At 37.3% G+C, this 72,089-nt stretch overlaps 1 long non-coding RNA gene across 1 annotated transcript; it reads right to left on the bottom strand.

Moving 5' to 3' along the window:
* Positions 1 to 25,733: 25,733 nt before the first annotated feature.
* On the bottom strand, positions 25,734 to 58,175 carry LOC139677694 (uncharacterized). The gene is made up of 3 exons (XR_011698906.1): positions 58,118 to 58,175; positions 33,674 to 33,718; positions 25,734 to 25,801 (listed from the first exon to the last, which is right to left on the bottom strand). It is a non-coding gene; the product is annotated as an uncharacterized lncRNA (long non-coding RNA).
* Between the last annotated feature and the right edge of the window lie 13,914 nt (positions 58,176 to 72,089).

Raw genomic sequence — 72,089 nt, forward strand, 5'->3', positions numbered from 1 at the left:
CTTCTTCAGAAACCCTTTTCTGGGAGTCCTACAAATTTTTAAGAAAATTCAGCTGTTTCTTCTTTTTTCTTCTTTTGTTTTGAAAAATAAGAATTCAATTTGCAGAAAAAGTATAAAAAATGTGCCATAAATTTACCATAAAGGCTCAAACAGGAGTGCCACGTAGATATTGAAAAGCTTGCTTTTAAAAATTTTTTTTCCAATGCAGTCTCGTGACTCTTGGAGTGCTGACTCACGATTTTTGCATGCTTGACATCAGCAATACCACAACTGAGAGAAAATCTTTGTGAAGGATTCCTTTCTAGTCCTTTTGAGACAAAGGGATCCTCCAGGAAAAGACACAGAGAAACAACTGGTTCTTATTCATTATAGTTCTCAGTTAAAAACAAGCTCAAAATCCAGCTTTAAAGCAAACAATCTAAAATATCTGCCAAACCATTCCTGCTTTTTTCTGTTGCCATAAAGACTCAAAAAAGATATTGGCACACTTTTTTCTTTTCTTTGGTAGGATTATAAAATCATATAATATATGAAAATTCTAATATAATTTAACATTTTTTAATGAACAGCAAAAAGCAAAAAGTCTGGCACTAGGGACAGACAATAAGTTTTTTATTAATAATCATACACTATTTTTAACTATACTGTGTATTTTTTTAGCCATAAAAAGGCAACAATTTTATGATGACATTCTGCTTAATTAAAAGATGTTTTCCTTTACTAGAAATAAAGTATTCTGAGATAAACATGGAAATGTCATTGAAAAAAAATTAGAGCCCTTTTGCTGTTAAATGAGAATTCTGACCCATGAGTTCATGCACTTTCATTGCAGTGTGCTGGTTGATCCATGACCTCAAGCTTCTACTTGTGAAAAACAATTATAAATATTCCCTAGCCCTAATAATACAGAGGGTAATTAGTGGCTATCATTAACACTATTGATATCAGTAATAGAGAGAATATTACACTGAGAGGAAAAATTTGATTCTGGAACTGGCTGGTTTGTCAGACAAACCCAGACTCCTTTACTGAGCAAAACTTCCTAATAATTTCATAGTTTTTCCACATTAAGACTTGAGGTTAAACTGCTTGTGGGCTTGATAAAAATGGTAAGGATGTGCCTGTATTAGAACAAGTATTTTGGCATCAACTCCTTCAGAGGCAAATCAGGTCAAAGGATGATTTAAAAAACTGTCATTGTCATATGGCATTAATTTGATAGCTCATTTCAACTGACAGCTGGATTTCCTGTTTCTCTTCATTCACCAGATTTTCAAATTAATTTTGCAAAGCTGAAAACAAATAAAATTAGACTGAAAAGCAAAACTATTCCAGCAAAGATGCACGTTATCCTGCTAAATTCACACTCTGAGTCTGGATCTGTATTGTGCTATGAATTAATGAATCACAATCAGCAGAATTATCACTTATAGAGGGGTGGTCAGCACAGAATATATGAAACCTCCAGCAACACAGATCACTCATTTTTTTCTGCTCATTTTCTCTACATGGACATGAACAATTATATTATCACTACCTCTAAATACTTCTAATATTTCCAACATCCTTAAATGCCTCCCTGACATCCGATCCCGTCAGATCTCGGAAGCTCAGCAGGGTCAGCCCCAAATTAGTACTTGGATGGGAGACCTCCTGGGAAATGCCGGGTGCTGTAGGTTCTAGTCCTGAGGACTTCACTGGCACTGTCCAAGCTCGCTCGGCTGTGGCAGATGAACCTCAGGACTTAAATGGTGGGGCCAGTTCTGCGCACGCTGAGCCTCACCTAAAATCCACTGCGCAGGCTGGAAGGGCACACCGACGTGCGGACAGCCCTTCCCAAATCTTCGTTCGGGAAGTTTGGCCATACATACATACATATACATACATACATACTATTATAAAATAAGTTATTTTATCTGTGCTGCACCAGTTCTTTAGCTTATTACAAAACTCATGCTGGGTTTCTCTAAACATCCTTAAGCACATTAATTTAAGTCTGCCAGAGCATCACTAACTAACTACTCCTTTATAATAGTATCCCATATTTATAGTAACTCTTTGTAACCCCTGATTTATGCAGAAACTCTTTTTTTTCTCTCTCTGTTAAATACAGCTTTTATAAATTATACCACATTTTCATTTTATCTCAGTGGAGATATATTCAATGGAAAATATTCCAATATTTTTTTGCTCTCATTTGGACAGGTGTAATTAGGACACCACAAGCTTAAAATATATTAACACTAAGTAAAGGGCTTCCCCTTACACACACACACGTACCCAGTGATGCTGTGCTACTTGAATAGGATGGGGGAAAAAAATGTTGTATAGAGCATTTTAACACTGCTAATGTGGCTCAACTTGCCTACATGAGATCTTCTCTTTTGGGACTGCTCTTCCCCGGAATCAAAATGCTATTGCAAAATCTCAAGCCATCAGCCCTTCTCTTCTTCCTACCCGCTCGCCCCCCCGCACCCCAAACCAAACAAACCAAAACAACAACAACACAAAGAAAAAAACAAAACAAAAAAACCACTGAACATCAAACAAACAAAAAAAAATCAACCCCCAAAAAACTTTAAAGTATTCAGCTCAGCCTCTACTTTCACTTTATATAGCATTACTCAATTAATGTACAAAATCTCAAAGGAAGAGGAATTATTTCAGTATATGTATCACTTGGTTAAAAAATTCAAGGACAATCTACAAGTTTAGCGTAATTTCTGGAAAGGATTCTATGTCTGAAGTCAGGATAAACCTGGTATTAAAAATAAATTTGTAATGTGAGTTCTTGGCTACAAAGATTGTTGTTGTAGATACCAGGGTGGTGTGGACTGAAAGGACTGTTTGTTGACTGTTTCTCTCTGACACAGTATATGAATCCCATTCTGAGGTGGTCTGCTGGTTGCCTGCAGTGCAGAAGAAAATACTGTTTCCCTTTTGATGTGTAATTTGGCTTCTGTTTTTTGCTTTGCTTTTCTTAGAGCACTGACAACTGAACATGACTGGAGCTGCTCGAGGATGCCAGACTGATATGCTGTTGCTCTTACTCTACCAGAGTACTCAGCTGGTGTGACTTCCTCAGATTAAATCAAGCTTCAGATGTGAGGCCAATGAAGCATTTTCTCCAAATCAGATTGGTACAAGCCATTAGAATTTTTGTTTGTTTGTTTGATTTATCTAAAACCGTTTGAGAATTTTGACACCATGCCCTCTCCCCCCCCCCCCCCCCAGCCTATAAGTGAGTGAGTCCAAAAGCAAAATATTTATGAAATGACCTTTTGTTTAAAAAGATTAAGCAAAAAAGTTCTCTTTCTATCCCCTACAATCAGAGCTATTTATGTTACTGTGCTTTAAAATATTTAAAATACAATAAAATATAAAAATTCTGTGCAACATTTTAAGGAATGTGACATGGCCAATTAATGAATTATGTTATCAGAGCTGCCAAACTATCAAGATAAGTTTCAAAAAATCCTGTATTTATAACACTAAGTTTCTAAGCAAGTATCAACTGAATAAATGTCTCTGTAGCAGTGCATGTCTATATAATTAAATATAAGTCACTCAGTGACTGAACACAGTGTCCTTCAACTTGTTATTTATGGCTACATCTGTTTAGCCAGCACCTGTCTGGACAAAAGTCCCCAATGTTGCTGAAAAATGTCCAAACTTGAACTGTCTTTCATTGGAGAAAGCAACAGCAAATGCACAGACTGGTACAAATGTAACTGTGTTGGCAAGTTGTAAAAGGGCAAGAAAATAGAAACTACCAGAACGTGTTTTCCATAGGAACATATTATGTGTATCGACAACCTAAGGGGAATGCAATGACAACACACAGAGAAGATGCTCTTGCACAGTCTATCATTTCATTATTGACACTGTATGCTGAAATCCAGTCCCTTGGAGGGAGAATTGAAACATTTCCAACATGAGTTTTTTAGTTATGTTTTAGTGCACAGGTGTTTGTGTTACCCATAGAAAACACAAATACACAGGATTTTCTTGGCACGTATTTTACCACACTGCAACAACTTACTGTAGTTAGCTGACAATTAAGCTAAGTATATGCATCCTCTCATTATCATATAACTTACAGTACCATCTACTCGGGAGAACAGATTTAAATGTGTTTATCCTGTAGTTAGCCAGTGGTTTGTTTTCTGTAATACAGAATATTCTATTCACAGATAAGGATCATAAGCTGTGTTGAACTTCTTACTTTGGTTCTGGCCACATCATGTATCACTGAAACTACTGGGACTCAGCATAAGTTTAAATGGACAAATCCTGGCCCATCTACACTAGCACTCTTTTACCAGGGATTTAGGAACCAGCCACTACCAAGAGACTCCTGGAATGAATTCAGCTAAAAAATACTTCAGTCTTGCATGATAAATAAACAGCTTGACAACAAACTGGCATTTTACAAATGATTCTCTCATGTTCTCAAGAAATGGATGAAACAGTTGTGATGAAATGTCAATAGAAATATTGACAGATCAGAGGTAAGAGTGAATAGGCAAGAAATGATATTCACGTTGACCCACACGAATTCTTCAGAAATTCTGCTATCCCTTTCATCTATCATTAGGGGGACTAAAAGAAAGATTTTATTAATTAATAAAATGTAATCTGGGAGATTAAGGAAAAAAGATATTTTCATGTATCTAAAACATAGATAATGATTTAAAAGTTTGGGAAAGCAGCATCTGCATAGGAAATTTTTGTAAATTGGTCCCCACTTTCTGCACAGATAAATCCTTAGATTAGAAAAAAAGCTAAGTCAGCATAAAGATGGTCTAAAACCTCATCTGTCAAAATCTGATGTTGATCTCTTGCACTGATTTAGATTTCTGGTTTCATTAAAATGTTAATATATACAAGAATTAGGATTACTGGGCCCACAGGAGGCCCTCTGGTCCCTACTCTGCTGCTGCTGAATGTTCCCTTCCAGCACCTTTCCAACAGTAATTCTGCAATAGCAAGCAATATCCTTTTTTCACACAGGCAGCCCTTTGGACAAGACTCCCCACAACTGAAAAAGACAGTATACTACTTGTGCTCAAAGAACTTTTAATGAATTTCTCATTGCTACATTTTGGTGGTGGTGAGGAGGCTACAAAACCTACTGTGGTTAAAAATGTACCCTGGTCTACAGTGTGGGACCATTTGCTTTTGGTCAGCTGGACTGGAATAAGTGAAAACAACTGAAATTACAGTCCCTGTGTCCTACTTGGTGCCTTTTGAACATTGTGCTGCAATGACAAACTAGTGAAGCTCCTGAGCTCATCAAATCTGGTGTCACCAGCTTTTCATGCAGGAACAAGAGAAAACTCATCATGACTTGTTTTCCCCACAGAAGATTACATGATGCTTCCCATCCAACACACACTTTAATTTACATTCATACCTCTTTTTATATTTTAAGTAATGAACAAAAGAAGTTGGAACTAGTAACGCTGAACACACTAATCTGAGTTTGGATTTTGTGTTGATTTCTTAGAACAAATGTAGTGATTAGCAAGAATATTTTAGGAACTTGCCTTGGTGAGACCTGACAGCCAGGCTACCTGTTTGGCAGCTGTTCTGGAACAGACTTGACTGAATGTTTTAACAGACTATGTTAAAATCATCTTGAACCTGCTTAAGATATTTATCTGAGAAGACTTGATTTGGTCAGGGACTTTTGCTTTCCCATCACAAGGCCACCAATTAGTACAAAGTAACTACATCTGGATCATTTCAGTCTAGCTCAGGTGGCAAGTTGCTGTAGGTAGAACAGTGTCTGCAAAGCTCCAGCAGACAGTACTTCATGTAACTTTCATGACTGCATTTACTTTTAATTGATCCTGCAGTACTATGCCCCTTATGGAGTGTTTTAAATCAATGTCAACCGTAAAGGGGGTACTAAACTGTACAAGATCCTTTTTTGGTTGCAGTTAAAGATAACTTATTTATGAGGACATGAATAAAACTTAAGTGTGTGAATGTAAATATGTCCAAAACTTTCAGAACTCTTTTCTTTTGTAGATTGGAGAATGTCAGGCATCAAAGCATGGATTTTTTCCTTTTTCCATCATAAAAGATTCAACAGGGCTCTTTGAATGTTTTCCCTCCCCTTATGTTTTGCTCCATCCCTTTATTAGCTGGATATGACACTGGAAGTTCTGTTATGCAATGAGAAAATCAAAGCAAGTAGAGAGACTCTTCCAAAATTTGCAGTGCTCTGGCATCCACCCAAAACTTTCATGTTACTGAAACATGCCCTTGACTAGCTCAGCCATGTGTGATTCTCCTCAGAACAAGCAGGTCTTCTCACTCCATATGTCCCAGTGTGGACATTATTAGGAGTTCCTGCAAACAGTTGCTTCAGAAGAGGAATTCCTTAGTACTTTCATTTAAAAATGGTTTTAATCCACTTGCATGGTACAGTAAGAATGACAGCTTGGGGTGTGACTGCATAACTGTGTCAACCAAATCCCTTTATTTTGGGATAGCCCTCTCAAAAATCTTTCACAGCCTGAAGTACCTCCCAAGTAAAACCCTAAACAGGAAGTTTGTTCTTATTACGGAAGAGAGGAAGCAAATGGTCCAAAATTCTGACCAAACCTGCCATGATTACTGTATTTGGGTAGTTACATGACACTAATTTCTCGAGAAAGGGAAGAGAACACATGGAGGAATTAGAGGAGTTGTGCTATTTAGTTTCTAAGAACAAGAATCTCATACTGCTCAAGTATTGCTGACAAAACTGATGAATGCACTGTGGTGAAGTGCAGAATGAGAATGTCATTCAGTCTTTATATATTACATTTTTCCTTTCAGATCCTCATAGAAATTGGGAGAGAGTGAGTCAGTATAGGAGACATCCGAAATCTCATCAAAATCAGTATGAAAGAAATTAAAGATGGTGAACTACCTATAAAGACTGTTAGTGCTCACGAGTTATTGAAGGTAAAAGATCACAGCAAAATAGAAATTAAAGGAATAAACAAAGAGAGCTCATTACCTTACTTAATTTTCCCTTTTATGGATTAGGTTTTATACTTTTAGAAGTTTAGTTGTTTTTTTTTCCCAGTCAAAGCATAATTTTTATGACTCACATAGAACCAGAATTTTTATTCTGTAGAAAACTTTGGAATTCCACACACTAAATATTTGACTTATCATTCCACTGGCATGGAGCAATTTCCTTCTGAGAATGTGTCAGAGAATAAACAGCTCAGAACGAACACGTTCCTCAAATCTGAGTTTAACGTGAATGCTGTGGAAGATGTTGAATTGCCCCTGCTCAGAATCCAAAGTCAACTGCAATGTCTTTACAATCTCCAGCCTGTATTTGACAGTGGAGCTCCATTTGCTTGGAGTTTATTCTACACCTGTTTGAAGGGTAAATCCACTGAACAGGCAGCCTATGAAGGAAAGTCAATATAACTGCAGTGCTTGTCTGGCTATGCGAGGGGTGATGCAAAGGGGCCCTGCTGAGCTTACAGCAGCAACAGAGCCAAAAAATCCTACTGTGTTTGCAAAAATAACTAGTTTATTTTTAAGCCAGAGGTGGCTCTTTTATATCCTGACTTAAAATATAATATATCTTTATAAGTTTGTTGTTGTTTGTTTTTTTTTTCTTTTGACAACAGTAAAAGTTTTTGCAAACTATTCAGAAGAACGATACCGGGTTTGGCCCCATCCCAGCAAAGCACATGTTTAACCTTCTGCATGTCACTAGTTTGTGAAATCAATGGGACTGCTTGCAGCCTGAGAGGAAATCATGTGCTTCAATGCTCCACCACAATAAGACCTTTACAATTGTTTTCTTCTGTACAGATAATTCTAGGAACCCTCACAGAGCCTCCATGACTTTCACATATGATGAAGAATCTCTTCTATAGGTAGGAGGAAACTTTGCTAAACATCTCTTTTTATAGCCTCATGCCCCATTGCTTTGTTAACTTGATACCAGAATGTAAACCTTGTTGGAGACATAGCTTAGGTAGAAGAGAGGGAGTTAAATGCATGTACAGAACGGGAGGCCTTTCCTGGCAAACAAAGAAAGGAAAACAGACATATATAATAAAGTAATTGTAGATATGCACATTATATGTGCCACAAATAAAAGTCTCATTTAGCTCTGATGCTGAAAACAGTTTGGTTTAGTTTTTTGGTTTGGTTCCTCCCCTCTTCCCCGCAAAGAGCAAAAGATGTGTATTTTTGCAAGACTGTCTTTAAAGAAACTGTTTGGGGGTACAGAATTTAATTCATGAAAGTTGCATTAAACAACTTTTATTTGCTCTGCAAACCAGAAGCATACACTTCAGAGATCCAGTACTGCTGAAGCCTTGGAGCAAGGTGCAGCCTTGTTTGCATGAGGATGGGCCATTAACAGTGTGACTGGGACAATGCAAGTGTCCCAAATTACTGTAAACACTTTTGGAACACTAGGAACTATACTACTAAGGTTGGTAGTTTTACAAAGTCATTATGCCTATTGCATCTGGGAGAAAAATATTGAAATTTGGTTAGACTCAATCTTAAAAGCACAGAGTTGTAAGGAACTTTTGAACAAGAAATAAAAATTAAATTGGCAATTGTTTTTCCTAAACATTTTTTCTGATTGCCCAGGCACCGTCTAGTAAGTGGCATGATTTTAGTAAGCAAAATTAGCCCTCCTCTTCTGAATACCAATCCCTTTTTTTTTTTATGCAACAAAAAGACTTGGCTCACCTACTTATTGCCTGCTGAAGGACCCTCTCTTACAAACTCTCAGTGTCTGATGAAACCTATGATGTGCATTTAAGGTGAGAAACTACCTTCACCTTGGGTGAAAAAGCACTCTCTGCTTTACCTCAGCATGCTGAAGTGGTTTATGAGCTAATGCTTGTGCTGTCAGACTGAAAAAGAAAACTTAACATCCTCCCACTCCCTCTAAAAAAGCCCCAAAGCAAACATACATGCGCACACGCGTATACAGCAAAACATCACGAAGCTCTGCAGTAAAAAAAGTGGGGAGATTTGAGCTGAGCATTGGCTGAATTTGTAGCTACGATCCCGCCTTTTTTCAGTCGCACCTGCAGCCACACACAGGCTCCTGCACTGCTCCTGCCAAGCTGAGGGCAGTACTCGCCGCAGGTGAAAGCCCTGACTCCTTCTTACCTACAATGTCCTTATGCAGGTGGCAAAGTGGCAAATCTTTAACAATGCCGAGTTTAATTAATTTACCCCAATCTGGTGGGCAGGACTGCTGCTCCCTTAGCGTGGTATAAACACCTCTGGTCCCCTGTATCTGCAGTTGGGAAGCACATTACTGTGCTGCCAGGGTGAGGGAAAATTCCGGAGCGGAATGTTGCCTGGATATGCTGATGAAAATGAAGGCAGTGCTTAGGGTGTTTGATTTATTGGCTTCACTCTGCACCCTTTCTCGGGCAACAGCACTGAAGGTTTATCCACCCTAACTTCTTCATCTACGGAACTTTTTTTAAAGTGGAGAGATGCCTTGAATTCAGTATCAGAGGTAAAAACCTAATTCCTAGCACCCACACCTGCCTCTGAGTTCAGTGATGTATTTCAGCCCTGCACATCTGACATGCAGTAAAATATCAACATCTTACAGTACCAGATACTAATTAAAAAAATAAATGTGTTAGATGTCAGGCCTCAAGAAAGCAAACTTAACATTCTGACAGCAGCTGGAGAGTGATAGCCATAATCAAGCATTGTCCCTGCTTAGATCCGTGCCAAACTACCTCGCTTACTTCCAGCTAATTCTCCATCAGAGACGATCTTTCTTTACGATTCCAAAGAAACATGTTGTCAGTTCCCACCTGCTGGCATTGCTAGAAATAAAACCACAGTTGATCGGATGCAATAGGTCAGCAGAATAGTGCATTGAACTGTTGTTTGCGCTTCCAAGCTGTGTTACAGGGGATTCACTAACATTTATTAACCCTTTCTCAAACCATGCCTTTTGTTCCGCTTTTATAAAACAGGAAGGTTTCAAGGATGAAAACACATCCTTTTAGGAATTTCAAAGCAAGCAAAATTTGGGCTTGCTGCCAGGCTAAAAGTTCGATATCATTTGAAAAACAAAATATATTAGAGAAGAAAGAAAATGCAGATGTCAGCCTAGTGACACAGAGTAATCTATTTGCTCAGTGCTTGTATTTCCCTACCAATTTTGTATTTTTCAAAAAGGACAATAAAAGAATTGTGCTCACTGCTAATTAATGACAAGCTGGTAAAAGCATCTATCCATTGTTCCATTTATTTCTTCATTTCCAGCAGTTAACAGCCCTGTTCTGAAATGAATCAATGTCGTTTACACAATGCTGTCACCCCTATTGTTTCTTTATCATCCTTGCATTTTCATAAATCGGAGGTGTTAATCCCTTAATGGCTTTTCTCAGAGCTCTAAAATGTATGCAAAATGGTAATCCATCCCCTAAACAATTCGCATTTAGGCAGGCACCCTCTTAAATATGTTTACTATTAAAATGAATCCTTTGTTTGGATCTAACCCTATCTGTTTGTTTTCTAAACACTGAATCATAGCAGGTATGCAGAGTCTCATTTTAAGTAGGGACTATCAAGTAACCCCATCCTTTCAGAAGCCTAGTGATTTTTCTCTAGATATGAAAGACCTTTTTTTTAAAGAGTCATATTATGTACATATGAAATTGAGTATATGCCTGTCAGGTCTGAAGCAAAAATCAAGGGCTTGATGCAAAGATTACTAATTTAAGAAAAAGACACAGTGCCCTTGGCGATCTTGGGTGTTTGGGCCTGAGTAAGCAACTCTATATGCCCTCTCAGAGACTGGAAAGGAAAACCATGACATTTATCCAGCATAGTTTAGAAGCAGCAGACTGTCCTTGCAGATAGATTTAATACCTTGGTATTCAGGAGTGCAGTAGAGCTTGTGGTTAAATCTTTGTATGCTTGGGATAGTAAAGTTTGTGGGCTGCACCTTACTGTCTATGCAGAGATCTGCACAGGCACCTGGACAGCTGATCTGCTTACAGCCATTTGCAGTTTACATCAACTTAAACATTCTTTCTCTCAAACATATTTTATAAGCTTTTAAAACTAAATTCTACACAGCTTAATGGTTTCGTCCCTCTTAAATAATATTTTTTTCCGTTAGGTTTTAAAAAAGTCACTATCAATGCTAATACTTCACATGCGCTTTCCTGAGCATGATTAAAAGTAATTTAAGGGTTTCATTTCTTTACTGTTATATGCCCTTGGGTCAGCACCAAAATGAACAGCATCAAAACAACTTTCTAGGAATTACATACAGGCAACTACAGGATAATTTCCAGAATCAAAATGCAACTCTGTGAAAGCAAGATTCCAAACATATTCTGATCTGAGGAAGGTACAGTTTGATGAGATATTATGCTGGTATAAACATCAAGATGGAAATAAAAAAAACTAAAATCTTAAAACTCTAATGTCTGATAAACAGGCAGACAAGTATTTCAATAACTTAGAGAGAAGAGAGAATTGGTGGTAACAGAAGTAGCAGTCTGAATAAAAAAAATACAAATAAAACAATCCTTAAAACATCGCTTGTGTATTTCTGTTTAATTCACTTTTGTTTCAAGTTGCAGAATCTGTATTGCTTAGAAGTGACACTGAAGTTCTCCAACAATGTATAATTGTGTGATCTGTGCTGCTTAAAGGATGGATCCTTGGAGTACTGACACAGAAAGAGAAGATCAAGGCTTGGCAGTGACCGTAACATGTTGCTACACAGCAGGCAAACAGTGGAGTCGAGCAGCTGCACCAAGGCGGGTTGTGCTGCCTTTTTCCTTTATGCTCTTGTTTTGACTTGTGTTAATCACCCATTGTTCTAGGTGGGAGAGCTAAATTAAAGGACAGGGCGATCGAATAGAGCTCCCATTCAACTAGAGGAAGCAGGTCACTGAAAATTCCGCTGCACAACGAGGTGATAAGCAGGAATTAGAAACATACCTGGTGTACCATTTAGAAGTAGGGACAACAGCCTAACTGTAAGCAAGGCTAAATAAAAATTCTAGTCTTCCCAAATGTTCAACATCTTTTAGCAGTAAACAGCGGAGACCTATGGAACTCTCCTTTTGTCATGAACTTAATAGCACAAATTTTCAGGGGTAGAAGTGTAGCCTAGTGGGAAAATGAAAAAAAGATAAATGGGAACAAATGGAATGTAAGAAATCACTGCGAATATTTTTTGTTCATTGCTTTGGGATAATATTCAGCATGTCATGTCATAAATACTTTTAAGCATGGAGAGAAATTTAACTCTGTAGAACTTTCAGTGTAACACGTGGGATGCTGGGATCTTTTCTAATGTGGCATATCACTGAGAATCATTCTCTTGGCTATGCTTAGGTGCATTTCCTGTCATGTTCCACAAATATTATAAGAATGACCATTCTCATAAAATTTCAAACAAAATTTCCTTGGTCATGGAGGTTTTGCACAGACTGCAAGTGAATCTGAAAGCATCACATACCATGATCCATAAAGCTCTTAAGGGTTTGTCAAGCATTCTTCACTGTCTTTTCCTGAACTCTGTGGCATCTGGAGATAGCAGCACATGCTTGTCTTCTGGACAGGTGGGTGGTATTTTGGTTCACAAACTATTGAGTTAAAGCAGTGGTTACACCTTTCATGTAATCTTATTACAACTTCTGCACTCTGGTGGCTTCTCTCAGGCTTTTTATTTGATATATGTACCAAGAGATCCCTCTGTGGCATGTGGAGTGCACCTTTCCTGGCTAGAGCAGCACAGATTGAAGAATAAAGGGTTGGTATCATACCTATGTGTGAGTTAATCACTCGATGTGGTGATATCAAAGTGCATTTTGGAATATTCACAAGATGTGATCAGCAGTTCTCCAAAGAGCAACAATGCAATTGGTCCAGGATGCAAATAAATGGGAAGTGTCACTCTCCAGTATATGTAGAAATGACATTTGGGCAGAAACCCATCCTCTTCCTGTGGCATAATGCAATTTTTGAGGCTTTCAGGCTCTTACACTGCCCTGCCCTCTGTTTGGGATATGCTGTCCTGTGTTTGTGGTGCATGTGAGGGGTGGTCATTTTTGATCAAACCAATTACTAACAAACTGCATGTGAATTAATGAAAAGAGAAAGAGAGACAGATTGGAGTTGGTTTCTACTGATTTCATTTGAAATATATTTATTTTATAAAAATGGATAATATGGCTTTAACTGTGTCCCTTTTTCAGTCCATTGAGCATAACCATCAAACATAACATAAAAAATCAGGATTTCCTATGACCTGACTTTAAATATGATGGAATTCTCTCTACAACAAAGCAAATAGTCACCTTTCTCTGACTCTATTGACTGTTCTAAGTCATAGATGGGAAGCAAAATAATTGAACAGGAATTGTCATTTGCGAGAAGAGTCCTCAAGTATTTAGCAATATATATTTTTCAAAGGTATCACCTGAAAAATTTGTCCTATAATAAGCTTGAAATGTGAGGTCTGGCAAAGTATTCAGAGTCTGGATTTTTTAAGCCTAATTCTATTGCAAATGTAACTACTCTGATTGTTTTGATTTAATCAAAACTGGCTGTTAAATCTCTAATTCTGAAGTCTTTTCAATCTTTGCTCAAAGTGACACATATGTACTCTGTGACTGCGCATTGTGAAGTTAACAACTTGTTATTTGGCCTATCAGTTGTTGAATATTCAGCCCCTTGTTGGAATTGTTCTTAATGTAAAACTACTTTTGCCTTTATCATTCCTGTCTCTCAATTCATCCTTAGAGATCATAGTTTTTCCAGCAAACAATTAAGAGAAATGCAGAGATATTATATTTTTAACTTCTGAGGCTGAAGGTTTCCAGACTCTCTTTGTAGTTGAAGGAGGAAAAGAATAAGGAGGAGGAAGAATAAAGTATATATTTTGTCTTCTAGTGATAAACCAATACAGAAATATACCTGTTTTTACAGATTTAGTCAACAGCTTAATACAGAAATCAGATTGTCATGTATAATTTTAAGATAACCACAGGAGTTACCAATCACATTTTTATGTGACTGCATGATATTCTTTGAAGGCTGAAAGATTAATGAAATCCCACATATATTAGTTCCTATGATTTTTTTTTTGTTGTTTTTCTAGAGACATGGAAGTTCATGGTGTCTTTAGACCTCAGCATAATCAGGAGAAATAATTTTAGTTGGTGAACACTGTTCAACTCATTGAGGAAAAAAACCCATTTAAACAAGCCAATTAAGGCTTATATTTAAAAGAATCTTCAAGAAATGAACATTAAAATTTCATAATAAGCATTAAGATTTTCAAGTAAGGCTATCAATTACAAAATCAGACCAATGTAATTCAGGCTATCCTACCAGTTTTTCAGAAATAATTGCCAACCTTCACATATGTCACATCTAGCCATCTACATGCATATTTAGTGGCCAGAGTGAATTGGGAGTGTGTCAGCTGATTATTTCTGTAATCAAACACCCCTTTGATTAAACGAAGCATTGCTTGAATATCATTGAACGAAATTAAACAAAGAGTATTTTTTTTTCTAGCTACCATCACTGTTGGGAACATTTAAAAAAATTTTTGTTCGTATGTGTGTTTTTTTTAATCATTGAAAACAGCTGTCATGCCTGGAGAAGTCAACATTTTACATCATATGTGTAATGAAAAATACTTTTGCTCTTTGCCTAACAAATCCTTAACCTCTCACTGATATTAGCTACAGTATTCAGCCACAGTTTGCTTACAATAAGTTTTGTATCCTACCAAGTAAACTGGAAAAATAATATTCTTGGCCAAATGATGCAGCATTTTTTGCATCTGGTCCAAATCTTATTGAAATCAGTAGAGACTCCTACAGACTTCAGTAGGCTTTGGATGAAGCTCTAGGTGGACATTAGCCTTAGGGACACATTATTTTGATGTTATTTTGTGACCTGCTGCTACCTATCCAATAGGCTTGTTTGCTCCATCAATGCACCTTCTGGTCTGGGCTGGTCTATGACTTCAATGAAGGGATCATGTCTACTCTTAGTTAGCTTTGATTAACATCATTAACCTATCATACACTGAAGCGACTTGCAGAGCAAATTTGTAAGCCAATTTCAGCAAGCCACATAAAGCAAAGAACAGCTTGGATTGTCAGATAAACATACCCAGAGGTGCAGTTAGGATGCTGAAGTTATTAGGTGAATGATAGGAAGCCAAAAAATCAGTGAGCCACTTGAGCAGAGAGTATAAACATAAATATCCAAAAGCATGCCACAGTGCATGCGTATTTTATGTTGATGTGCTAATACATTATCTACTAAGGGTTTATTTAAACCATTTTTGTATTCTCTGCAATTCATTTATCTGCATAAAGAAGAGCTACTAACAGGACAGTGCCTATGAACAAGCAACCCTGTATGTTTTCCACTGCTGTTTATAATTCTTCATGCTCATATCTACAATTCATGAGCAAATTGGCTCGTGAATGTTTCCATAAAGGTTGAACAAAGTATGGTGCTGTTAACACTCGCACTGTCATGCACAGAATCAAAATGTGCCCACTCTCATTCTATTCATCACAGCTCAAAGACATTTTGGCAATGATATTATCCAAATATTATTAAAACTTTGAACCCTGTCCCCATAAATTATAGCAAAATGGCTTCAGAGCCATTAGGCAAGGAGGATGTATGGGCTCCAGTTGCTTTGGAGTAATTATGTGCTTAAAAGGAAGCGTGGCTAAGCATTCTACCAGTAAAAAGAGAAAAGCTATGATCATTTGTTACTGCTTCAGTGCTGTACACAGTATTGCTCACACAGGTCAAGCCAACCTTACAGCAGGACAATTATCTGCCTAGAGAGACCAAACATCTGTTATTAAGTACGCAGAGGCACCACTGCAGCATGCTAGAAATCTTGTCCACTTCATTGGTTTGGCTTACGGTAATGTACTTCAAACACTTGGCTAACTCTGTACAACATCTCCCCTTTCTTATTGTTGCTGCAACAGTTCAGCTTTGAAATATGCAGTACCTTCACTCCCCCATTACTTCCTTTAATATGCACACAGCTGTTAAAGATGAGGGTGTAACTTTAGATGACTCGCTCTTGCTCTTCTCTTTTCTCCCTCCTCTCTCTCTCTCCTTGTCTTATTCTCTTCTTCAAAATGCATTTTGAACATTCTTGTACATTTGTAGGTTACCCACTGAGAGTCACTGTGGAGATTTAAGAGTGGTGCAAAAGTGCAGAGACACAGAGTTTTTACATTATAAAAAAAAATGTTATTGATTTCAAACATTCCCTAAGCCTGCCCAAGAGGTGGAGGGTGCCCTTTCCCACAATGGTTATGAAATACGTGTTTAAAACAAACAACAGCACAAGGAACAGACACCACTTGCCTGCACTTATTGATAACTGGGCAGAAGGATCCTCTCCTGCCAGGCTGATTATTCACCTGCAGTGAGGAGATTCTGAACTGTACACAATTTACTCCACTTTTTAAAAGCTCTGATGTTAAAATACTACTATTTTCCTCCCTCAGATAGAAATTGCAGATGTAACTGACACATTTGCTTTCACAGGGCATAGCAAGAAATGCAAAAGAGAGTAATGAATGGGTGGCAGAGATGTCAGGGTTAGAAATTAGATCTATCTCACCTGTCTTGGGTTTTTCTAAGCAACCTATCACAGTGCAATAATCAAAACTCTGGAGATGTTAGATGGGAGAACTACAGAAATCAACGATCCTAGAAATATATTTCTCTACAGGCTCTGAGGAAAAATATACTTCTGTATTTGCTCTATGCACACTCTACTACAGTAATAGGAGCTGATACAACTGGCAGATTTATCCCATCCTGAGATTCTATCAGCACAGGCTTCTCTTAAAAGAAACCCAGATTTTCTTATGTTAAAAGCAGATGAGAATGATAGGCTGGGATGAAAAACACAGGTTCACAGTGCTGCATGCATAGGTAAAAAGGTTTGTTTTATTTTGTTTGTTTGTTTTTTTGTTTGTTTTGTTTTGTTTTTTGTTTTGTTTTGTTTTGTTTTTTTAAAGAGCTAAAAACTGCCCTGTGAAAGATGGCATTATTGTGTAATCACCAGATTATTTTGCCCCTTAGGAGAAAAAAGACTTCCAAGGAAAAGGCATACCTCATCACTATGATGCTTAGCTCACTTCAGCCATTCCCACCTACATTACGCTCCCTTTTCAATATCCGTGCCTGGGAATAAAAGACCAGTGTGCCTCCTGTCTGAACTTTATATTCACTCATGCCTAACCTTGAAGGATTTACAGAATCAATTCAAAACACACCTATAAAAGAAAGTTAGCTTTTTTTTTTAATTTAAAATTTGTTCATTCTAAAGCCAAGTTCACAAACTCCTTGTACATGCCCTTCCTCTCATAGTTAGAGCAGAATTTAACCCTTTATATGAGAGGAGGTATTTGAGGCAAATCTGAAAATGGGTGCACTAGCTAAGAGATTTGTTTCTTTGTCCTAAGATGACATTCTTGGAAAGAACTGTAATTTAATATGTACCTTCCTTTGAATCCCATTGACTCTTATCAGTTACAAGCCTCATAACATTTTTGGTAGGTTCACAGCAACGGTCTGAATGGCAGAAAGTGATCCTTTTGAATAGGCTTTTTCAGAAGGTGTTTCAAAAAGTTCATGTAGCCTTCCTAGAATTTCTTTGTGCAAAGGACTATATTTCTCAGGTATCCAGAATTGGGATAGTTTATAAATACATTTGATTTAACTGGGCCATAATTCATTAATACCTGGGAATCATGAAAATTATCTTAGTAGAAGGAAAGAACAGACATACTCTGAGATGTGAGGCTTTGAAAAGCATGAATGGAAATGGTGTGAAAATGGCTAACCTTTGGAGAAGGCAAACATTCCCCATTAAGGAAAGAGGTTAGTACATGAAAATGACCACATTACAACTGTAACAAGCTATTAGTTTTTCTGTAAGTGTAAAGAGGAAAATCACAGGAGTGTGCATGTGCAAAAGAGATTTACTGATGTGGTGGTAAAATTATTAATATGTAAAATTGAGAGGTCTGGCTAAGCAGTAATATTTACAGAAATGTCCCTTTTGACTAAAACCTAACAGTCTGTGACTGCTTCCAGCTTCAGAGCCAGGATAATAGTCCAAGAGCTACTTCCACAGGCTTCCCCAAGAGCTGTGTCTCCTGAAGTACGAGAGAAATCACTGATAGCATTTCAGGGTAGAGCTCAGAGTTTATACAGCACTAGTTCATCAAAGAACCTCCTTCTCCTGACTGCCTTACCCAATATCTACCCCAACCTTTTCCATGCTCCCAAACTGCTCTGACAGGCTAGTGGAACTTGCCTTATCCCATGCCTTAATAGTTTTTAACTCCATTTCCATATTTCATTTAAATACTCATTGCCCAAGAGATACAGAGCTACTGAAATAGATTTCAAGCAAGGTTTTCTTTATTTGAACAAGTCTCAAGAAAAAGATGAGAAACCCAACAAAAAAAAAAAACAGGTTAAAAAGGAGAAGCGTGGGAATGAGCTTGTCAAAGAGGGTTTTTGATCTGTCTCACAAAATATTTGACTATGTGAGGAGACAAGTACAAGTAGATGAAATTTTCCATATAAGAAAACTCCTCCACAGTCTAGTTTCAAAACAAAGAAGTACACACATTAATGTCAACCATTCTGTGCCAACTGATTAATTTTTGTAATCTTGTTTTAGGTTTCCTCTTCAATTGTCAGTTGTAGTTTCTTAAGAAATCTGCATGCAGCTGCATTTTTAAGCACTCTCTCTACTCAAATGAACTAATCTCTTACATTGTACTTGTCAAAAAACTCCTTTCAATATTCCTTTTCCCCAGGAAGGCATAATTTATGGCAAAGCACATTTTCTCAAGACCTTTCCTTATCAAGAGGACATGTGTGAAACTGTGGGCATCACTTTGGACTATCTTTTGCCCTCTCTAACACAAAACACTTTAGTCTGTGTTACTTAAGCATTTCTTTATGCAGGTGGATGGTAAAACCATCCTTCAACCTGAACAAAAATATTACTTCATGAAGCTATGATTACACTTCCAAATAGGTGAGAAGAACAGATATTTTTTCAAACTCATTTTGGAACTTGCTTATGCTGATATGACAAACTTACTGCTTCCTGAGGACAGCTGCCTGGTACTGGTCAGAAGGTAGAGCCAGTTTCAGACTCCAATTTAGAAACCAAGTGCCTCCTATGAGATAAAAATACTCCAGTTATCAAGTCAGTTTCAAAGTTTTCCTGAGAAATTTGAATATTCTTTTTTTCCTGTGGTAGCTGCTTTCTCTCACTACTGCCTGTGGTGGAGTTGGAAAATAACCTAAACAGTTAACATGCAATGAAAATTCAGTAGCCTACAGGGAAAAATCTTTCAGTCCATTTTTGAGAAGACAAACATCCAACCAAAACATTAACAGTTTCAGTGAGCAATAATCACCCTGGTTAGCAATCTAAGCAGGGATTGTACAGACACGGTGATGAAGCTAAAATCGAATATTAGTATGGCCTTTCTAAGTTTAATTGGTAGATTGTACCAGGAAAAGTGCCCTGTCTAGACAGTCTCAGGTTTGTAAATAAAGGGAAGACCCCATTCCCTAACTATTTATCCAGTTCTTTTATGTGTTCACCTGAAGACACAGACACACACATTGAAGTTCATTCCAAGTTTTAAGCAGTATATTCCTTTTAAAAAAATATATTGGACGCTCTGATGCAAAATTCTGGAGAGTTTTTGTTGGGCCTTTCAGTATTTCTTGTAGTGTTTATATAAAAGTGCTTCTACCACTAAATTATTTGCAAATGTTCCTCTTTTGGGGTGGGACTTGGAGCCAAATTATAATAAGTAAGAGCAGATTGACCCAGATTAAAAGATACAATTAGTCTGTCTGATTAGTAAACCTCAAAAGTACTACTTACAGTAAGTTATTGTTTTTATGACAAAAGAAGACATTCTGGCAGAACAATAAGTCAGTGCCATGGAGAAAAACCTTGCAATTTACTCCAAGCAGTTTAAAAAAAATCGGTTTAGCGATAGGGCAATTCAGTGGATCTGAAATACTATTATACTAAAGGTAAGTCTGATGATACAAATAAATACATTGTAACTGTATATGCCTGATTCTTTTTCACATCAAAGCCATTCTTTGCATGGTGTGGGGGACATTTTATTCATATGCAAAATCCCACTGAATTGCAATAAGACTGGGCTCTCACTAAAAATGGATCTTTTCCAGTAAGCACTCAGGCCCAAACCAACTTCCCTTTACAGTTCCAGTGGGACTTATCTTATTAAAAATTGAAATGAAAATTAGGTCTCCATATGTGCAAATATACACACATGTATATTTTTATTTACACAAATATAGAATTACAAACTAATTCCTTTAGGGACTACACCTTGAAAGATTTTTTTTTTATTCACTAAATTTAAGATTAATGACAAACAATGAATCAGTCAACACTTGTGGAGTGGGGGAAGGACAGAACTGAATTCATAAACCACTATTCTTAATTAAATAAAAACATTAAGAGTATTTTACTCTGAAAGATATTATTGTGATCTGTACCACTTCATTCCAGTACCTCAAAGCAAAGCCTTTTGCTGCCATCATTTCCATTTCTCCTTAAAGCCTGAAACGTGCTTTTTATGTGAACCTGCCACATGGTTCAGCTGTGCTTGCACACAACACTGTCAGTAAAGTGAATTGTAGTCATAAAGCACCAGTGATGGGCAGCGAGACATCCTCAGCCAGAGGATTTTGAAAGACTGGGGGTAGCAGCATGTTCTGGACAGTTCTCTCAAGTGGGAAATGGCAATTTTGTTCCAACATCTCTCATACAGAAAATCTGCTGATTTTCCCTCATTCTGGGAGGCACTGTGCTGCTGAGTGCTAGGATGCTATAACTGTGACCATACCCTAAGCAGTTTCAGGATGACAGTGAAATGTGCATTTTTAAGACTAAAGGGAGAAGGAAGAGCCTGATGTCGAGACAGGAAGCTGATAAGTCTTGTAATAGCTGATTTTGCTACACACTGTCCTTGTGAGAACAGGAGATGAGCAAAAAGTGACCTGCAAGAGGCAGGAAGAAGCCCTGGGAAAAGTTTGCTAAATATTTTGAGAGTCAAATAGAAGATCTATACAAAAAAACTTACTTTGGGCTAGTTATTCATGCTTCCAGTGTAAGATTATTTGTAACTTGTATGCTTGTATAGGTACATAACATTGCACATCTGTATGTGTATAAGTGGCCATGTGAGGAATTAATCCTCCTTCATATGTCCATCATCATATTTCATATGTTTTTTTTTACATTATAGAGTACATTTAGATGTCTTAAGTGCATGCATGGATTTTATGGCAAGTGATGTCAGACGTTACAATGAATTGAACGTGACTCAAAATCATGACTGCAGAGGTGACTTCAATGAGTTTAAAATAAGCAGTAATACACTGAATTGAAGACTAGGAGCAGCAAAAGTTTTCACTGAGCATAGAGAATAACTTTAATGGAAATTAAGCATTCTGCCATCCCTGGGAGACAAGGGTAAAATCTTCAGCACACCAAATGTGAGACATTCTTACTTAGAAAACACAGTAGGTGAACCCCCTCCCAAGCTGGTATCTTAAAGGGAAATGCTTGGCTGTATTCCTGTGATTAAATGGGAAAAGAAGCACGCAGTCATGATGGAAGGAGAATATAAGTCATCAGTGAGGGGAAAGTGAGGTCTTTGCAGATGCACAACAGCTGCTTTGAATCGCACTGATGTCTACTTTACCCCAGATACAGCTGCTTTATAACCACATACTAAAATACTAGATAATAAACAAAATATGTACATATAAGCTCTTCAATTAAGTGAAGATATCCTACAAGGCTTAATGGGTAGAGGTAAGGAGTTAAGGTTACCCTTGAGGACCAAACTCTTCTTCCTTCCATACTTACCTATCTCCACACACACTTACCCCTCTCCCCCCATACTCCAGATTGACCACACATAGTTATTTTTCTATTAATAAAACTTACTATGAGGGAATACTTTCATAAGAGTAGGAAAGCAAGCATGACAGAAAGCTGCAGGGAGCAAATATCACAGCACACAGGTATTTCTGCCTCTGTCTAATTTCTTGGCAGTATCCACACTGGTTGAACCCTATGTTCAATCCTGATGCACCTTTGAAGAAGCTTCAAAACTCAACTGAAAACCAGGGTCATGGTCTTGTGGTTGGCTGAGGATGATTACTATGCTACATTAAACTCCCAGTCACAGAAGCAACTGCAGTACAAAATGTCTTTATGGCACTGGAGCTTTAGAAGTTTGCTCTTTCTGCAGCTCCTTTCACTCTCAGGGAGGTTTCACAGGGCAGCTGAACTAATGTAATAGTTATCAGCTTCAGAAGAATGGTCTCACTCTTGTTTCTCCTCCATCCCACCTAACCAATCTCAGCTGAGCACTTAGTCTGACACCTAATCAAACCTCTCTGTGAGATAGTTTAATCTTCTGCAAGATAACAATTATGGTAAGTGACAGACAGGGCAGAAATTACACCCTCAGACTGGATCCAGACTTACATCATAAGTCCCAAAATCTGTCTTGTTCAGCAAGTCCGGTGAGCCCAGGTAGTCATCTTTCCAGACTACATCCAGCAATGAAAAGTGATCACATGCCCTTCTGAAAGACAACTATTATTTATAACAGTAGGTGTTTACTCTCACCTAAGACCAGCCATTTCTGGCAGTATGAGTAGGCCTTCTGCTTCTGATTTTTCCCAGACCACAGTCCTGCCTCATGCAAATTTTCCTGAACCATAAAATCCCATCTCTCAACAGATTACCCTTTGCAATATCATCTACCTTCTTTATTTTTTTTCTCCCATGTTTGTCGGACTTTTCTTGCTGAAAGAAGGGCTGAAGAGGAACCTTTAGAGTTGATAGAATTTTCCTAAATGATTCTTAATGATGTGCCAAGAAGTTTCAACTTGGGCCATTCCTTCTCCTTCTTCTTCCCCCTTCCAAATCCTCCATTAAGTGAAACCAATGTATTTTTACAATAAACATACCACTAAACACATCCATATATAGACTGATTTGATTATTATTGCAGAGCAGCTCTTATTTTTCCAAAGCAACTTATCTTAGCCATCACTATTCAACACAGAAAAAGTCATAAAATGAGAAAGTAAAAAAGAAACTCAAAACCTTCTCTTTAACATTCCTCCTTGATGTCTTCTTCATATATTCCACTTTGCCCCAAGTGTTTCTCCAATGCTTTACTAACTTGCTATACTCTGTCTACCTCTGAATGTGAGCCAAACAGGGTGCGTGCTTAGGAGGGAGCATTTTTTTGCAATAAAGGAAGTGAAGTATCTCCTATGAACTTAAACTGCAGAGCTCTGAAAGACAGGAGAGAGGTCTGGGAAAGTGGAACGAGAACATGTTCAAAATAGAGAGTGAATATCCATACTGCAAAATTACTATAGAATATATAATTACAAGTACTTGGAGCTCAGTGTTTTGTCTCAACCCCTTTAAAAGCTGCATTGTGACACATGAGCCAGCATCAACTCTAATTGTGTCACCAGCAATTATGACAGTTATTATTTTTATTATATGCCAATTCTCCATTTGTTCCTGCAGCTAACATGTCCTTTAATCTGGTACCAGTACAGCATAGGTGATTTCTGTTTTTACTGGCAACAACATATTCCCTGCTGGGAAAATATGACTTGTCATGGAAAAGGCTTAATCTTGAAATTCAGCTATTTTTTTTTCTTGGTGGCCTCTAATTGCAAGCTTGAGGCAGAGCACAATAATTATCAGTCTGCAAGCATGAAAAGGAGTAAATGCCAGTCAGGCTATATGGTTGCTTTGTGCACACAACATGCAAAGAACTCTGCCATGTCAGTGGTTGGCTGGCAGTAGTTTCTTCAGTGTAATGGCAGTGATTCAGCTGGTAACTGGATGAAAAATTGCAGCAGGTTTCCCTGTTATGATTCTTTCATGCATCTCTGTCAATGACAGTTTACATTCTGGGATTGAGATCATTTGTTTCCTGTTTGCTCACAGCTTCAGGCTTTTCTTGTTTGCCACCATGGATTTACAGCCCTCCCCCCCAGTTAGCCACATCTAAGGGGTTGAGGGATTACAAGGCTTAATACTTTACAGCTCAGCACATGTAGCAGAAAGTTAGAACTACTGTAAAAGGATTGATGGCTAGATATTCCTGTGAAATAGATACATACGTATGTGCAGATATGTATGTCTATGTAGAAAGAAACCCAGGGAGCAGTCCACATAGTGGTGAGATGCTAGACTAAAAGCTTTAATAGCAGTCTGTCTTCCCATAAACTAGAGGAACAACATCAGAAAGAAAAAAAAATAAATTCAAACAACATTTTATTCTGTTTCTTTCCCTAACCCTACTTGGAAAATGGTAGCAAAGGAAAATACACAATTCAAAAGACTTCCAATAGTCAGATCTTTTCATAGTTTGATGAAAAAAGATGTTGCTGTCTTCATACAGTCATTAAACATAAATGAGGGCATAAGCACAAGCATGAATGGCCTGATGCAGTACTAATCCTACATGCCAACTAGGAGAGATGTTTACATCTCCAGATACAAGATCTTAAATATTTCAATCCCATGCTCCACTGCCATCAATACATGTACCCTCCCAATGCCTATCTGAAGGAGGGAACTGCTACTATGTACATTAGCAAATGTATAAGCACAGACAGGAACGGTAAAACTTGCATTTAACTCATGCTAAAATTAACTGGAGTTGAATTTCAGCCTTGAAAAATGCTATCCTAAGTTCTCAGAACAAAACATGAGGGTAAAGCAGTGAGACTAGAACAAAATGGTGAGTGTGTGATTAAATAGAGACCTGAACAGAAGTTGCCCAATCAACCATCTTTCTTACTCTTTCTTTATCTATGAAAGGAAGTATTGTTTGTTTTTATCATTCTTGTCATGGCCAGCAAAACTGGGTGAAACCTACAGTTTATTTGGTAAATGCCACCTGCTTTTTGTTTTTCTATTCACTAGCTGCTTAGAAGCAGTTCAGCTTTTCCTTGAAAGAGTATTTGTATTCAGAGAATTATTCGTGGTTGCCAGCTTATTCACAAGCAGCTCATTACCAACGCTCACTCTTTAAGTACTTGGTTAATTTTGATTAGATAAATGGCTATAGGGGATGTTTCTATCTCTGACTGAATCTCTAAGTGTTCAGTTTCTTGATTAAGTACTCATGTTTGCAAATTTAGAGCTCTCTTTCTAAGGCTTTTCTTAAATATTTATTTAATATACACTATTTCAAACTTTGCTGCCATAAGAAAATAAGCTTTGTCACAGCAGCTCAAGCAACAGTGCTGGTGACTGAAGTTTTGGAAGGGGCATTACTTGTTTGACTGAATGCAGCTGAGGTCACCCTATTTGAAAACACAAACATGATGTGTTACACAGGTTAGCTGTAGGAAAACTAGTCCTTAGAGGAGTCACAGTGTATTATATGAATTCCTCTGAACTCATTAGAATATTTAAAACTATAATGGCATAGTCAGATCATTAGAATGTTTCTGGATATAGACCACAGAATCAAATCCACTGACCTGCTCCTTGCTCCTTTGGATGGTCCCAGTGTTGCAAAACAGTTGTTAAAATGTCTTGATTGGAGAGTTTATTACCTGCTGATGTCATCAGGATTGTGCAAAGAAGCTTTTTAGGGGTAGTCTTAGGCACCTAAAATGATACAAACCACTACCATATTAGCCCTTTGTTTCCATCAGATTCACAGACATTTACTGAAGGTTGTATATGTGAATTGTAAAAATGAAGCTGTGCCCTTTTGGGGAAACACTATCAAAGGATCTCAGGACCAAATCCTGAATTAGGTTGGACTTTAAGTATCAGTTCCTCATGTGAGATGAAGATGAGCAGAAGGTCCAAAAGGAGGCAAAGGCCAACCTAGAGACTATCAGAGCTGGACCAGCAGAGAGAGCCAGGGTGTACAAGTGACATGAAAAGAAGCAAACCTTTCCAGCGACTGTGTTAAAGCCACTGTTTGAAATGACCACTATGAGCAGATTCTCCTGAAAAGAAAGGCAGGAAAAGGATAACCCACTTTTGCCAACTGAGTCAAGCCACAGTCTCCATGCAAAACTGACACTAAGTATTTTACTCTTTACAAATAGTCTTTATAATTGGGATTTTTAAATAATCCTTCTTAAAAGGGATTGCAGCTGTAATCAATTTGTGGAGGGCTGTTTTAATAAGAAGCTGCTCGAATAGGATTAACTATGAGACCCTAGACCTCTTTCCTTCAGTCCTTAAACTCCTATTTGAAACATTTAGATACCCCATAAATTATTTATTAGTCTTACAAGGTGTCATCAAGCTAAGAAAATGATGCTTGACAAGTTGAAAACCGTAACCATTTCCACCAATTTGTTAACAGCCTCTCCCACATGGCATGTAATGTCTCACTTCTGCCTTGTCTTACAGGAACAGTAGTTATACTCACCCATTGCACCAAAAGCACATGTGGAGAGCTGTCAGATCTTGTGCATTCTGTTTATTTCAGGAAATGTTCCAGAAAATAATTTATAGATAGCTTGAAAAGAGAACGTCAGAGTGGATTTCCTTTTCCTTGCAAGGTTCTTAAACAACAAGGGAATAGAAAAACTAGAGGTTTTCACCCCCTCTGTTTACCACCCAGAAAAACTTCTCCATTGACTCTTGGATTTCCAGCCTGCATAGATATATAAGCATGTTATAGAAAGGAATACAGGAACAGTCTATGGGAGCTTTTGCCAAGAAAAGAGAAATTTCCCCTTCACCTGAAGTATATCTCTAAACAGCTCTATCTGTCAGAAGTGAGGCTACTGGAATTTTTTCTGCAGGGCTTCTCCAGCAACACTGCTTAATGAAAACTGGCAAAAAAGCAGTGGGACAGGGAAGATATCTTTTCTGTAAGAGATCTAGCTTAGGGATCAGTTCAAGCATGAGACAATTTGCATCTAGCAAATATCTTAAGTCACCCTCTACAACTCTGATTTCATCTGTAGGGCCTTAACACACCAGTTCCCATACTGACAATGTTCAATCATTAGTTACAGCAGTTTTGTGGGGATCTTGGGCCGTAAGCACCTTGTTTAAATAGTTATTTAGGGTTTTTTTTTGTTGTGTTTTAAAAAAAAAATATTTATGTGTTTTTTTTTTACAGGCAGAATGAGATTATAGGTTTGATCCATGGTGCAACCAAGCTTTGTGCCATGAAGCAATCTGTGTCAGTGTATCACATAAAGCAATTAACAAACGGGTTAAACAAAGACTTCAAAGTGTAAAGCTCTAATTTATGACATGCTGTTTATTTACTGTATTATTCTACTAATACCAAATCAGTCAGCCTTCAACAGTGATAATAAAACTGTCCATGGGACCAAGGCTCATGGGGGAGTGACCTGTAGTTTTGCAAGTGTACAGTTTCCATAGACAGAATATTTGAAACTAAATCCACTTAAAAGCACAAAACTGGGAAACTACAGATGCACACAAGTAAGGTTTTGTCTGATCTACTTCCTGATATAATTTCAAGTTCACTGAACTTCTTTGATGTTTGCTCATTTTAAGAGACAGTGACTGCTGAAAGCTTCTCTTCTGTTCAGTCGTGGTGCACAGGCCACAAAGGAGAGCAACATCTACCAATGTTACTTATGGACTATCATGTACATCTGAGTTTATCAAACATTTAAACATTGGACCAGGTGTAGTCATTGACTAGGAAATCCCTCTTTGTCTTGAAAAGAGAGAATATGAGAAAAAAAATAGGAAAAAAAATCTATACTTTCAGAAATATTTAAGCTGTTTGTTTCTGATTCTTTATAGACATCATGAGATTATGGTTTGATCCTTTGTACAACCCATCTGTTTAGTATGGAGCAGTGTTAGTGTATCACATAAAGCAATTAGAGAAACTGGTTAAACAAAGACTTCAAAATGTGAAATCTCTGGTAGTCTCAGCTGAAATATTTGAAATACAATACAGTGCCTTTTCCACAAACTGCTCTATGAAATAGATAACTCCCAGCAGACTGGAAATGTTAGCAGAGATGTCACTGAAAACACAAGCCTAGATTTAATGCAAGGAAGTGGCTGCTTTCTGCCATCTGATTTTTAGATGTTTGCATATAGTTTTTAAGCCACTTCAGTACTTTAAAAATAAGTACTTCTGCTTCACGTGTACAAACTTGGACAAGATGACCTCAGAAAGTTATTGGGTGAAAGCAAATAGTGCTTTCCCCTTTTCCTTTGGAAAACTTGATTTTGACTGTTAAACCATACAAGTAGTCAGCCATACAGTTACTTTCAATAACAAAAGGAAAACACATATTTTAGAAAGCTGCAGTTTACAGGTGAGAAACATTCCATAAGAAATGCCTGAATATGCAGAAACACTTGAATGAAGTTTTTTTCTTGTTCTAGTAATTTGTAGAGCTTTTATCATAGTACAACTTTGCTCATTCATGAACAAAGATATTTTGTGGTTTTAGGCATACACACAGAAGCAAATGAGTTTAAAAGACACAAAAAGCAGTATAATTTAGCAGGGGGAAAATGAAGAATTTATTGCGCTTCTAATAGGAAAGAAGCACATTGGCCTAGAAACCCCTTTTTGTTTATAATTTCATAAACGAGACAGTAGCCTGAGACAAGCCTGTCACATCTTTGGCACAGAACAAGGGTCAGTGATGGATAACTGACCTCCTTTCTCACTTTTATCAACAAATGTCAAAAAAGGCAAACAACAGCAATGACATCCTGCCCAAACAGCCAAGAGTGTTTCATTTTCTTTGCACTTCTGTTTCCTCTGTGCCTTTAATCAGGGCCGGGGGATGTAATTGCTCTGTCTGGGCACAGCTTAGGGCATGCTGTGCAACTAACAATTAGTTTAGAGACTGAGATCTATAAATTTTGAGAAAAGAGTAAGAGGATTTGGTGTGCTTGAGCTATCCTTTCTAATGAAGAAAAATATCACACCGGAAGGGACCCAGAGTGTTATCAAAGCAACTTAATATCATCTGGTAGTGATTTGTAGGCCCTCATAATCTATTGTGATCATGTTGAAGGGGGAGGAAAAGGTCCACGTGTTCCAGTATTTATGAGATTTCCCCAGCGATGGCCGCCATCTGTGCAAACGGCACTGAGCGCAGCCACCGTCCTCATGGCAAAGGGCTCCAGGAGATTGTCCAACGGAAGGGAAACACTGCAGGAATGTTGGGCTATTTATTGTTTATAAAAATAAACCAACTGGACTAAGACATATGCAAGGAATTTATATCAAACAGCTGCAAAAGCAAGTTGCCTCAATAGGGAGGGTGCATTGATGATGCAATTGGACCACACTGCAAGATTTTCCTATTAATCTTAGAATATACATGGCACGCTTGAGATACTGATTTGTCCTCATCTACACCCAAACTCACCTTACATGGATATTCTCAAAGTAATTTTTGAAAACAGTTTATGTCATCTGAAACTGTTTTATTATGTTAGTTTATGAACTAAATAAATATAAACAAAATCTAAGAACAGTCTGTCCCCATAGAAGCTTACCTCTCAAACATTTCCTCATTACTTCCTTAGCTAAACAAGCACAATGCAGATACTAATGCTCAGTGTTAGTGAACCATGTACACCAAGTTTCTAAGATTTGAAAATTTCTTGGTTTATGGTTAGCACTTTAATCCCACTGAAGTTCTTTCCTAATTTCTTAATGAAGAAGATCAAATCCATCACAGAAACAAACAACGTTCACTGAGAATAAGGAGTCAAGGAGTAACAAGATAACACCAAAATGACAAATGGTGTCACACCAAACCCATCAAGTACAATATTTTAGTGTTGGGCCCAGATAACAGCATCAGACAAAGGGGAAAAAAGATCTGATCAGAGAGACAAGCTTCTTGCCTTTGCGAAGCTGGTTTACCAGACATGCTTGACACGAGAGAATCTTACTTTTTTAACTGTTAATGGCTTGATATATATACAGGAACCTCTGGGAAAATCTCTTTCTATGTCTACATGCTTGAAAACAGCTATCTTTGCTTTTCATTAAAACTACATGCACTTTGAAACAACTGCCTTCAGGAAAACTCTCAAGCTGATTGACTCTAACATGAGAATTAATTCAGACTGCTTTAGTGTGCGGACAATGCTCCACAGAAGAGTGTGTCAGAATTAGGCTTTTCCATAATACAAACTGGCAAGGATTGCTCTTTTGGGAATCCTGCTCAGCTGGAATTCAAGCACTTTGTTTGACAACTGCTTTCAAGGTGTGTGTCCTTTTCTTTTAAACAAACCCATGATGCTTGAAAGCCAAGGTACAACAATGCATATATATTTATGTATGGCCAGACTTCATGAATGAAGATTTGGGAAGGGCTCTCCCCACATGGGTGTGCCTTTCGAGCCTGCACAGAGGATTTTTTAGGTGAGGCACAGCATGTGCAGAACTGGCCCCACCGTTTAAGTCCTAAGGTCCATCTGCCACAGCCAAGCAAGCTTGGACAGTGACAGTGAAGTCCTCGGAACTGTCACAGCACCCGGTACTAACCGGGGCTGACCCTGCTTGGCATCTGAGATCTGATGGGATCGGATGGCAGAAAGGCTTTAACTGCCAGGGGATGGTCCCACTGAGACTCAAACTCACAACCTTGAGATTAGGAGTCCAGAGTGCTCTCCATTACATCCAAGGACCGCCCATATATATTTATATATGAATAAGAAAAGGACAATTCCTAAGAAATATTTTGCTGTATCTTGTGAGTGTTACTTCCCTATGCTGATGCCAGAACTTTCTAGCCAGAACAAAGGAAAAATATTTTGTTTGCACAATTTGTCTAAAAGGAGTGATCATAAGAGCAACTGGTAGATACCAACTGTGTTTCCTGACTTCTGGGAGACTCTAGGATTTGTGTCTTTCTAATTTTTAGAGTAAAAATCATTGTGCAGTCATAAGGTATTTTAGCTCAGACACATTAACAAGTGAGGTGCACACTTGAACTGGATGCTCGTTAGCGAAGAAACTACCCCTAAATTCAGCTCTTCACCCCCAAACAAAAGGCTTAAACCACAGCTTGTATGCTACAGACATACTGTGCATTGGTCACACAGTCTCAGTGAATGATTTCGCCAAAGCTCAGAGCCCAACACCTGCCCATGTGCACCACCAAACTTGCACAAAGCTCCAAAATACCCCTGCAGGCTTTCTCACTCTACCTCTTCCCAGCTCTCACACATAAATATTTTCAAGTTCTCTGTCCACACCCAAACTCATAAAAACACACTTGGACAGTGGTTCAGGTCACAGTTTTCCTGTAACTATAGTTAATCTATAAATCAGCATAAAGACTGTTTAAAGTAATTAGTGAGTGTGACAATAAACTTGCCCTTTTACAGGCAAGAGATGGTTGAGAAAGAAGTTAAAAGATATCTGTTGTCTTAATAATCACTGAAATGCAATCTTGGTGTTGCTCAAGGTGTAATTACCTGATATTTTTCTCTGACAGTAAGGCATAGAAATTCTTGTATTTCCTTTTAGACACTGGTTGCTCAATTCAGTTCCTATGCTGCAGTTAATCCTCTTTTCTGTGCTGAAATCTACAGAAGTGGCCTCACAAAAATCTGTAGTAGCACAGCAAAGGGAGGTTCTGTGACCTAGAAGCCAAGGAACCTCCACAGTTAACCACACCACTAAAGAAAAATAGATCCTAGAACTGCATCAGCAATAGATGTCATTTCCAATCAGATGTGAAACTGAGTTTAGTCAGAATACATGTTCTTCTAGTTCAAATACATCCTAAAGGTTACTTTAGTAAAACTGCTCTTCCAAAGCACACTAAGTCTACTTTCTCCCGTAGCACAGTCTCAGAAATTAAGCTGGGGGCATTTAAAGATGTGTTTTTTAGAAGTGGATTGAGACATTTCACATGAACGTGTGAAACAATCAGTATTGAAACAATGTGCCTGGAAGAATTTCCTTGTGCCAATATCTGATCAACTATTTGAATATACATATATATTTTTAGGTCTACTACCAAACACATAAATGTTCCTAACACACTTAGGATTGGTGTGCATGGAAACTGAGAAAGAAAGGACAGCAAATCAACTAAAGATAAATGTGCAAAGATAAACCATGTTTAGCCTATAGGTGGGAGCTCATATACATCAACCCAAGGTCTGACACTGTCTGCAGGAACAGCTCCAGCATCCTCCCTGTGCTGGTTTCTGCCATCAGTGGAGGTTAACCAACAGGATGAGTATGAGCACACCTCAGCTCAGTTTCCCAAAAGGAAGTCTCCTGCTCTGGTACACTTGTTCCCATCTCCTGCTGTCATTTATTTCATTCTGAGTTGTACCATTCCAACTGTTTAAGAAGTCATGCTATAAAGTTGGTAGTAAACTGATCTAGGTTTGAAAGCTTTTGTGAAATGCTGGTGACAGATGTGAGGCTGGCAACAGTCTCTTAAATCAGTTGTGCTACATAAGAAATAGTAGAACTGTATCTAAGGCTGTCTTTTCCCTGGCAACTTTTGTTTTGTGTATCTTAAGTCACTAAATTCACAAAGAGGTCACAGAACATGACGGGAAAAAAATTGCAGAGTTTGAGCCTCACCAGTAGACAATCTTTCCAAGACGAAACCTTACAATGACACTGGTTTGCAAAACTGGATACAGATGACTCAGGTCAACCTAAGTGCCTAGTTTTCAAATATAAAACCAAAAATAAATTGTGTCCTCCTGTATATGCATGCCAGGAAAGTACAGTCATGAGGACTGAAATAATGCCTAGTTTTCGCTCCCACTCTCAGAAGCACAAAACAATCAGAAAATAAACTTTGCTAGCTGGTTGCTTTTAAGGTTTCATTTAAAACAAGTCTTTATAACTCCAGTGTACTTCCTACTCCTACTTATTCCTCCGTCATCAGTCATGCACAGCACTGTAAAATACCATGTTTGTCACTCTTCTGAAACATAAAGGCATATGCTACCTGTGTTATGTTGATACAGGATTGTTGAGTGATTCATACTATGATGAAGTCTTACCATGGAGGGAGGACAACGGGCCATTCAGCGTATGCGAGTAATGAAGGTTTCTCACAAGTTATTTATTAATCTTTCAACACATTACCACATTTTTCCTAGTAAGACACACAAAGATATCACCCAGGAGCTAACTGAAATTGTGGTGTATTGCTCCCTTTCACAAAATGTGAGTGAAAGTGCCCATAGCCTAGAAATATATAGTGCTTTTTACTGTATATAGTAAGCATAAAGGGTTTCAGACTGCCACATACACAATTTCTTCATCACAAAACTTGTAGAAATGTTTCATTTATGCAGAGCCTGGTTGTTATTTGCAATCTGTCTAACATGAGGAGTCCTACATAGAATTTCCTCCTAATTCCCAGGTATGTATGTCCAAATCAATCGAGAAATAGGACTTAGAAAGCCTTAAAAGTAACATGTTATTTGAGGTGATGTAATTCCCACCATTTTGAACATGAAAAGGTTAGGTTAAGAAACATAGATACACAGTAGGGATCTTACCTTTTAATTCTCTCCACAAATGCACAATTTGAGAAGTTACCTGTCCTGTAAGACAACAAGAAAATATCTTTGTTATCTTTATTCCAACAGTATTTTTTTGTGATCCTAGAGATCCTCCTTTCTCAACAGGTATCAAAGCACTTTTTGAGGAAGGTAAAGGTTCTAGTCAAAGGTAGAATAGGGACTGCAGTTTAAGCAGGGCAAAGGCAGAGCTAGAAGTTTACCTAGATTTCTGTTCCACCCTCCTATAAACTAGATGCAGTTGTCTATCTCTTTATATAAGTACTCTACCTGTCAAAATGGAAGTAGATCTTCTCTACTTGCTAAACATATCTGATTCCCTACTGAAAAGAATAGTTTTCAAGACATGGAATCCGAATTCTTTCTTTTTTTAAATTTGGTATGTTAAAGGTTAAGCTGTTGTAAGAAGTATGTGGGAGCTGTACTTATTTGCCCCCACTTAACATCTCATTTATCAACATGCTGAGCAGGAACAGTCTACAGATAGGTGTCTTCTCACTTCATATTCACAAAATAAAAATTAATTGTCCCCGCTTAAAACCCCAGTAGTAGCACAAGCCAGTACTCCTCAAAGTCTATGTAAGTACCACCAGTGTCATGTGGTGCAATTTAAGTAGAACATTGATGGACAAGATCTATCTCTTGGCAGAAAAGGGCGTGAGAAAGGAACTTATTTTTATAAATTGGGGCACATCATTTAGCATTTCTAATAAGCTATATAGCAATTTCCTAGTTGTATAATTCTAGGCTCTATGACTAGTTAATAAAAACTGTCTATAGCGAAGAGGGACATGGAATAGACAAGATAAAATTTATGACTGTTTTGCATCAAAACCAGTTGAATCCCCTGAAAACTCAATGAGTAAACAAAAAGGCTCAGTCTAAACATTAGAGAGACTGAAATTTAAATGTTATGATAAAAACTCATTTCACCTGTAAAAATCCTCTAATGGATAGCAAAGATAATTTAATGCACTCATCAGCAGCAGCTTTTGCTTTGATACATTGCCCTTCTACCTCCAAACATGAAACCTAAAAGAGCAACAAACTCCAGGGTGGGGGGTCGGGGGAAATGTTGTCACAAAACTGAAGATTAAAATAAATGAAAAAGCATTTTAAGATTCCAGTCAATCCTAAACAATAAGACCACAATATATAATAACATATAATGACTAGAGTAGAAACAGAGTGTTGTATCACCACTGAAAAGGGAGAGGAGAAGGTGTGAAGTGTGGGTAGAAGCCAAAGCTACTTATCACTTTTGAGGATGCTGCTTTCTGATGGTTTTCACATTCACTGTGGAAGGGATTGCTACACAAAATCACCTTTTCCTGACATTGATTTTCTAGTTGCTTTGCCTTTCCAAGGTTTTGTGGAGTAGGAGGGATCATGTAGTATTGAGTTTACAATAAACAAGACCTGAAAAAGCATTCTATATAACATTAGGAGGCAGAACATGAGCTGGTTTTTCAGAACATGCAGTCAAATAAAAAAATAGTAATTAGCTTAATGGAGTGCCTTTTTGTTCATATTTTCTTATTCTTAAAAAATAAAACTATTTTTCAGGTTTCAGAAAAGAAGGAATAAAAATGAAAGTAAAGAATGTTCTCAGCATTCTTGAAACAAGTGATTCTTCATATTACTACTTTTTATGGGAGTGACTGTCAATCATCAATCTTCAAAACTGTCATAAACACCCACACATGCTGTTTCAAAGATACCTAATGTAGGATATATAATACCATATTTCAAACTGGATTCAAAGCTTTTCATCTATCTAATAGTTAAGAATGAGGAAAAACACAAACATCAAATGAAATGAAATGTATTTGTTGATGCTAACAGCAAATATTCATTTTATAAAAATTAAATCTGTTACATAACTATTTAAAAATATTTTTCATGTCTGAATGATGATAGTGATCCTGAAATGACTGCATCCATGAACCACGGATCCTAGCAGCTGATCTGCCAGACAGGATCAACTTTAAAGTCCATGTTATGGCTTACAAATGTCCTCATTTCTAAAACAAATTAATAATATTTCACAGATTTCATTCCATTGTGACGTGATCTCAGTTATTCATCAAGAATTTCCAATCCATAGAAGGGAGGAGGGGAAATTCCACAGACTCCTAATTGTGGAAGATACTCCTCCAAAACAACACAAATATTCATCACAGCTTTACAGATTCTATTAGCCAGTTATACAGAAGACAGAAAAGATGCACACCCTGTTTCCAAATTATTAGGAAAAGTAATCAGCAACAGTGTATTTGGAGCTGCACAAGGCAGTAAATTATAGCTTGTTTTTGTTGCAACTGAACCAAGAGAGAAACCCTGGGCAACCAAGGGACAGCTGTAAGCAGGTCTACCCAATCCCTTAGAGGACAATTTCCTGAAAAGGACGATTTCCTGGAAAGCACCATAAAGGAAAACGGACAGAGTGAAGTAAAGAGAAATTATTAGGACAAGTAACTTTTAAGTGCTTTGTTCCCTCATCATCTTTGATGTTTTATGGCCCCAGACTGTTACATCTAATCCAGAAAGCTTCCATATTACTGCAGTGACAGTACTGTTGAGTGGCAACCAAATGGACCAGAACTATCTCTACAAAGTTCATCAAACAGCCCAAGGACATGGCCACAGAGCACTGAAAGTGGTCAGAGCTTCCCTAGAGGGACTGGTGATGACCCCTTTCTGTGTTTTGTTCCAGAAGGCCAAGGACTTCACAGGACACAACCAAGCCCAAGCCTGAGGCAAGAGGTGTGTGGATGCTAAATAAAAGGAATTACAGGTTCAGACATTATTTAACCTAATATTCTCTTTTTTCCCCACAATCCCTCAGGTGATAGAAGTTCAACAAAGCATGGGGAGCCTAGACACTGCAAGCAAAGCTGTGGAAGGAACACCTGTGCTTGCCTCCCTCTTGGCTGGGGCAGATGGCAGGGCCACACTGGCATCATATGCTTCCCTCTGTATGGTTCCTCCCTCTGATCCAGCACACTAATGGAACTTCAGGCCCACTAAAAAATACTGAATATATTTCTCAATCCCAACTCCAGCTTTCAAATGAGTGCATTATTTATTCATTAGTACTACATTCAAAGTGCTGTTTCCCTTGTTACTTGGTGAAATAAATGAAAGAACAGTGATATCACTCTAAATCCCAATTTACAGCTCTTGCAAGCCTCAGACAACTGCATCATAAAATTCTCCTTACCCTCCCCCTCTGCACTCCTTTCTGCCTTGCATCTAATTGAGAGAACTGCCACTGCAAGGAGCGGACCTGATGGCCTGTCCTAACCAGGGGAAAATATTGTAATGGTCAAGAGACTCCAAATAGGAGGAAGGATAGTCCCGGACTTAACACTTGGATCAGAGGATTGGGCTCTACATGTAAGGTGCACCTGCAAGTTTCTTCTCTGGAGGAAGACTGGATTGAGAAAGAAGGGAAGACTGTACTGTCAGAAAGCCCACCAGACATATGTGTACAGTGCACATTTATAGAGAATTTGTTCACTTCCTTGTTTGCTTACTTGTCTAATGGAGAACAAGATATTTATCTAAAAATATTATACCTGACCAATTCCTGAATCTTAATTGTGACTTTTTTTTCAAAGACACACCAAAACATCACTGGTTCTCAGATGTAGTTGAGCTCCTCATGACTGTAATACATAGTTCAGCTCTCATAAACTCCCACTGGCCAAACTTGCTGTCCTTGTGCTGTTCTAAGGAATACAGTAAAATGCAGTCAGTTGAAATAGTAGGCAGTTTTCAGATCTGATAGCATTAGAACAACCTTTAAATATTATATTCAGGTCATGGCCTTTTATAATTATGGGAGAATTCTAGCTTTGACTATCTGAAAAAATTCATCAGAGGTTGGCTTTAGGGTCCTAATCCCTGCTATTTGTGACACATCATACTTGTAAAGAAAATCTTAAATGCTTAATATAGCAGACTAATGAGATTTCAGAAGTTTCATAACTTTAAAAATCTGTGATTTTTAAATCTACTATTTTTAAATCTGGTGTTTTTTTAACCTCATCTGGTGATTCTCAGCACCTTTTATCTGCTGCATACTGGCGACACAGCGATTTGGCTGCCGAACCAACCCTTCAGTCAGACATGAGGGAAAACCTATCACCTCTCACCTTTCAATTCTTTAGAAGCTGCTGTTGGCTATTAAAACATTCAAGTTACTTTAGTACCAGGAAACATGAATTTGTATCTGCCCAAATATTCAAGCTTGCAGGAAATAGGCAGATGCTTGACCCACACAGATGCGCACGTGTTTCAGTGTATGGGAAGGAGGGAATGCACGGGTTGTGTGAGTGTGACATCCAGGGAGGAGACGGATCCTGCTGTTCCCCTAACTGCTTAAACACACCCAGCTACCTTCAAACGGGCAGTAAAATACCAGCAATAGCTGTTCTGGAGATGCAGACAAGTAACTACAACTTGAGAGGAGGATCTAGTGTGACAAAAGCAAATTTAGCCCTTACTATTTCAGAGGTAGATCAAAGAGGCTAAAGTAGGCAGAGTTAAATTAAACCAAGGTCAGAATGTAACCATTGCTAAGACAGATTTAGGCAGCAAACCCCAAATTGCTCGAGGACATAAAAACTGGTAGTTTTTCTTGAAATCTAACATGCACTATCTGGCAACAGCATTGTTTCAATTATGAAACAATTCACATCTCAGCTGACACATGTAATGAAGCTTGCTACACGCCTAGTACATAATTTAAGGTAAAAGAAAAAGAGAGTATGTTTTATCATGGTCTTTCATATCTTTGTCTATTGTTCTGCAATCCATTTGCATACCTAAAGGGAAATGGCCTTTTTAATTTCTTTCCCCTCTTCTAATCGTCTGAGGCCTATTTAGAAGTGTTCTGTATCCTGTAATCAAGCAATTTATACAGTGTGAACCCTTAGGCTACAGCCATTACAAACAAGCTGAAAAACTCCTTTACAATAAATGATTTAGCATGGGAAGACACTATTCATAATTAATTTTTTTCTGTTTGTGTTGGCAGATGGTCCCAGACACTGCAGCATGGCCTATTGCCCATACCTTTACTCCAAAGAGAAAAGGGTAGCCTTAGAAGAAAAAGAGAAATGCCTGTAAGACTGCTTCACTTTGGGAATAAACAAGCTCCCCAGCTTTTCATGAATCTGTGCATGTTAGAGACTGGATTCAAAGATCGTGGAAGTCAAAGGAAAATAAATCCCATTAGCTTATGACCAGGACCTGAATTAAAACCATAAGGAAAATATTGACTTGAAGGACAATGTGTCTCCTTTTTTTCCTCATTTTCCATAACGGTTATTCCTGAGGCAGCTTAAACAGACATACTGTGAGGGTGGATTTTAACATGTTCAACTTTGGATTTCTGAAATTTGGGTACTCATTGAGACAGCAAATAAAAGTGAGTTCTGCTTTTAGACACATTTTACAACATGTATTTTCCTGCTTCCACAGAAGGACAGGTGATGACAGCTTCATTCTTCATTTACTCATGTATTTGCTCACTGTTTACACCCTGCTTTTCAGTACTTTAAAACAACTTCTGATGCACTTCTGAGTGGCTGGCATCACTGCAAACTCCCACAGAATGATACCCAGCCAAGCAGACTAATTTTAGTGGCCTGTGCCAGCATTTTCTTGATGGTGATAGGATAGTCCTAACTACTACATAGCAAATTCCTAACTTAAGAGTAAATAGAGCTTTTTCTGTCATGACTCAGGGTACTCTGACCCTCCCTTGTGCTCCGTAAGAAAACAGCAAGCTGCATTTCCATATGTGATCTCTAGAATGTGATCTAAACAAAACTCACTGAGGTCTGCAGTACTGAAACCCAAATTCATTGACTGCCTATTCAAGATCATCTTTTTGAATTTACACACACACAAATGCAAAGTTCCTAGTTTAGCTCAGAGACATAGCACAGGGATTACAAGATTTTATCTAAAAACGTATTTATCTTTAGCTGCATCTCATATTTGTGGTATCTAGTAGTACCTTAACTTGCCAGGAAGACACATTTCCCACAGCCTCCTAGGGCCAACATCAGATAATCTAGGTGAGCTGGATCTTCTCCAAGAAGATATGGCATAATGTACTTAAAGCAGGGGCACTGCCACAGAGTGATCATACACAAAGGCCACACTAAGAGGCTTTATGAAGTTCTTGCTATTGACTTCATGTAATTTTCCTCTGAAAATATAAGAATCAGCTGGTACAAGCACCTACGAGGCATTGTGTGCTATGTTGTAATTCCCAAAGCAAAAAGAGAATAGGAGCATTTAGTCTGCACTTTCCTGCCCACTGAGTGTAACCTTCAGTGCTGTTTGACTGACAGCCAGGCACAAGGGCTCATCCTGGGGCGGAACAGCCACACACAGTCACTTCCAAGCAACACATGTGGGTGAATGGAAACTGGTGTAGACTTTCCACTGTGGTAAATCTAAATGACTTCTGCTTTAATAAGGTTTTGGTCATCACCAAAGTCACTTAATGTTGCTTTGGTATTCTATTTTTCCCACTGTGCCAAAACCTACTTACCTGACACAGGTTTTGAGATACCAACAGGAAAGCTGTTTTCACTCTAATTTCAGCCTGGCTCAAACCACCAGTTTTACCACCACACCGCATAGATTTACATATGAAAATTAAAGAATTTCATCTTATTTGCAAAATAAAAAAGCTTTTGAGTTTTCAAGTTTTGTCATTTATCACTTGTGTCCTAACTCTATCAGTCCTATCTCAGCAGAGAACTGATGAAAAAACCCTCTGAAAACTCCAATTCTGAAAAATTAATCAACTGTTTTAAAAATATCATTGTTCTTTCCATAGAATACATCTGGATACTAGCAGAGAACTAGGAGCCACTAGATATGCCACTGGCCCCAGGAAATGTACTTTCATAAAGCAAATCTGCTTCCTTCAGATGAATACATTACTCTCTCACTGTTTATTGCAGTTGATGAAATCAAAGCCTGTTTCTACCTCTCTATGAAATTTTAGCAATATTTGTAATCCTAATAATAGACTGCTACTGATCTCCAGAATGAAAACCATCCTCTTATCAATATGACCAAATCTTGAGCCATTAAAAGACTGTTTTCTTAGCCCTTCATTGTGTATTCAGTAGAAATGGTAGCAAAGGCACCTTTTCCCCTTTCCTTTCAGCCACAGAACAGGAGCTTTCTCTTCTCCCTCCTTCCCTCACCAACAGACACTTAAAATTCAAATTACAATTATACTAGACCATAAAAATATACAGGTGAGGCAGATGTTGTGAGCAAGCTACTTGACAGAACCTCTTTATTTGTTTGGATGACTTAATAAACTGCAGAAGCTGAGGTCATCAAAACCTCTCAATCATGTTGCAGGCTAGTGCCAACAGCTGTAACAGAAACTGATGATGTAAAACATGCTAAACATGCCAAACCCAAGCTTCAGACAAGTCAGTCTGTAACAAGACTATTTTCTACTTGAACGTTACACAGCAGTGTGCTCAGGTTTATTTATGCTGTTTTTAATAGGAATAACCAGAAACTCTATTTCACTTTTTCAAGGCTGAATGCAAAGTCTGTGTTGTCATGAAACAGCTTGAGATCTATCTTACTTTCAGATCCAATTAGGCAAAACACAGGTATTCAAATTGGATTTTAGAAATTTTTAGAAATTGAGTTTTACCTTCTGTAGGAAAAAAATTTATTCTTATGAAAAAATACTAATTATTAAAAGATTGGGGTGAAAAAGAAAAAAAATAAATTTATAGCCTTTACCATTTTCTGCCTCTTACTTTGCAACCCTAATTCAGTTAGTCAAGAATTCTGTATAGAAAGCATTAAGTGGACAAAGAAAAAAAATCAAAATTGATTGATAAAAGAAAATAAAAAGGCCTTAGGCAGGATTTCAGATTGTGAAAAATAATCTACAGGCAAAACATGTACAAATTGCTTTACAGGTAAACTATGTTCCATTATATTAGGGAAAGAAAGTAAATAGACAAGAGTATAGAGGCAACCCTCCATGGCTTTCCTGGGACACCACTGTGGCAGAGCCGAAGGGTCAGATTCCAACATCCAACGCACAGCACGGATTGCCACACGAGTCCAAACATTTCTGCTGACACTCGTAAACTGCCACATGTTTGGATTTCCAACAAGATCTCACAACAAGCTGTGTTACTGCAAGCCATTATTTCCTCTGGGGGAAGAAGTGTCTTTAGTGATGTTCAAACTCATGGCAGGATGTACTACAGTGTCAGGAGAGCTCACTGGGGAGCAGTCCTGCCTCAAGGCCAGGAGGCCGCATATAAATTATGCACCTGGCTGGGGGCTGGAGGGAGTGGGACTAAAATTTTTCCAAAAACCGTACAGAGTTAGTGATTGTGGGCAATGCCACACTGGCAAATCCCGAGGGTAAAGGTAGACAGGAGCAGTGCAAGCCTCCCATGGCTTACTCATTTCAGAACTCTCTTTTATGGAAAGTGCATCTGAAAGACGCTTAGGCCTTTTCAAAGGTACACACTAAGCTATAAAGAACTTCAGAGATTTTTCTGTCAGAGAGAGACACACACACACACACACACACACACATCCCAATTAGCTAGTCTGCATTCCTTAAAATCACAGATCAAAGACTGTGTCTAATATTTTCCCATAAATACATGACTTGTATCTGTTGGGTTTTTCTGGAATACGGAATCAGAAGAAAATGACCAGAAGCACTGAGTCAGCTTGATGATTGTCATGCTTCCAAACTGATTCCAATTGCATTTTATGATGTTACACAAAAATATGATTCTTCCTATATGGAGAAAAAACAATAGAAGTTATTAATCTGAAATGGCTTAAACCTAAACATTAATGGGCTATGCAAAGCTCAATATCTTGCCTGTTTGTCTATGTTATTGCTTCAAAAACATATGGATTTGTGACATATTTTTGTTCTTGGCCTACTGTTGATGTGTTGCTTCAGTGGCCAAAGGTTAGGAGGCAGCACACAAAACTGTCACTGAATTTTCACAAGTTTGAACACAAAGGGGAGAAGTTTAAGCACCAACTTCTCCCTGTGATAGATAAGAAGAGGCAGAGCTATCTACATGAAGTGCTTTTAAGTTCCTCAGTAGAGTAGAAATTAAACATCTTATTATCATAAACTGATTCTTGTCTCCATAACTGCTGAGGGACAGGAAAGTGCTGCTGCAGACTTATGAGGGGAAGCTCATAGTTACCAAAGTGCCATGGACACACTGGGGGATCCAAGAATCAAACCAGGAGGAGCTGAGTCAAGCCCAGTGCCCCACAGTCCAAGTTCTCCCAGCTCACACTCTGTCCTCACAGGCAAGTGAGGACTGGCTCAAAGGCTGTTGAGAGCCACCAAGGACACATTCTGCACAATACACCCCCTGCAGCTGCTTGGCTGGGTTCAGTTTGCACAAAGCAGCCAGCAAGAGCCAGTAGCAGACCATGCACCAAGATCCATGGAAAGAGAGTTAAAAATCCCTAAGCCACACAGAACTGGATGTCAAGGCAGGTCCTGAGCATCGAGACATTTGTATTTTTCAAGGACACATCTGTATCAAAGCTGAAACTGAGATTCTGTTTCTGACTTCTCATATAATGTCCATACGTGAGCCACCACAAACCAATGAATATGGCATTGTATTACATCATCCCCAACATGTCTTACAAAATTAAAGCGTTATATACTGACTTCTGACTTCAAGGGGAAGTAGAAGAAATACTATGAAAGTAATACCATGATTCTTTAGATAGATTCTCATTTCAACAGTACTGCTTATTTCAGTCACATCGTATTGTTGAAGTTCATAGAAAAAATGTGTCACAAACCCCACTAAAATGCAACAATCAAATCATTAGTGAAAAATAAAAAAAATTTAAATTGGTACTTTGCCTAGAATCATGCTATCTTCAATAAAATTCTCAAAATTGTATTATATACATGCATAATATTTACAATTAATACAAAACTGAGTTGAACAAAGATTTGCACTCAAAGTAAAGGCTTGACTTCATTTCTTAAAGGGGCATTTCACCTTATATACAAAAAGGTACATATGCAAACTTGTTAAGAACATAAATTAACTTCTCATGCATAAATATGCCGAGTCAAACAGAAAAAAGCTGTGAAATCATTTGCTGTATAAATCTCTCATTCTCTTAAACTACCTGGATATTATAAATATACCAGCAAAGGACTTCAACCTGGGATCAGTTGGAGCTCCCCATTTATTTTTATTAGACTGATCACTCATCAATTTTTTTTATATATAAGCTGGCAGGAATCTACTGTAACTTAAGAAAAATGTGTGATACATAATATATGACCTGAGTATCTTCTGATAACTAATATATTTTACTGAAAAAACACCATATAAAACATATAAACATATAAATCATATCTTACTGAAAACTAATTTATTCACTAGATTTATAGGGGGTGGGACCCAAAATTACAAGACCATCTAGGCTCAAAAGGCACATTTAGTGACATTTGAAAAGGGCTTAACTCAATTCCTGTGACAATTACTGGACATACCAACTTATATCTCCATGACTCTAAATCACAGAATCATGGAATCATTGCATAGTTTGTGTTGGAAAGGACCTTAAAGATCATATGGTTCCAGACCCCTGCCATGGACAGGGACACTTTCCACTGGACCAAGTTGCTCAGAGCTCCATCCAGCCTGGCCTGGAACACTTCCAGGGATGGGGCAGCCACAGCTTCTCTGGGCAACCTGTGTCAGGGCCTCACCACTCGTACAGTAAAGAATTTCTTGCTAGCATCTAATGTAAACCTACTCTTATTTAAGGCCATTCGCCTTTGTTCTATCGCACCATGCCCTTGTGAAAAGCCCCTCTCCAATGTTTTTGCAGCCCCTTTGGACACTGGAAGGGTCTCCAAAGTCTCTCCAGAGCCTTCTCTTTTCCAGATTGAACAACCCCAACTCTTCCAGCCAGCCTTCATAGCAGAGGTGTTGCAGCCCTCAGATCATCCTTACATCCCACCTCCGGACTTAGTCTAAGAGGTCCACACCCTTCTTCTGCTGGGTACCCCAGAGCTGGGTGAAGCATTGCAGGCAGGGTCTCATGAGAGGAGATGAAGGACCCCCTCTCTCCCCCTGCTTTGGATGCAGCCCAGGACATGGTTGGCTACCAAGGCTGCAGATGCAATGCTGACTCCCTGCTTGCATTACAAAAAGAGGTCAGAGCCTGTGTGATAGTTGAGCAGCCTTGTAGTGGGATATAATTTAACAGGCCTATCACAGCTTTTGGCTGAAGAAAAACCTATTTCACTATGCATTTAAAGACTTGACCTTTAATACATTGAATGTAATCCAAAGTATTCTGAATTTATTGGACTTTGGAAGAGAAGTTAAGAGATTCTGACTCAGAAAAGCCCATTTTTATTGTAATTTGAACCATGATATATATTTAAATTTAACCAGGCACAAGTACAAGGCTATCATCAATGGGCTGAAAACAGGATTTTGGACTCTTAGCACTATGTAAGAGGTGTGGCCTGCACTTTTCAGCTTGATGCACCATGGCTACTCTGATTTAGTGGTATTTGACACATACTTTTTCAGCAGATGGAAAAGATGAGAAAAAAAGAGAAAGGGCACAGTCTAGCATTTTATGAACTAATCTTATGAAACTCTTTAAAAATATTTTAGAAAATAAATATGCGTTTTGTTTTCATAAAAGTGATAATGTGCTTTCCAATGTGGGAAATTTTTTTAATACAGAATGGGAAGATGTCAGATTGACAATATTATGAAATAATCTGTTACACACATAAATTCCTCGTTTTTATGAAGTCCATATAATATTGATCTGCAACAGTTTTGACTCACTGTCTTCAATTATCCAGTTGAAGATGACAAAACTCTCAAAAAAGTGAAATAAGTTTCCTGTAGCTGTTTCTTAGTGACATGATTATACCACTGTTTCAATGGAGGGTAATATAATTACTTTAAGCTAAGTTTACTTTGTTTTTTCTTTGTCTTGTTCAATTGAGAGGTGGAGAGAAAATATGATTTTTAACACTGTAAAGTTGTACATGCACAAACACACAACATACACATGAATATATATATATAGCACAGATACTATTATTTTTCAAAATGTACCAGACTTATAATACTAGATCTCAGTCTTTCAGAAACTTACATTAATTACCTTATGTTTATGAATATATTATATGAGTCAATGAAATTATTTATGTCTGTTTTAGATAAGTAGATGGATAACAGTGTGTGAGGACTTATTAAAATTAGTGGGGAAAACCCCAAACCCACTAGCACACCTATTCATAATTTATCTAACTGAAGTCAAAATATAGTGAGTCAATCCCCTGCTTAGTATAAAACAGCTCTGACATGAGTGGAGCTATGCTGACTGACACCTACTGAGACAGCAACCTAATAGGTGTAGAGATAAATTCTGATCCTCAACACATTCTGACAAATTCCATCAGTCCAAGTATGGAATCTTGTTACATTGTGGTATTTGAAGATTTAACCATCAGAGGAAGGAATATGAAAATACTGATCATTTTTAATTTTCAAGTGACAAGTTAGAAATCACAAATGAAATAAGTTAGAAAAAATCTTTACATAAAGAAAATTTAATTTGGGAAAACTAAGAAAAGGAAAAAAAATACCAACATAAACAGGGATAATTACCTAATGACACTCCAAATATAGCTTATGATTACTTCCATTCCCTTCAGCAAAAAACATTTAAATACTACACACAAAAAGAGGACTAAGGATGTTTCACTACCCCAAAGTAACTGATGCTGGGGAGGTAAAACAGTTCCTTGAGAGCCCTTAGTTCAGCCTCTGCCAGACTCAGTGCATGGGCAGAAATTCAGGCTTTTCTGCCATATGTATGAACTACCAGGGTGTGAGAAGGGTTCCTCCTCTACTCAGTGATACAAAAGGTGACCATGCAAAGTGGAACACAGCCAAAATAAGAATTAGAGAACACATTGTCTTGTGGAAGGGTGAGGACAGTCTTGGAGGGCAGGAAGACTGAGATGTGCTTGAGCCAAAGCATTTCATGGTATTTGTTTAGTAAGAGGACACGGTCCCCAGGTATTTTGGTGAACTTGGCCTTCTATTTCCTTGGCTTCCATCACAATGTAGAAACTGAAGCATTTTAAAATATCAGACCATTTTGACATTTTGAAAATGAAGTATTTCAACATGGTGTTGAAAAGATTTTGTCAGTTTTTTTTCTACCCAGACTATTTGTCAAGCAGTTTGAGCCACTCTGAACCTTTCCTCAGAAATTAATGTCACCCTGATGACCTGCCACTCCTCAGCTTTACTTTTCAAATGGCTTAGCCACAGTCTCACTTACACTTGGCAAAATTTTTGTTCTGTTTTATTTCAAATGGTAATTTTAAGTACAAGGCTTCCTGTAATCTGCAATGCAACAGACTGCTTAGTCAACACCACCCCTGTGAATGTTGAGGAGACCCTATGGTGTTTAGAAGGAAACAGGATATGTAACATTCTGCTAATTAAATAAGACAGCTTTTATTACTAAGCAGCGTCTTTACATTTCCCACTGTAGTCAAGATATTCGCATACACCTAATGCTTCAATTTACAGGCTATAAACAGCCAAGTCATTGCAATGTAATTATTAATTGCAAGCATATTTGCATGGAAATTACTCAGCAATTAATATTTTACAGAAAAGAGTAGCAGTTAATTTTGGCCTCAGAAGACAATCTGTCCAATGGTGTATTTCTGAGACTTCAGAAACAACAAAATTAAAAAAAACCCAAGTTGACATTGCTTTAAGATAATTAAAATCCGGATTTCTTAATAATTCATTTCTATATGTTTAGATGTGTTTATATTTATTTAGGATCCTTAACTATAAGTTTGAATGAACAGTAGGAAAACATGCAGAAAGGAAATGCCTGTTTCCTTCGGACTGGCTGAAATGGACAATACAAGTTACAAGGAATCTCTATGATCTTTCAGTCAAGTTTTCATTTAGAGAACAGAGCAGAAAGGGCAGTGTTGTACCATCTCACAGAAGGGAAATTGCTTTAAAATGTATATTTTGGGTTATTATTCTATTTTGAATAGGTTGAAGATCCAATGACATCAAAATATATCTTACAAGCTCTACTGAAATCTTAGAACATCATGTAAAAAAATGGCAGAGTCAACAAAAATGATGACATGGGAATGTATACACTCAGGCCATGTAACTAGCTGGAAAGACAAACTAAAACTAATCCTGGGTTAAATGTTCTCCTGACTTTAAGGGGAAAGTTCCAGCCAAGCTCAAATATGAGCACATGCTTCTAGACACAGAGCTATTTCTTCCTTTTGACAAATGTAAACATTAGACCACGTACTAACTGGAGTAGGAATTAGAGTGTGTGTATTTTTGACTTATAAACAGAAACTGTATTCATAGTTCTTTAGAGACATAACCTTTGTAGAACTATGAAAATTTTAAACGAAAAGGCTTTTTTTTCCTGGGCAATAAACTAACTGCAGTTTATAATCAACTTTATCAAAGCCACTATTATTAATCCTACATGCTACAGTTATTTTGCTGATTCTATAATTAATCATCATTGATATAATTTCCTTTGACATCTCAAAGAAAATAAATAAATCAGAAGTTTTTCCTAGTGAATAAAATGATTAATAACCAAAAAGAAGTCGTCATTACAGGTATGAGCTCAAGACCGATGAAGACAAGAGGCAATTTCACAGTGTTGAAAGCACTGGGTATTTCAAATCCAGTACTAAAGTAACAGTAGCGATTTCCCTGTCATCTGCTCAAGGCTGAGTGCTTCACAGGGATAAAAATATTACATTTAAATAAATTTACCTTGTTAGTAACAATGCCTTTTTTTTTTACTATTTTTTTTTAAATTTTTTATACTCAACCAAATCCTACAATCTAACCTGTAAGGAAAGTTTGCAAATATGAATTTTGGCTGGAAGTCACTGAAAAATTGTGAGAAAGGCTCATAAAATCTAAATCTGTAAAGGCTTAGACCCAAGTTACAGTCGAGAGGCTTGGAGTCTTCCTCAGTGACTGCAAATGTCAAGGAAGACACTTGGATGACTGAATTTTAAAGAAAAATTGCAATTGTCAATGTCAATGTGATCACTCCAGAACCACAGCGAGGAACAGTCTTAGCTATTTGTTGGATCAGGATCTGATATTGCCACTGGCATTTTCTCTAGAATCGTACTCTACTATGGTCCTCTAAAATCAGTATGCAGAATATGCACTCTGATAATAAAATTCAATTTGCTAAGAAGTTTCAAAAGCCTGTTAGAGAGTCTCTTCAAGTTTCTATCTTCAAAGAAAAGAGCAAGAACCTTCAAAGATGACAAAGAAAGGAAGCAAGTTATGTTTCAAACTACCTGTGGAAAAAAAATTAAAGCTTGTTGTTTTTAAGCTTTTCTTGTCATCATTCATTAATTTATTTGCTCAGGCAAATCCTCAAGAGAGCAAAACCCAAATCCTGACAAAGTCACTACACAGAACATTATTTTAAGTTCTGCATGTGTTGCTCAAAGCCTTGTGCTCAGAGCTACAGGGCCATGTCTAATCTCAGAGTCAAACATGGTGAGCTCCCTGCATTGGCTGGTAACTGTTAGTAATGTGAGCAAAAGACATTGCACGACTGGTGCCAAAGCTTTGAACAAAATTACTTCCTTTTAACACACCACCACCTTAATTATGTGCTGGGGAACATAAAGCAGGTCAGACAATTTGTACTGGGACATCATAATTCCATCAGGATAATGCTGACATTGCTGAAGATTTATGAATGGAATCTCATAATTATTTTTTTAGTAAACATATCAAGTTTCTCTAATGGGGGCAGGGCCCTCAAAGTACTAATTAGCTATTGTTTTGGGGTTTGGTGGTTTGTTTTTCTGGGTTTTTTTTGTTTTTTTTTCAGAGTATCATATAAGATGTGGGGGGCAGAGGGTTGAGGGGAAGGATCTGTAACAAAAACAAGCACACATACAATTTATGTATGGCCTGTAATTCAAGCAGATGTTCTTATATAAGGGCTGTAGGGACTAAAGCCTTTCTGCACATAATTCCATTTGCTAACAACCTTCTGTCTGCACAAACTTTCAAGGCTATGATAGAATTTTGCTAAGCTACACTTCTTAAAAAAAAAAAAGGAACGAAAGGAATAGTACAGAAATAATCTTAAAAATGTCTTTGTTCAGTACTAGGGTTTGGCAACTTGACTGTCTTTAACTTTTAACCAGCTGTGTAATTCCACTGGAAGTTCCATTGGAATTATAACTGCATGAAACATCAATGAATTTGGGGGCGTTTCCTTTGGAAACCCATTCAAAGCAGCACTTGACCGTTGGCACTTTTACACTGGTACTGCAGAAAGAAATTGAACACACACTGACTCCGAAGAATTCATGATAAAATAATATCAAAAGCCTCACCTCTTGGTGTCCATGTCCAAAGATTTGTCAAGATAAATAGCTCAAAAACAAGTGAGAAAGAGGTAAAACCAGTTAAGTGGTCAGTGTTATAACACTGATATGCCGACAGCACAGTATAATGGCAATACTGCAAGTTGAAGGCAGAACACTCAAAATTACTGATTTTAACACTTCCCTGACAGATACACTGCCTCAAGAATAAAATAACTGGTCATAACACTGAAATATTCTAAAACTTTCACTGTAAATTATATTCATGTAGCTAAAGAAAATAGTTGGCCAAATATTTTCTCAGACACATCAGCATGTTCTGTTCTGTTCTGACACCACTGTAGTAACTAAACATTCACACCCAGTGATGTGTTTAGGCAAAACCTTTTTCTGTGACCAGTTGTAGTCAGATAATGGACTTTCTATGAAGGAAAGACAATATATGAAGATAACTTTTGTAGCAAGAATAACTGTTCAAGACTTCAGATCTCTAGCAGTCTTCTTTTTCCTTCTTGAAAACCAGAAAAAAAACCACCAAGGTAATCTTTTTAGAACAATGGCACAACGTTTCTACCTCATTTCCCTCATATGAGTATGGAAGGAGAAACAACCATGAACTACTTCTTACACCCTGCCTCTACAGATGTAATGTTTGCAGCAGTAGCACAGTCCTTGTACTGCCTCTTAAACAATGCTCTTAAATAAAGCTCTCTCTATATGGAAAGAGGCAGAAAAGGAACAGGATTCAGTTCACAAAGTGGAATTTGAATTGCATTTCATTGTCCTATAACTAGTTTAATACATTAAAAAAATCACAATTTGCCTTAGGTATAGCTGGTGTAAACAGTGTTTTTGTTGGTTTTCATTAAAAAGTTAAATGCTGTCCCATCACCATCTGTAAGTAACTTAAAAAGTTTTAAATATATAATTTGAAGGACATCTTTACCCACATCTACAGAAAATGGACTGATACAATCCAGTTCAGGAACATTTTGTATAATCAGTCCCTCTGCTTCATGAAAAGGTTTCTGAATGTGTTGCACCAACACTGTGGGTCCTTAGCAGCATCCACCTCAGTGCATTTCAACATTTCTCAGACTATCTTTGAAATAAAGAACTTAAGAACATGATCCTATAAATGTGATAGCTAAACATAGAAACATCAAGGTTGTAAAAGACCTCTAAGATCCTTGAGTCCAACTATAAACCCAGCACCACCATGTTCAACACTAAACTATATCCCAAGCGCCACATCCACACAGCTTTTGAGCATTGTAAAGTGGTAGGATAAATTTCTGATCTCAGAATAAACATTAAATCTTTATCTAGAGATTTGCTTTCAATTATTCTCATATTAGAGCACTTCCAAAGAAATCTGGATTGCATCCAAATAGTTTGGGATCACTCATTTTCTTTGAAAAGGCTTTTAATATGATGTTGATCATAGATACTCCCATCTTCTTTTGCTTCAAATATGTGACAGCAATGAAACCTCTTTTCTTTTTTTTTTTTTTTTAATGCTAGCCAGCTGCAGCACCTGCTCTTGTGTTCACTTTTCATATTTCACCAGAGATTTGAGGCTTTGTACAACAGCACATGGGCATGTTAACTAATTGTAGTCTTCTTATTTATGCTTTCATCTTCAAGATACTGAGTATAAAATGGAGAATGGAACTGAATCCTGTGCTTCAGGAGGATCAGGATGAGTACTGCATGTACAAGAGGGCTTTTGTCACATATCACTCTGAAACTGTCTTAGAAATTTTGCATATGAAGGATGAAAAAAACCTCCCTCAATTATTCTAGAGACAAAAATGATAAAGCATACTTATTGTTCCTGGGTTATATCATGAATAACATACTAATTCAGTAATCTTTTTTTTTCAGCATTTCTGAAATAACAGATCCTCAAAAGCATTGTTTAGGAAAAAAAAATTAGCACAATCAGGGCATGACAGTGGAAGCTTCTGAGGATGAGACAGACATTCAGAGATGACCATTCAACTGTGAGACCTCCTTCAGTGACACAATGGTCAGTTGTACGTGGCATCAAAGGAAAACCCTGGAAAGGAAATTTCTTCATCTCAAAGGTAATTTAAAGATGGAAAAATGCAGTCTGAATACTTTTTGTCTGATTCATATTACTATTTTGTTTCTAATCTTTGCATGCTTTTGCATCAGATATTAGAAGATTTTTTTTTTTAGTATGAAAGCTACAGCAAAAATGAGATTAAGGTGAAATGATGAGCACATCTATTTTTGGTAATATAAGGCAGAAAAATTGCTTCCTTATTCACTTGCAGTCTGAAATCCGCAATGAACCCAGTGTGCCTAGACAAAGCATTAGAAAATCTCATATGACATTTTTTGTAGTATTTTCAAAATTAATTTAAGTACTTGCTTTAAAAATCCTTACGCCTTCACTGAAAGAGGATGAGTGGAGGGGAAACAGATTTCTTCCTCTTTATATCATAGACTTCTTCACACTACTTTAAACACTTCATTGGTGAAGAGCACATCATGAGAGATTAAAGCACAGGATAAAGACACAAACTGACATCTTGGAAGAGAGAACAGATGGTGACACACCAACATTACTGGTAGGAACAAGAAACTCAGAAATATAAGAGGAAGCAACAATACAAGGCACAGCAACAGCACCAAATGAAACTTCTTCTGTACAGCTTTAAAGACTATTACATGCCTGGATCAAGGACTTGTGCCACCAGTGATCTTGATAAGAAACATATGGATGCATTTTACAATGGTGTGAGGATGCGATTCTGGCATTATTAGATCAACCGACAGCATTGCCCCCAGGCACTGGGCACATTGTGAGCATAATGGTATTAATTCTACTTCATTTGCTACAGCTTAGTTGTTTCCTTCACATCAAAATCCTTTTAATGAAAAGACAGAGGTCAGAAAGTTTTTCAGTGTACTGAAGTTCTACTGTAAGCCATTTGGATGCATATTCCTAAATCAATCTGTTACAAAGAAGTTATAAAAAATAACACATAATTTTGCTTTACTCTTTGCAAAGGCTCAGTTGTGCCTCTCAGTGCTGTGACCTTTTGGCACAGAGTGCCAGGTACCACTCATGTTTGTGAAGATTTAATTGAAGTATTGCACATGAATGGAAGGGTGAGTAGGAAGAATCCACTCACATATATGGAGTATGAAGGATTGGTTTGGTGACAAAATCAAGTTTCATTCTAACAATCATATAAGTGAAAACCAGCTATTTAATCCATCTATAGCTGTTAGACAAAGGGATTATGAGCTGTCTTCAAGCTTTACCATTCTCAGCTACAGGTTTTTTAACCTAACGGATTTTTGGACTGAAAAAGTCTATAATGCCTGCTGTGTACAGAGTTTGCAAAGATTTCTAATGAGCGCAAACTCTTAAAACCCCTCTTCTTTTTTTAGATAAACATATTTGATCTTTCCAGTCATTATCATTTTAACTTGCAAAGTGACATTATGCCAAAAAGAAGGAATTTATAAATTAGTTCCAATTTAGAAAGTTTTCTTGTCATTGTATAAATGACAGATCTTTAAAAAGACGACTTAAAATGAAATGCAATAAAAAAAATTTCACTTTTGTGGCAGGTTTTTCTTTCCTCTCTCTCTCTCTTTTTTTAAGACTGAAAGAATAAAACAATGTGCTATCAAAAAAGAAATGAGCGGTACAAAAAATTACAAATGTGCATGGACAGGAAACTCATTTAAATTCTCAGATTATTTTAGGAAAACTAAATTTAGTTGGGGCAGTAACAAAATAAAATGTAAGCAGAAAACAGTTTGAAAAGTTAAATTCACTTTTCAACAGAAATTAATAAAGCAGGATTCATACCCAGCTTCTTATTTCATACCTTGCTGGTGGCTGGAGATATTGATGTTTGAGATGCAAATCTGCTCTGCTGAACTTAACTAGAAGTTTGCTAAATATGTTACCGAGCCAACATATCATCCACACATTTTTATTTTATTCTTTTTAAGAACTGCAAAGTAGAGATGCAGAGTTGGGGTTTGGCTGTCAAATACCTTTAATATTTGGGAACACTTGAATTCTTTGATCAGACTGCATTTCTATGATGAAACAGATGATATCTACGAAAAATGATAATGAGCCCAAGTGATGCCAAGGTGACAAATAGACTGGAAGGTAATGGAAGACTTCTGCCAGTGAAGGGGAGAAAACAAATTTAGGGTTGTGAGAGGATTTTTCACAATAGCAAAGTGTTCTAGTGAGGTACCACTCCAGGTAGTGACCACAGAAAACTCCTGGGACTCCTGTGACCAAAGCAATTCTTTAGTGGATTCATTACTTCAGTTTGATCTCAGCTCAAAGTGGGATTTATTTGGGGTTTCACAGGGGACTCATGGATGGCAAACTCATCAAAACACTTATCAGTGTAGTGAAATGGAGCAACTTAACCACAGGGCCATTAACCTGTAGGAAATATCTTTCTGACATCTTGTCTCCTGCCAGCTATGCAGAGTTACACAGAACCCTTTAAGAAGTCATGAATGAATTGTCAGTTCATTTCAGGCACATTCTCCTTAACAATTCTTGGCTACCAGCAGGTTCCCTAGTCAGTTTGACCAAGTGTGGAGGATCATGTAATGGAGTCATGACCATTGACTGCCTCTGTTTAGGTGGGTCTATGTGAGTGTGTTTGCGTGTGTGTGTGTGTATGTGCATGTACTTACATACACACGTATTACGTACAGAATGGTGGTTCTGAGGGGAATAATTGCGACTGAAAACTTTTAGAGCTGAAAACACATTCTAAAATATTACCATAAGAGCTGCTGTGGTGAAAAACTTGCTAAAATACTGTTAGAAAGTGAATTAAAAAGAGGAAGCAGGAATAAAAGAAAGTGATGTCTAAAGGTTAAAAATATTTCCCAAAATCATTTATAGTCACATCTAATGAGAATATTTTTATGAGGGGAAATCATGCACTATGATCACAAGAAACAATTCTTTGATTAACAAAGGGATTCTGAAAAATCCACTTTCCAGATCTCAGACTTATGGGAAATATAGGTTTTGCATCATGCTTGTAGAAATCTTAACCATTACATTTTAGAGGTGAGTTTCAGTTCAGAGTGGGGTGTCTATGAGGATACAAACAGCCACTTAAAAAAACCCCAAAAAACAAAATAGGGAAACAGCTACTCTGAAACATCTGGGCAAAGACAGGAAACAAGTATCAGCTTTTAAATGAATCTTAATAAAACCTTCAAAACCTATCTTATTAATACTGTGAATGAGATGAGACACTTATAAAGAAATATTAAGAGGACAAATATGTTAAGGCAGTAACATACAACCACATATGATGTGTGGAAATATTATTCTCGAATAAGCCCAGCAAATAACTTAGAGCTAACCTGGCTTTAGAAAAGAGTAGTTTAGATTCTGAATACAAATGGGCCATGAAGAAACCCCCATTCTATCACTGCTTTACATCTCCTATATTAACTAGAAAAGCAAGGTCAGTTGACAAAGTTGCAAAGAATTCCTTGGACTATGTTGAAGCACACATTTCCCTTTCAGTACTGGATGCACAGGGGAAGATCATCAGAACTGGACAGAATTACCATGACACTATGGAATCAGCTTCCAATAATAATCAATTCAATTTTTTGAAACTTAACAGCTGCTAAAGTAGAAAAAGTTCATGGCCTTTCACAGATTCATCTTCATTTTTCCAAAGGAATACACTCAGAATGTGCCTGGGTCCTCAAGTAACCTTTATTTAGGGGGGAAATTTGGATCTGAGTATAGTCAGTACAATTTCAAGATAGTGAAACTGCAACTGATAGAAACTTCAACATGATTAGAATGATCTGTTAATCCTACATACAAACTTTCCTGTTTTTCATTTTTACTTGTGTAGTAGGCCTCCTTTTACTACTTTAATGGCTACATTTAAGGCGGAAAGTTAAATGATTTTTAGGATAATATTTTAGTGTCTGTTTCACAATGGTTTTTATTGAAGCAGTAAAGCACTTGCATGCACAGAGGAAAAGAAGGTGCATTTTAGAAATAAAACTATTAAGTAACATTATCTTGCCATGGATCATTCCCACAGGGATAGAGGAACCATTTAAAAAGCATAACTGCATTCAATTAAAATATGATAAATTTTTATCTCCATCTTATCCCCATTTTCAGCATTACATACTGATCAAGAAACAAAAAAAATCATGACTGTTTATGTTTAGAAGCTTTTGTCTGATCATATGTTGTACAATACCTTCATATTTCCCCCTTACTACGTATAGTAGGGAATAGATGGAATATGACAGCCTTCTCCTAGAAATGAGGATGGACATGTATGTTTCCATATCTAATTCCCAATATACAGTCCAGGAGCAGCAATCAATATTGCATGTCATCCGAGGATGAAGATATGCTTTTGCATATAATGGCAAGAACAAGTGGTTTCCAGGTGACAGAATGAAACAACTTCTTGTATCTGACACAAAATCACAGAAATATGTATCCAAAGCAAAATTCACAGAAACAACTTCATGATAGTGTTTCTGGGTGCCAAACCCTAAGCAATGTATATATCTTCTTTTTAGAAAGCACACACTGACAGGGACCTTGGAGATAGGTCCATTAATTACCTTGAAAAGGTTGTTTACTGCTTCTATCCAAAGAAGATAGAAAGCGACTTCTTTAAAGAGTGAATAAAAATAAATACAATATAAAACCCAAATATAATATTATTAAGAATAAATTAATAAATAGTTAGTTGAGAGGTAAATTAGTATATATTTTGCCCCACTTTGTAGGTCACTTTATCCTATGAATGATCTGCCCAGAGGAGGTTAACAATGTCTTTTGAAGTGTATTGGTTCTTCTATCGCCCTTTTGAGCACTGCCTCATATAGAAAAGTAATATTACAACCCAAGTACACAGTAGAGAAGCACCATTTCTGCTTTGCAGATGGCCAGCTGAGATATAAAGAAATTAAGTGATTTTTCCAATGTCAAACAAGAAACCTGCTTCAGAATGGAGAAAATCTAGGCCTTCTGAGTCTTGGCTGATTTCCTGAACAATCAAACTATTCTTCTGTTCTGGCATGAATAAACCTCTGGTTGCAGATTGGATTGGTGAAAGCATCAGTTCATCATGGGATGAAAAACAAAAAAGAGAAGAACTATCTGACACAGTACAATATAATCTGTACAGCAGTTTTCTTCTCCAAAATTATACCCCAAAATCTCATCTAAAGTTAAATAACACAGTAATTAAAAAAAAAAGGCAGAAGAAAAATTAAGTCTCTTAGACAAAGGGAAAAAGATGTTTCAACTGAGGCATGAAAATAAATGTAGATAATAATTATCACTTATGCAATGCTTTTTATCTTCAAAATACTGTATAAATATTACTTTAAAAATCCCCACAACACCTCATGAGGTGGGAAAATATTAAGCATAATGTAATAAGTTACACCCTCATATGATTTAAACCAATTTCATTCCAGAGAAACAAGGAAAAAGAAAGGCTTGGAAGGCTAAAAGAGTTTGTTTAAAGCACCTGAGCTGGCCACATTCTACACAGAAAGCTACACTGCCATCCAAGAGGACTGTCGTTCTCCCAAGCGCACATGAGCCAGCTTTAATTAATCCAGTCCAGGCTCGGCACAAGCACAACATCGAGCGTTCAACAGCACCAGACTCCGGGCAGAATCTGTGGGATAGTTAGCCTGGATCACGTTCAGTACCATGGGGTCACCCGCAGGATACAAGTCCCCCAATTAAACGCTGACCTGAATACCTTGGACAAAGGGCTGTCGTGGGGCCAGAACGGAGCACAGGCAGATCCAAAGCTGGCGCTGGCACTGGCACTGAAGAGCTGGCTCTGAAGTTTGTCCCTTACCTCAAAGGCAACCAAACAGGCGCTCACTGAGAGGCTATTGCACACACGATGGAGCTGCAGTGGAGATGGAGCTTTTCCACCTGCAGAGCCTGCCAAAATAATGTAAAAGGGCAAAAGGGAAGGTGGTAAGTCTAATCAAAGACAATGTTTTGAGCTGAATAAAACACTTAACTGCATGGAAAATTCCATTAGGTTGATTAGATACTTGCCTTAGGGCCCTCTTAAAACACCTGTTAAAAAAAAAAAAGATAGCTATTGCAACGCGGCTTAAAAATATTGGAAAAGCAGGAAATGGAGCTTATTAGAGCTCAAATTAGATCCAAGATTTATGTGAAGAACATTTGGCCTCTTTAAAAGGCCTGGTTAATCCCTAGATGGTTTTTATTGTTTCTATTATTATTATTTATTTATATAGTACCATAGGTATACATGGCACTTTACAGACAAATAAAAAGAAACATGGGTCCTTCCCCAGAGGGTTTACAATACCTGATCCAGCAAAGAGTTAAGTACATGAGTAACTTCATTTGCAGGACTAACTTTTCTTGGAACCAATGAGATGTTTCAAAAAATCAATTTATTGATGTGATTATCTATTCCAAGTCAGACTCTCTCATCTCAGACATTCAGTCTTAAGCCACAGGTGTAAAACCCAGCACACAGGAATAACTACCTGAGTTATGCTAACTTCTGCTGAAAGATTTTGTTCCAGTTTCTACATGATAAAGATAAGTCAAAGCAAGGAATGGGGGAAGCTAAAGAGTTTTTGTACTGCTAAGTTTTCTGCAGTGAAAGTCTTTTACTAGTGTTTGTAATATTTTCTTAATTGAGGCAGCAAAATTAGTCAGTGATTGAGAAACAGCTCCATGACATGGCTTAGTGCAAAACAGGGAAACTGTGTGTTGTTTGTGTCTCCTCTTACTGCACACCAGTGTGACAGGGCTGGTTCTTCAAGGATGACTGCCAGAGCTCTCCATCAGCACTCTGAAACACATGTACTGTGCTTCAGGTATATACTTGAAGTAATGTTATATGGAAGTATTCCTTCTTATTTTACTTAGCAAAAGAAGCACTTCTGGTTCCCATTAAAGATCCCACAATACTGTTGTGTTTTGTTTGGAAGATGAAGGGATCCTATTCTCCCCCTTACTGTCCTGATGTCCCTATTTCAGTACATGGAAAATTGGAGCTACCTCAAGCCACTTCTCTTTTGGAGGCTAGTAATGACTACTCCAAATGTGCAACCCTATTTGCCTGCATATAAACTTTTAATAATGTTCATTAAACTTTATTACAATTGTTTGTGCAGCCAGATCAGGGTTACAAATTAAAAGCTCAATCCTGCAAACACTTACAGAGCTTTATTCATGTAACCAAAAGGAAAAAATTCTCTTTTTATACTCACACACAAACTTAATCTGAAATGCAAATACAATGCTACTTATTTTCTTATGCTCTGGTATTAAGGTTAAAAACATACAGTCAGGGAAGAAATTATATGTTACTGGGGCATAAAAAAGCAAACAATTCCTCAAACTTTTTGAACTTGCATCTTTTTAAAAATCATCATCATGTGGAAAAAAATTTCTGTTGCAACAGACTTGGAAAAGTCAATGAAAAAATGAACTATGACTATAGGAACATAATGATACACAAAAATCCTGGCCAAAAGAGACACTGATGTCTGTAGAAGTTTTGTAATAAACTTTACAGGCCAAAGAATGAAATCAAATCTCCACAGCCTGATACAAGAGCCCAGTGAAGCCAGTGAGAATACTCCCATTGATATGCCTTGAGTCAGATGCAGTTACCAGCAGAACTGCAGGGCTGCAGGTAAAGAAGCAGCCGCAAAATCTAAGAGTTTTTAAAGAAAACAGAAATGAGTGTCATAAAGCCAAGGCTAAACTCCATCACCGAGACAAGTACCTGTGAAAGAATTATACCTCTTTTGGACCTAAATACAGTATTTATGCTTATTTATCTTGAAACAAATAGTAAATTAATATTTTTTTTTAAAATCATGTTTTCATTACATTGAGTAATTTTCTTTGAAAAAGAAAAATGTTTCCTAAGCCCATTAGCAGTTGAACTTGATTATTTTTTTTTGTTTATATCTGCGATGAGGCTGCATATCATTATTCATGAGTAATCCAAATTCAAATGACTCCTTGTTTACAATTTGTTTTGTGTATCTTCTTATATAAGCAAAAATGAATATACTCAAGTATGGAAGAAATATGCTACATTGTCTTTTATTACATATCTTTGGAATGTGCCATACATCATCACTAACTCAGTGACATTCCAAACAGCCTGAGAAAAACTAATAAATACACATACAACAAGGACAAATATACTAATAAGAAAATCATATAAGTACAGGCTTACATATAGGTAGATTAAGCATGTGTAATATAACAATGAAAATCATAATCTCACCTCAAATTTTTGAATAAGCAAAAATTACTTAAAGTTTATCTGGCTTGGGTGATCAGCAAAGTTAGGATAGGGACACACACACACACACACACACACACACACACACACAGATTGTTCTCTGACAGCAACTAGATGGCAACTGCTCAGGTCTTCCATTTCGGTCTCTGCCTGTGGGAAGACCCCATCACAATTAGTTTCCTCTTCTCTAAATACGAGCACCCTCCAGTGTGCACACCCAGGAACATACACCCCATCCTTGTTCAGTGAGATCCTGTTGCGAGGGCTGGAACCCTCCGAGCCCGAATCTGAGTGGGGGTGCAGGAGCAAAGGTTACCACACACACAGGGCTGCGCTGGCTTGGCTCAAGAAATGATGGAACTCTGTAAAAATCTGGCAATTCTGACAGTCAGAATAATTTAGATGAGAAATACTGTGAAAATGTCGAGACTTGCCTACAGATCCACCCTTTCTAACTCCATCAGGTTTCCCACCCTTGCCCTAATTTCCTCCACCTGGTATTTCTCTTATATGTTTTTAACTGGTTTTGTCAGAATACCCTGAATCAAATAACCTACTTGATTCTTTTCCTTTTGACTTTGTCACACTTTTTTATTATAGTGAGTCGCAGAGCCTGCAGCCTTTCATCACGTGTGGGCAGGCTCTGGGACTGAATTCCTTTTTGGTGTGAGGAAAAAGGGACAAAAGTATTTCCCCTGCCCCTGGTACAAAAGATTGTAGGCGAATTTGGTGTATAGTAAGACTCAAAAGGTGATGTCCCATGCAACCAATTAACATTTACTTCTGAGCTTCTTATGACAACATAGTTTTGCTACTTCTTTTTATTTTAGATTTTCAGTATATGTAATGACAAAAAAGGAAAAAAATATTCACAATGCTAGACTATTTCTTCTCCAGTAGTTAATAATACTATTTCTTTTTCCTTTATCCTTAGTCATAATTACTTTCCTCTCTCAACAGTTAGATTGTTTCTTATTAATTTTTACTATGTTTTTTCTTTCAATATTTGCAGTTCTCATTTTCTGCATACCTGTAATACTGTATTTTGTGGTATTTTAAGAATTTAGGTTTCACATGGTCTATTTTTCCACACTAATTCTGGAAAAGTGGTTCTCATATTCATGTGCAGGAAAGATGAAATAGATATAATAACTCTAGAGGTAGTGACTGGGTTGTAAAATTTGACCTTATGAAAGAAATAATGTGATGACCATTGGAAACTAGACTGTTGGAGGTCCATGGTATTTTAGAGCCTGTTACAATGTCCCTCTGAATGCTGCTCAGAGAGATAAAAGGCGTCTAACCTGTTTTGCAACTAAAATTAAAGTTTATTCCTACTAAACTATTCCCAGCATCAGATTCTAAGTGCAGCTGTACTTAACAAAACACAGGTCAGAGTCATCTTTGTGGACGTGACCTACATACATCTTTTCCATTTCAGAATTTCTCTTTCAATCTAAAGTTTAACAAGAAAGAAAAGATTTTATAGCAATTTTATTTATAATTAAGAGAACATGCTAAATGTGTGAATTACACCACTCTAGGTTTTGCCAGTAGTGTCTTCCCATGTGCTAAAACCATCAAATCTTCCAGTGAGTATCTCAGGATTTCAAAGGCATATGCATGCCCAAATTCTGCTAAGTAACCACCTAGCATTTTTCACAATATTTACTTAAATCTAATATGATTTTTTAACTTATAGATTAGCTTTCATACACAAAGTCTTAAGTAATGCAGCTGCTTTGAAATCTTTATCTTTGGTCTGCCACATATTACATCAGGAATGATGACAGAAGATGTTGACCATACTTTGTAGCCAAACCCAGCCTTCGAGGTGAATCTGTGTGTTACACAGGTGTCTCTGAAGGGAAATCAGCTATATATAGATCAATAAAATCATGCAAAAAATATAAAAAGAAAACACTCCCAGAGAGTGTCTTCTTTGCAAGCTGTCTTTTATATTTAGATTAATCAATAAACTAAGAACCATCACTGTCTCTGTTTAGGCACATAAGCTTCAAGGCTAATTTTTTGATTATACAAGTTTCATGGATATTGTCTCTAATAAAAGTACCCTATTTGTCAGTTGATGTCCTAATATGGCATTTCAGAAGAGGGAGCTGGATTCCCTGACTGGTTTACAAAATAACAGAAACTGAACGATCATATTTTCAAAAGAAAAACTCACCTTACTTTTAACTCTAGAATTGTGATCAGCTCCCAGAATATTAAAACCTTTCTCTTCTTTCCTTATTAGGTTAATGTAATTTTATTCCCTTTTCAGGTTGAAAGAGGCCTCAGGAGGTTTCTGGTCCTACCTCCTGCTCAATGGTTTGTCAGTGTCTTTCTTGCTTTCTTTGATATTTACTAATAAAAACAGCAGCTATCACAAAGTGATGGGCAATCTTCAAAGTATTTTTTGTTTAATATTAGATAACTGGACATAATGTTCATGAAAGTCAGTAATCCCACATGAACTGACCCCTCCTTCAGAAAAGACCTGTTCTACTAAGACACTGGTGTACCCTAAAGGCATGCAAGTGTTACCAAGAAATAAGATTTCTTTAATACAAACCTTTCTCTGCTTTATTGGTCTCATTAATGTCCCGCTCAGTGTTTTCAGAAGTGACTGCTCAGGGAGCTGCTTGGGCACGATGGGAGGGAGAGATAGGGCACATCATGGTCCTGTGGCACTCGGAACAGTCCTTGCACTGGACCCACCCTGAGCACTTCCAGGGCCAAAAGCACCCGTTTCAGTGGTTCGCTACTTCTACAAAGTGAAAACATACTAGATGGACCCGGGGCTAGCCTGAAAAATGCAGTTTTGTATGAGTCTGGTGGTTGCTGCTGTCCAGACTACTCCTGTGTAATTTGGAGGATAATCTTAGCCAAATGAGGAAGACATTTGCATTTTGCAAATGACTGGCAATAGTCTAAACAAGAGATTAGGATGACTATAATTTCTTTACTCCTTCACCAGAAACAACTGTGTTTATATTTACCAGAAATCTTCCATGGTAGCACATATTTCCAAGTGAAGCAGTTCTACCATATGGATCAGATGTTTCAGTTTACCTAAAAAAAAAAAAAGTCAGTTAATTTATGATGGACTATTTTTTGAATATTTCTATATAATGATGGGGGAGACTGATAACCATGAGGTTTATCTGTATGAAGGAAAAATGCTAGCTCTTGTTTGCTACAAAAGTTCTGAAATTGGAGTTGGTAACCTCAGTCTGGTGGTTCACAAACTCTGAAGATACACAAGGTGCAAATCTCAATTTGCAAACTATGAGGTTTTCACCTGCACCACTGTTGTCCAGCAGTTCATGAGCTATAAGTTAATAGGCATTTTAAAGACTGTTCTTAAACCAAATAGATTATTACTTAGGTTAACTTATATTAACATAATGAGAAAAAAATCCTAATTCAAATACAGGACTAACAGTTGTGAAGGAACAGAGATATGACAGGCAAAATGCTATTTCGAACACACAAAATCCCTACCATTTTCCTATCAATGTGGTGAATAAGCTTTATCAGCCATACAACAATTGTTGTCCTTATTTATTTTTGTGTTGTCAAAAGATTTCAAATGCAAAAATGCAAAAGTCACAATAATTAAAGGTAATCCTGCAAGTTATCTCTGTGAAATTAAAATTTGAGGAAAAAAAAAAGGAAAAGGAAAGAAGGAAGGAAGGAAAAAAGAAAGGAAGGAGTTTAAAACCTAGATGTTTAGACAGCCCTGCAAGCCCCCTTGTGACCTTACTCTGATATTTAACAAAACATTAATCTTCTTGCCAGCAATTATAAAGAATACAGTGATGTAGCTGGGGCTCAGTGAGTGAGTAATAGTAATTCCATTGTTCTCTTTTATTTATGCCTTGGCTGTACCAGGCAGATGAGGTAAGTTGGGGCTTTTTATATGTTATTATTCTGAACTGGCAATACATAAAGGCTGATTACACAAATATCTGTCTGTTTCTGAAGCACTGTTTCACACCTCCTTCCAGCTCATGATCAAAGCGTTTCAACATTTTATTATGAAATCATGAATCCCTCCTTAGTTTGCATATGAATTATAGCCTTTTTTTAAAAAAAACCCACTGGTGTACAACAGTGACAGTGCCTTTTGAACCAAGGAACAAAACAAGGTGTTACACATTACTTCTGGAAGGCAATGACTTGCTGATTAATTCTGCACTGGAGCACAGTCCAACCTCTCTAGTGAATACATAAGCCTTGAGAGCAAAGAAAATTTTTTTTCTGTGATTTTTTCCCAGTGTTCTTTTTTTCACTTGTTAAAAAAAAAAAAAGAGGCACAAAGCAGAGTCCTATTAAGAAGTTGAGAAAATGTTGTCATGTAGCTGTAATTAAAGCAAGACTAAAGGAGTTTTCACCTGCTTTTCTGAAATGCAATAGCTATACTAAAAAATGAAAATAACTGTTCAGTCAATAACATCCCACTGTACAAACCTTCCATTCTGAAAGTTTCTAAGGTGCTTCCACATACATCCATAAAATATGCAGAAATGATGGCCAAGGAGGTGGTGAGGCAGAGCTACCTTAGCTATAAACAGGTGGCCTGCACCTACTTCGTAGCAGAACTGCTGTGGTATCTTTATGACTCACTCCATTTCAAGGATCAAAAACCGCATGATGTTCGGTCTTTTAACTTCAGAAAGAGAAGGGGCCAATGTATCTACTCTGATTTTTTACCTTCTAAGAAACTCACATTTCAATGTTTTAGAACTGTGAGTGAGGGATAAGACTTCCACTGACTTTCATAAGAACAGCATCCAGTTGCTGATGTTTGTACTAAGGCACATATGACATATATATGTAATTGAATGCCAAGAGTTGTTCTTTTACATATATCATGAACATGCCATGTTTTCCTCACAGTAATCTGAAAAAGTGCCAATCCTATAAAATATATTTGTATTCTAAGGATTTTTCAAGTTTGCTTTATATAATGCAAATATGAACTGTGAACAAACTTAGGAACATAAATAACATTTTACTAGGGCTTACTGTTGGTGATTTGCAACTATTAATTCTGTTGAAAGTCATGCCATTTTTGTCACGTCAAGTCAAAACAGGATTTGGTCCATAATTATTGACCTCCTTTATTTGTAATGACATCTTCTCCCTCTGTTCACTTCTCTATATTGACAGAGACAGATTCAGCTCATCTTTATAAATCTGATAAGGTCCCCAAATCAAAATTTAAGGTAAAAGGGTAAAGAGAAATTGCTTCTATGTTTCATTACCTACCAAAAGAATGATCTCAACTCTGATTGCTGCACTTCCATATGGCTGTACAGTGAAGGATCATGTGGCCAAGGCAACAGCCTAGCTGAGAACATTTGATTTGTTAAAAGATTTTTCAGATCATTAGTTGGTAGCTGAAGTAATTAAACTTAATACAGCATTTGTTTTCTGAACAGCTAAAGGCTTAGCTTGTTACGCTGAGTAGTATTTTCCTCTTGGAGTAAACCCATGGAGGTTACCCAAAAGCAGATTCAACCCCACGGTATCTGATGTAACCTGGCTCTGTGTCCCTGGTGGGGCTGCAGGGACTGTGAATGCTCAGACATCATCTTATCAACCGTGCATTTCTTTTGCCAGCCAATTCAATAAAGTCAAAACATTTTGTAAAACTAGCTACCACTTCATATGTTCTTTGTGAAATAACTCTGAATATGCATCTTTGACCTTATAACCATTTCTTCAGTAAAGTCTAAAACAGGGTAAGTTTAGATTCTGCACATTAGCATAACTCCCTTTTCTATCCTAGCATATTTTAAGGCAGAACAGAACAGCATTGCAGTGTGTGATATTAACCGTTATGCTTTTATCAGTATATGTTAGTATAGAAATTAATTAATTAATATCTAAAACCTCCTTGGGCAGACTTAATAAAAGTGCCAGACTAAAGAAGGAGAGATTCCTGTCTGAATGTCAAACCTCAGAAAATAATCCATCTGCTTCTATTCACAGACAGACAGGCCACATCTTCGAGTACCTTGCAGAATCAATGCTCTCCATGCATGAGTCACAAACTCACAAAGGCAAGAATTCAGAGCTGAGCCTTAAGCCCTGTTCATAATTTGTTTCATTGTTCCAGCACATATGAGATATGTAAGACCCCCAGCAGCTTTGAGGCTCCTGTTCTGTTCCTGCACAATAGGAGTGAGTTAAGGATTGCATTGTATCCATATCCCCTCAGTTCTGGTGCCTGTGTAAGCTTTAAAGAAGCTTTTTAATGTTATCTGAATGAGGCTTTATGATAATGTTGAAAAAACAAAATAATATTTGGGAAAAGTAATAAAATTCTCTCTCAAACTAAGATACATTAAAACTGACTCAGTATATCATGCAACTCATTATGTGGGATTGCACCGTTCCTCTGAGCTATGAATTTACATAGTACTGGAAACCATAAGAGGTAAGACAAGGCACTTGTAGCCAATTCTGTAAGAAAGATATTTTTAATTTGAGAAAATATACTTTTTCAGGGCAGATACTTATATGCTTAACCTACTAAATGTCTACTTCAAAAACTAATTTTATGGAAAGAAATTTATCAAAGCTAATGTTATACAATTTGGTTTTGCCCATTTTTTACACTATTATTTTAATAATTATTTTGTAGTCTCATGAATCCCAGACTTTACCAGATAGATATTGCATTAGCTAGACTTTAATGGAGCACAATTTAAATTGTATCACATGCACAGAACCCATTACCATGGATTATTGAAATAATATTAAATCCATACAGAAAAAAAAACACATTACTAGATGTAGTCATCAAAACAAGATGAATTCAAAAGTCAGAAATCCTCATTCTTTACCCCCTTTCTACTTAACAGTCCCTGAATGTATAGAACATGGGAACCCTTCTGCAAAGTTTCTGAGAACCATACTTTCAAATATTATCAATACAGAATTAAGCTGCAGGTTGCATAAAAATTTGAAGCGCATGTTCAGATGCTCACAATGAAAAGGGGTACCCAGGAACACAATAGTATTGTATTATGCTGATGGAATTAATGCACTGTACCATTTGTCACATTGCTGGCTCATGTAGCCTTGTATTCTCAGCCTAGAAATAGCTGCTGGGTTTGCATCAGACTACAGATAAGATTGTTCACAGTTCTAGAGCTCTAGGTCAAGATGACTTTCATATCTCCAGAAACTGGAACATGGAGAGAATTTTAGTGAAGTATTGCTGTCCTGAGGACATTTTTAAGAATAAGAAAAGAGCCACAAGCTCAACACAACTGCTAGAAACCCTAGAACCCAACTTTTTTCATTTCAGGTTTCTGAATTATCAAGGCAAAAGCACAGTAGTGAGCTTTTATTACCCAGAAACAAAGTTGCATGTAGTAATGGATTAGGAAAAAACCTGAAGAAATGTAAAGTGGAACAACGTGTTCTTCTTGGAGTAAAACAATCTTTAGCTTCCTTAGGACAGGTAGATGCCACTCTGTGAGGGCTCTAGTTGCACTAAAGTTGGCTCAACTTCTAAGGAAAGAGGCTGTACTTTTCTTTTAAATATTCCTGCCGCCAGAACCCCGAGGGTACTCTTCTAATTCGGGAAAGCAGACAGGGAAAAACAAAGGAGGAGGACATAAACACTGGCTGACTAGCAGGCACGCATCTTATCTGTAAATTTTCTGAGAAATGTTGCTGTTTCGTTTCCTCTTGTCTCTCCAGCTGCACAGTTACTAAACTTCTGCTGAAGTCAATGAGGAAAAATGTTATTTTGGGGCTCTAACTTGGCATTCAACATTGAGACTTCTCTTATGGGAGGTAAGCTTAGCTTGCCTCATCTCTGTTGCTGCCATATGGAATTTAGAGGAACCTTTGACTCTGGTTTCTTCTCTCATTCATATCCTGATCCTACTATTTCCACTACCAACTGCATTTAGTACACATTTCCAAACTGTGCTCAGATTGTTCAAATCAGTTACTGTAAGAGCCTCCCTGACAAACTTGCTACACCTTCATGTTCTAAAATGGAGGTTTTTAAGAATCAAGTACCTTAAGTACCATTTTTTCCCCAAATTTTCTCATTACTCTGATGTTTGCTATAATTCTTGAATGCATTCATGTGTTTCACACTGATGCTCAGTTTACACAGCTATTTTGCAGTACAACTGAAAAGTACAACCATGGCTATGACTGCAGAAGCATTTGATGGTTTTGCAACTTTAGAACAAGCTGTTATGGTAAGACCCATTCGTAATCTCAGGTAAGGATGTACAAAACCAAAAGGTCAAAAGCTCTTTCTTGGCAACCAGCCTCAGAGGCAGAGAGTAGAAAATCAATATATATATACTGATATAAATATATATATATTCCACAAAAAATTTTCACTAGGAATTTGAGGTTCTGCTCGTGGGCATAACTGGACTGTCATTCACAGCTCTGTTCGGATAAATAAGCACTTTAAATTGGGTACCATGTTGTTGGTGGTAGAAGGCATTGTATTAAGCAATACTGATGTAGGTCCTGCTCATGAAACTCTAGGCTAGACCAAGATCTACAAAGGTACTGAGGTGCCTAATTCCTGTCCAGTTCAATGAGATTCTTAATTCCTGCAGTCCGCACCTTAGCCATATTTGGACAAAGGAAATGAGATGAAACTTGGGCTCCCATGAAAGTTCATGTCATCTTTGCTGCAGAAATGGTTTGGCAAACAGAGAAAAGGATACCTGGCTGACACAGGCAGGGAGGCAACACTGACTGTGCAGCTTCTAAAGCAGACACATGTTGCACTGCTGAGCAAAAAACTGTTAAATACTTCTAAAAGCTAGGCTCTAAATGCACACACAAAATGGCCATGGGATTAAGCCATGTACGATTTTTAAAGATATCTTTTGTCTCTGTAGCATCTGCTCTCATTATGAACTCATTTTCTTATCTATGCTTGGGTCCATTTCTTAAATCTGAATACAGGACAAATATTTCACTGGCTTACATGGATTGAGACAGAAAATAATAATTTCAATATGGTTAATTCATCAGGAAAATAAAAAATACATTTGCACACTTTTAGACCTTTTCTTTCAAAGTAAACTTACATTACTTTGTAAATGATGCTTACATTTATCTATATAATCTCAGCATCTTTAACAAATTAACAATGAGGAGTATCAGTGAAAAGCAAGTTATAACCAGTTGAAATAAATTAAGATGCTATTTATATCGGATACACATTCTTCCCAGTCATGATGGGACTGATGTAAGACCATCTCTTCAGTCAGATATTCCTGTCTCTCAGACATTTCCTTGCTCTCTCTTGCCAAAGTCTATCATTAACTGTTCATGAAAGGTCTTCCTAGAGACTGATAAGTTGCACAGGGTCCTTAGCATGTCTTTTTATTCATACTGAGATCATATCTCCTGATTTTCTAGGCCTTCTCCTCCAGGTTCTGTGCTGCAGTCTCTTCCTTTTTGAAGTTTCTATTTTCATAGATGACCATTACTTTCTCATATTTAATTCCTCCTAAGTGCTGTAATTTCCCAAATGTTTTTAATTCCATAAGCTGTTTCCTGTGATCTTCTCCAGACTACTTCTCAGCATGGTTTTCAGCTTTCTCTGGGGCTATATTCTTTTTTATCCACCTCTTCCTCTCCTCTCTCTTCCCTTAGCATACAACAGCACTGGCCTCCTTCAGCCATAGCTCATTTGTCTGTTTAGCATCTGTTTGTCATTCATACCCCTTGATGTTAGAACACTCATCTTTTTCATATTCCCATCTATAGCACACTGTGAGTGCTCGCACAAGGCTTTAGAGTCACCATAGAGCATTTAGTTCTATTTCTTCTAATTGGATATTTGCCTCCTTATCTTCAATGGCCTCCTTTTTACTAGAGAAGTTTTAATATTGTCATCACTATTTTAAATTTACCGTTTCCTACAATTGATCTTTAATTAGAAAGCTGTAATGGGACAGTGTATTTGCAGAAACCTCACTTATCCAGCCTCCAAATATAAGAATTTGCTCCTAAATGCAGTTTTTCAAAATGCAGGTCTTCCATTACTTTTATTACAAATGAGGGAGCCCAGTGAAAATCTCCCGATGTTTCCCAATACTCAGAATTCACAAACCCCACAATTAAACCATACAACAAAGAAAAAAAATGCCCTAACATTGTAAAATTTACTTTGGGTACAACCATTGCTAAAACTGGTAAGTAGTGGGCATGCCCTTCTAAGCTTTCTCTCTTCAGTTTCTCTATGTAGCTGTGAATCAATGCAAGCTAAACAAGGTAAAATTTTAAACAATGTTCTATCCTGAAGCTAAATGAGTTTTTTTCCATTGCTCTGAAATTATTATAATCAGTATATATTCTTGAAAAAAACTAGAAGGCTATAATCATATATCAAGGCATGTGTAACATGCAAATATTCCCATGTTTTATATAACATAAGAAAGCTTGCAAGCTATGTATGTGAGCAATACAGTGAATACAAAACAGATGAGGAAAGCCCAAGGTAACAGTGAGATGATAATGGCTGGTGTAATAAGCAGTGCTACTGCACCTCAACTGCTTGGCTATGATTAAACTAATTTAATAACTGCTACCATGCTAAGAAAAGGCATTAATAGCAGAATGGTGGCTTATTGTGAGCTCTCTTCTGTAATTTACTCAGCACCAAAGTATTTATTAGAAACATATTTATTGTGTACTCACTTTTGGATGTGCCATATGTTCCTCTACTTATGATGTAATAATTTGTGTTTGGGTTTTGTTGTTTGGGTTTTCATTTTTTTTAAGTACTGTATAAAAAGCCGAAACTGGAAAAAGTCACTAGATATCAGTGTTGAATGTGAGCTCAATTTCATAGGAAGAAATTCATGCCTCTAACGAGAAGTTTGTTCTAATGAAATGAAGGAGATCAAAGATGGTAGAAAGCAAAGCTATGTCATGAAACAGTGATTTAAGAAGCCTGGGACATTCATTTTATTTTCATTGTAAGATAGGTTACTTGCCTTACTGTTTGGTATTGTTTATTCTGGTGTCTGTACATGGTTTTGATTATATTAATTAGATTATTGGCCCAATTCTAAATTGTTGTAAATCAAAATTACTCTTCTGACTCCAGTGAATGACAGTGACTTATACCAGCTGATGATCTACCCTTCAATGCCTTACAAATACAGGATAAAGACTTTGCAGGCCTTCTACAAAGTTTGTTTGTTTGTGAAAATGCTACAATGTATTGCAGTTTTGCAAATGGATAGAATTTCTTGCTGTAAATACTTTAATTACTATTATAAAATGAATTGAAATTTAATTAAAGATGAAAAAAAGCACAGTGGAAATTTTTAAAAGGATAAAACCAGCAAGAAACACTCCCAGATTTGAATGTCATTTTAACAGTAATCTGAACCAACATCTGAAATGTGTTATATAATTTTAAACATATACTAAAAATTATTTTCTTCCAGCTTAGAGCAAGTGCAGACTCAATAGTTGTTCCAAAGCTTTCAGT

This window comes from Pithys albifrons, chromosome 12 (genome assembly GCF_047495875.1).
Source record: "Pithys albifrons albifrons isolate INPA30051 chromosome 12, PitAlb_v1, whole genome shotgun sequence".
In the NCBI taxonomy this organism is placed as follows: domain Eukaryota; kingdom Metazoa; phylum Chordata; class Aves; order Passeriformes; family Thamnophilidae; genus Pithys; species Pithys albifrons.